Source organism: Musca domestica, unplaced genomic scaffold (assembly GCF_030504385.1).
Source record: "Musca domestica strain aabys unplaced genomic scaffold, Musca_domestica.polishedcontigs.V.1.1 29, whole genome shotgun sequence".
Lineage (NCBI taxonomy): Eukaryota > Metazoa > Arthropoda > Insecta > Diptera > Muscidae > Musca > Musca domestica.
The window spans coordinates 8,637,905-8,709,993 of NW_026712296.1; the positions used below are offsets into that span (position 1 = coordinate 8,637,905).

At 34.8% G+C, this 72,089-nt stretch overlaps 1 protein-coding gene across 1 annotated transcript; it reads right to left on the minus strand.

Annotated features, from left to right (window-relative positions):
* Positions 1–28,496: 28,496 nt before the first annotated feature.
* On the minus strand, positions 28,497–29,194 carry LOC109611921 (uncharacterized). The gene is made up of 2 exons (XM_020035364.2): positions 29,076–29,194; positions 28,497–29,012 (listed from the first exon to the last, which is right to left on the minus strand). Exons 1-2 carry the CDS (start codon positions 29,133–29,135, stop codon positions 28,536–28,538), a joined length of 537 nt encoding a protein of 178 aa, XP_019890923.2. The 5' UTR covers positions 29,136–29,194; the 3' UTR covers positions 28,497–28,535.
* Positions 29,195–72,089: the final 42,895 nt, after the last annotated feature.

Sequence of the window (72,089 nt, forward strand, 5' to 3'; positions counted from 1 at the left end):
CTACATATGGTATTTTTAAGATTTTTAACGGATTTTATTTTTTTGAAAATTGCCAAATTTTTTCAAAATGGTGGAGGGTATTCAAAGATCGGCCCGGCCGAGCTTACTTATTTTACTCCTTAACATGTGTAGGGTAACCATTGCACATTGTGCGTTACGGACGATTGTAACAAATCGACAATGAAACAAATGATGGAAATGAATATATATATATATATATATATATATATATATATAACAAGTAAAAAGCACATTAGTTCGGCTCTGCCGTACTTTTAATACACCTCAATTGGTTCGAAATTACAACAGATAGGCGGATACCGCTAAATCGACTTAGAATTTTAAGGGGTCTAATATGACTATTTCGAGGAGTTATAAATGGAACGACAAAGTTAATATACCCTCCATAGATTGGTGGAGGGTATAAACATTGCAGGGACGTAAAAACATTTTGCAGATCAAGAAAATATACCATAAAGTGGATCTAGAATTGATATTTCACGGAGTTACAAACGGAATGACAGACTTAATTCAACTTCAAAGACCCTTTATAATGCAAAATTATGATTTTGGTTCTATATTTTGGGGATTATATTGTTTGCTTTTAAAACAGTCGGAAACTCGGTAGAGGCGTCGCTGGAAAGCATATAGCATAAAAAGTGAGAAGAACTTAAATTCCAGCCTGATCTATTACAAAATAGAAAATAATGTGATAATTTGCGCTGGTCGGAGCCCGAACATAATACAGAATTTTTTGATGTTTCTAATGGACAGACCGGTGGACACACATAGCTAAGTGGTTTTTTCTCTCAATTTTGAGATATGATATTATTATGGTATAAAGCAAACTAATAATGCCTAATCCACTTAAAATTGCATAAAATAAAAATGACATTATTTTAAATTCATGCGCGTAAGAAAATAAAAAGGGATCTCACAACGAATAAACCTCAAATATATATGCCCATCAAGCATCTACTTTGAAGTTTCCATTTCGTACTCTACTCCACAAAATTCTTCGATTTCATACGAAACCATCCCATATAAAATATCAGTTGTTCGTATTTATTCAGATGTCTCATAGTTACTTCTTCCGAAGCTGTTACCTATCCACTTGCACATGGAGAAATCGAATCGCATCCCATGGCATCGATGTTTTGTCTTAATATTTGTCAAACAAAAACCAACTTCATCTTTAAAAATCAACATCAAAGCATCCGTTTTGTGGAAGGAAACGGCTCTACGAGCCCGGTGTTCAGAGTCGCTGCCGTAGTAGTGTTTGTGAGTTGTTTATTTGTTTGTGTCGATGTAAATACTTTACAACGTTTTATATAAATAAATATGTATCTATGAAAGAAATAGGTAAATATACGCTATGCATAAGAAAATGTTCAATAATCCGTTTAATGTTTGCAAATATTTATAGTTGTTCTGTCAACGTTACAGCTGTTGGACGCACACTTTGATTTTATTTTGGTTTCTTTTTTCGTATTCACCAATGAAGTCGCAACAGTGATCAGAATATCTTGCAAATATGAAATTATTAATGAGTAAATAGATCTATCAATCATTTTACAACAAGCAGTATTTTGAACTACGTTAAACGCATTGATAAATAAAAGTTTTAGGGGTATTTTTAATAGAGAAATACAGGGTGAGTTGAAAAAACTGCAATCAACTTCAGACTGCTGTCAGACTGCTCCCATAAACACCTTCGCCAAATTCAATTGAGATCGCTTCAGATTTGACATATCTCCCAGTTATATACTAGTGCGACTTCAAGTTAATTGTGCACAAAAGTTCAGATAAAAACTAATAAGGAAAGACAATAGTCGGGCGCTGCCTATACGATACCCAACATCATTATAAATATTGTGTAGAGACACGAATAGCAAATAAACGTTCATATTGCCAATTTAGTTCTTGATTGCGTATTAAGGCTTGAGAGCTATTTCATATCCTAAGCTATATGATAATTGATTTTTACTTGACGTATTATCTACATCAAATTAGAGATATATATGTGGCAGTCATATCCAAATCTGAACCGATCTCGAAAAAACTTGGAAAAGTTATTTGTAGGATGTATCCAATATCATGCACCGCAAAGCCTTGTTATGGAGTGTATTATACTGATTTGGATGACATAGATATAAAATCAAATGAAACATATATATGGGAGCTATAGCTGTATGTGTACCGAAATTTAAAACACACTTGATTCTAGACTAAATTTGGTAGTCTCTGCCAAAATTTATCTTATTTGGGGTAATATTACACATATGGGGAACAATATACTTGAAATCGAACGAAGAAATGGGAGCTATATTCGAATCTGAACCGATCTCGATAAGATTCAGCAGAGGTATTTCAGAGCTGTATCTCATATCTGGTACCAAATATATCTTTTTGGTCCTCAAATTTTCCCCCTTCTTTACTAGTTGAATTTTGAAGAAAGCTGGTTACCTCCAGAAATGGTTCGAAAAGTAAAGAAGCGACTTGATCGAAACCCGCGTCGCAATGGCCGAAAAATGGCTCGTGAGCTGAACATATCGCAATATTCCATTCTGCAAACATTGAAAAATGAGCTCGGGATAAAATTATTGAAATTCCAAAAAGCGCAAGAACTTACACCCCAACAGAAAAAAATAGACCCAAAAGAGCTAAAGAGTTGCTTCGTTTGGCTGAAAGTGGTGAACTACCGAATTTGGTTTTCTCCGATAAGAAAACATTCGTTGTTCAGCAGTTTGTAAACAAACAAAATGATCATGTTTACTTGCCAAAGAAGTCAGCTGAAAATGTGCACCTTCGGTTTTCCACCAGAAATCAAGCGCCGGCCATGGTGATGCTGTGGGCCGCCTAAACAGCCGATGGTCGCTCTCTGCTCGTATTTATCCACCGTGGCATCAGAATAAATGCCGAACATTATCGCGAAAATATTCTGGATGGTGTATTAAAACCTTGGGCACACAAACATTTTGCCCGCAGACCTTGGGCATTCCAACAGGACTCAGCACCATCGCACTCAGCACACGCCACCCATATAGGTCCACGATCTCGTATAGCCTTATTTTAATGATTTTTGCCACATTTTCCACTGATTTGTCTAAAAATTGGTATTTGTAGTTCATATTGTGTTGTAGCTCCCGTGGCAGAACATTGAATATCAAGATCCACGTTTTCCTATAGCACATACATAACATTATCCGCCGATATTCGGTATTTTGATAATCCTGTTTTCATTTACCCACGAAATTGTTTCAAATTTGGTATTTAAGACCCGCAGTAGATAACAATCCTTGTTCTATAAAATTGTCTATATAGGTTTCCGTTTTGTTATGGCCCCATATAACGGCTTCTACCTACTTTATGGTTTTTTCAAAAGTTTGAGGGCATTATGCAAATAGTTTAACTTGTATATGCAGTTTTAAGTGGAACACGTTTGAATTCTGATACTCATATATAATAATTTTTCTTTTACCCAATGATGTAGGGTATTAATTTTCGGTCCGGCCTAATTCGTATTCAATTTTTTGTATTTATCTGGATTTCAGTGTGAGGTTTTTGTTATATAACTTTAATGATTTTGCAATTTTCTTTCTCTACTTACCTAGTAAAAAATATTTAAGGACTATCCTCATTAGTTACATTGTCAGTGAAACTTTTTATAACTTACCAAATGGGAAGCAGCAAGCTGAAAATATAAAAAAATCATTATTACGAGGTTTTAAAAAAGAATAGCACATTTTTTTCCTGAATATCTACATTGTCCACCTTTATGTAAAAACCTCAGACATAATGTAGGAGACATTGTAGGAGAACAAGCCGTGTGAATAGTTTTTTATTAATCTCAAATCTATTTTCGAATACATATAAATTTCAAATTGATATTGGTTGTTGGCGACATAAATCTTGATGCATTAGTTACCAGATGCCAGTGATATCAATCAGCATTCTTATTTCGATGCTCTTTTATATTTGGGAGTCTGCATTAATTTTAATAAAGAAAGAAGCTCGGTGACTGTATATGAGGAATATTGGAATAATCGCACCCACATTAACTACAAATTTAAGGTATTTTGAAGGGTTTAAAAGTATTTTCGAGAATGTTAATCCTTTTATAACAAAATATTCAATAAAAGTCCATGTTTTGTTTTATTTCCTACACCACTTCCTACAACTTCATATCCGATAGTTCACTGTATTTTATTGCATTAGGCAACATGAAAATGTTAATTCCATGTTAAAATAAAACCCGTTTTGGTTGATATTAGAAGAAGTGAACCGATATTACCCATATTCACACTTGATCTGTCATAGGGCTGTCTTTTGCCTGCAGTCAAGTGAAGTTGGAAGATATATCGGTCAACGTCTTCGTTAAGCTCCCATAAAATTGGATATCCATAGATTCGGTATTTTGACGATTTTAGCTACAGTTTCAAGTGCAGTTGGGTATTTAGAGTTCGTAATGATTTCTATCTTCTGCAGCAGATTATTGTCCATGTAAGTCCATGTTTTTGTATAGCCCCCATATAACCGTAGCTCCCCATATTCGGCATTCAGTATAGTTTGAAATAGCAGAACACTGCAAAAAGTTATCCAATAGTTCCCATATAATTGTACCTCCCAATATTCTGTATTTTAATGGTTTTAACCTCAGCTTCCAGCGGAGTACTTGGGTACTTAGAGTTCATAATGAGTTCTACATACTGTAGCAAAACATTGTCCATATAAATCAATGCTTTCGTATAGCACCCATATAACTGTACATACCGATATTCGAAATAATGAGGATTTCAGCCAAAGTTACTAGCGGAAAAGCTTAAAATTCGGTATTTGAAGTTCATAATATATTGTATTTCCTGGAACAGAAAATCTATATCTATAAAGGAGGAAAATGTTTATCTGTTTGTAATTTATGGACTCGAAAACCGCGGCACAGATTTTTCCGAAAATAGTATACTACAACATCGCCTGAAAGTAACATAGGCTATATAAATTTTAGAAATTCCACTGGAACTGGAGATATAGCATCAGAATCGGAGGTACCTCTCAAAAATTTAGATTTTATATGTACATATATATTGATCGATTACAGATGCAGTCTCTAAATTTAGAATCCGTAGCCGAATTTGGAGCAAAAAAACAAAATTGCCAAATTATGCTGAAATCGGTTCAGATTTAAATATAGCTCTTATAAAGATTTTCGGCCGATTTCATGTATTTGATCCACCAAACACGATACGTATGTCCAATTCCAATGAAATTCGGCATGAGTGACTAAATTTGGTACAAAAATAATTTTTCCAAATTATATTCAAATCGGTTCAGATTTGGATATAGCTCCCATATCTATTTTCGGCCGATTTTATGTATTTAATGCATCCAAAGCGATATGTATGTCTGATTCCAATGAAATTCGGGCAGAGAGCCGAAATTTGGTACAAAAAATTTATTTGAAGTCGGTTGAGGTTTGATATAGCTCTCATATATATTTCGGTCGTTTTCATGTATGTTAAGCACCAAAACGATATGTATGTCTGACTCCTATGAAATTCAAAATGTGTGACTGGATTCGATCAGAAAATAAATTTGACAAATTAATTAGAAATCGGTTAAGAATTGGATATAGCTTCCATATATATTCTCGGCCGATTTCACGTATTTGATGCACCAAACACGGTATTAAGCTCTTATTTGAATGAAATATAGAAGGTGTGACGGAATTGTGTGTAGAAGTAAATTTTGTCAAAATTTATTGAAATAGGTTCATATTGAGATATGATTTTATTAGGAAGCATTGATCCACAATGCCTTTGCAATGGTATTAGGCTAACAGTAAAATACTACACAATAATTTAATTGAGGATTTAAATACATGTTTTACAGACATACATTCCTCTATAGTCATAAATATAACATGTAAATTTTCTCCGTATTTAATGATCTTGCACAATAAATGGAAATTCCCATTTTCTTTTGAATAAAATTATGAAAAATAGTTTCAATTTTAATACTTTCTCCAAATAATATTTTCGTTAATTTTATTATTACTCATACAAACCAAGAATAAGCCTCTTCTTTCTCACAATTGTTAATTTATATAATCATAACATCGTCATTACAGCTTGTTAGAAAAAGAAAATATTTTTTCATGGTTGTTAATTTGGATTGTATTTGCTCGGCTATAACAAACGTTTTACGACTTTCTTTTTTCTCGGAACAAAATTGTACAAAATACTGTAGTTGAATGCATCCATGTTTAAATGGCAACGTCAAAAAGCAAACGTTGTAATATCTAAGGTCATAAAGACACGTTACGCCAAATGTGGCCGTTACTCTAAACTTGTTTTCACATCCAAAAAGGCAGTTAGTAAGGAGGTATTAAAAGCGTATTTGCTTTAAAGGTGTCTCCATCAGTGTGCAAACAGAGAAAAAAAAACGCCAGTAAAAATGTGTACCTTCTCATGTAATTATATCAAAGACGTAATGAGCATTTGTGTATATTATTTTAACTGTTTCCAGTTAACAATGACATTAAGTGAGTTTATGAGCTCATAATAAGAACATGGTGTTTTGTGCGCCAATGTAATATTCTACAGCATGTTGAAGGTGGTATATTTTGCATTAGAAGGCAAAACTGGGAACATTGTTCGAATAAACAGTTCAGGGGCTGGGGCAAAAAATAATTTTTGTTGTAGGGCCACACTATGTGTTGGAGGTATTATAAGTTTGATTTGGCATGTAACACCTTGAGATAATGATCCCGGACATAGGATGTTATAAATGGATCTTGCCATTTCGATCTAGCAATTATAGCTCGATTCTCATAAAATTTGTCCTGAAGGCGGTGTTAAGGTCAGAAGAGAAGCCTATTGGTTTTGAAGACGACAGGGGTTGAAATGGACCAAAAACCGAAAATTTCTTGATTTTGCAGTTTCTATAGAGGTCACAATTATGGACCAATCAACTCGGAACTTTGCATGGAGTTAGACTTTTGGGCTGGGCAGAAGTCAACCAATTTGGCCCCACAAAGTATATAGATTCTTGATCAGAAAACAATTCTAGGTTTACATCTGTCCGACCGTCTGTGGAAATTACTCTAGCTTCAGATCAAATTGAAGTAATTTGATAAAATGTTACTCAGATGCGTGCATGACTTTTGGTATTAAAAATGGGCTATATAATCGACGCTTAAGCGTAGCCATAATATAACTGAAAATACCTATATTCGGTTTTTATACCCTCCACCAAAGTTTGTATGGTATATTAAGCTTGTCATTCCGTGTGTAACATCTCGAAATATACATTTTAGACGCCACAAAGAATATATTCTTGATCAGTATAAAATTCTACATCGATTTTGCGATAGCCGTCTGTGGAAATAACTCTAGCTTTCGGACAAAATGAAGTAGTTCGATAAAATTTTACTCAAATTTATATTATGTCTGCAGGACTTTTAGTATTGAAAATGGGCCATGTAGGTCCACGTCTTGGTATAGCCGACATATATATCCGTATCTCCCTATTTTCGGTATTTTGGTGATTTAAGCGATATTATTCACCGTTATTGTTTCAAATGTTCTATTTGAAGTTCGTAATGTATACTACAGCCTATGACAGAAAATTGTCCGTACAGGTATACGTATTCGTATAGCCCCATATAACGGTCCCCCCGATCTTCGGTATTTTAATGATTTTGCGACATTATTCACCGGAATTGTTTCAAATTTTGTATGTAAAGTTCGTTATGGATACTACAGCGTATGACAGGAGATTGTCTGTGCAGGTCCACGTTTTGGTATAGCCCCCATGTAACGGCACCTCCTGATATTCGGTATTTTGATGATTTTAGCTACATTATTCACCACTTTTTTTAAGTCACTCATTTGAATCTTGTAATGGCTTATGACAAAAGTTGGCTATGCAGGTCCACGTCGTATAGACCCTTATATATCAAATACATTCGTTATTTTTAAGACTTTAACAGAATTTTTAACAGATTTTATTTTTTCAAAAATTGCCAAAATCGTTCCAAATGGTGGAGGGTATTCAAAGATCGGCCAGGCCGAACTTACAGCTTTTTTACTTGTTTTGATTAACTTAGCGACATTATTCACCGGAAATATTTCAAATGTGCACTTCGTAATGGGTACTACAACCTGTGACAGGTCGATGCAGATGCAGGTCTTCGTATAGCCTCTATATTCGGTATTTTGATGACTTTAGTGACTTTATTTACCGAAATTGTTTCAAATTTCGTATTTGAAGTATTTTATGGGTACATCAGTCTATGATAGAAAATTGCCTAAGCAGATCCAGGTCTTCGTATATTAAGATCGTGAAGGAATTGTTAACGGATTTTTTGAAAATTTACAAATTCTTGCCATTTGGTCGATAGTATTCACAGCCTGGCCCGGTGGAAGTTACTGCCTTTTTACTTGTTTTACCTTATAACACTATGGGTTGAGGCTATAATATTCAGGTCGCAATTGTCGTCCGATCTTCACGAAATTTTGCAGTGGGTATTGTGTGGACAGAAAAGAAGTCTATTATTTTGGAAGATATTCGGAAAATATTTGGTGTTTAATTTGGACAAAATACCCAAAAGTTGTCTAGATTTTGTTGTCGCCTTACACTGGTTAATTAAATACCAATAGACATAGAATTTTTATAACAGTTTGGGTGGCCATCGATTAAGGGGATTTTAAGGAACGGCCAAATTTAACGTCATTCATACTTGTTAAATATAAATACATACGCATTGAAATATTAATGATACACTGACTTTCATTGACGAGCTGCGTCAACAATTATTTAAATTCTAATTCGCATGCAATACATCACATGGAACACACCAATCGTTTTTTGTCAAGCTACTATAGACATATGCAGAAAATCGTTGGGTATTAGCAGCTGGTACATATGTTTTGGGTCTAAATCTCGGCATTAGTTACATGATCACGTACGCGGTGAGTAGCAAACAACACCAGCGGCAAAGCAGTCACTGGCAGCGCCAAAAAATGAGGTGCTGCCTGTTCACGGAGAAAACTAATGGCACTAAAAGAGTTGCCTTTATGTCTTCTCCCCGTCCCCGTATTCTCTTTTAAGTGTATTGTTGTAAAAAGTATATAGGGTAAGTGTGCCTAAGTTCGGCATGTCCCAGTAGTCGGCACTTTTTATTTTTAAGCCCAAATAAATGAAACTATTATAACTAAATGTATTTTATTTACTTCAAATATATTGTCAGCTATCTTTGTGAACAATTTCGGTAAGAAAAGATGATTTATTCTAATAAAAAATTAAATTTTTGTCTGTGAAGGTCCTAAACAATTCATATTCTTAAGAAAAGTACAATAAAGACGTCGAATCAGTTTAACTAAACAAAAATATTATATTTTAATGAATTAATTTATTATTATTATTAATTATTCTTACAAAAAAATTGGTATGCCGACTGTTGGAAAATGCCATACCGACAATTAGCAAGTGGTGCCGACTACTGGCAAAAAAGCACTGTTTTAATAAAACTACAAATTTATGAAATTTAATAAAAAGTTATTAAAACTTTATTTATTATTGCAAAAACTATACAAAATTTCGAATCTGAATAAATTAACTTTGTAATAATTGAAATGTTCCACTTAATATGGTGAGCGATTAAAACCGCGCAAATCCTAAAAGTGCCGACTACTGGTACACTTACCCTATCCTCATTTTGGGTGCCAATAATTGTTTTTTCTTTTTAAGCACAACAATTGTTGTTGCCGCTGTTGTTGTTGTTGAAGCCTTTTAAAAGTCATATTGCGCACGCGTGCAGTTGTTTTCAATCAACAACAACATCAACTTTAGCTGCCTTGTACTATTTATGATGTTGTTTGTTCTTGTTGCAGTCAGTCGTCGTTGGCACTGCTGCTACTGTCTCCTGTTGATATTCATAACGGCCGTGCGTTGCTGTTGCCTCATTAAAATCACGCGATTTTCGTGCCGTTTTTGTGGTGTCTCTAAAACGTCAGTCATACAGTCACTTAAACTATTCTATGTGACAAACACTTTCATGTTCAAACATTTCACAAGAAAAGCAGAGAAGAATTATTGTGCAACGTGCGAATATTTTCATAAAAAGATTGACATACATATGTGTGTCTGTTTGTTACTGGCAATGCCATGCATATATTGTGAAGGTGTAGCTATTATTTATTGACAAAAGTTTTGTTTATGCATTTTTAACATTTTCAAAATACAAATGTATGATTTTCAATCTTAAAGGCATAAATTTGCGTTGTAATGTCATAATTTCTCTTCAAATCAAAGAAAAATTTTAATATAACTTGGCGAGAACAATATTTTCTGATTCATTCTTTTGGGATGAAACCGAGATAAAACACCGACAAAATTTGTTAAATTATTAACTTTTTAAACATTTCGAATTAATATTCAAAGGTATCCTATTAACCAGCAAACTATGGTCTAAAGTCGGGCGGGGTCTAGCAACAAATTAACATATAAAAAACCCGTTAAGGGGAGACAAAAGTCGGACGGTGCCGACTTTATGATATTCAACACTACTATGACTATTTTGTAGAGTCACATGTAGCAATTAAGTATCCATATTTGCAATTTAGATATTAATTACGTATTAAGGCTTTAGAGCGTATTAAGGCTATAAAAGCTATATCTTCATTGATTTCCACTAAACTTTACTGAGGTAAACTTATGTTGTATGTTACCTCTTTATCAAATTAGAGTGAAATATATATGGAAAACATATACAAATCTCAACCGATCTCGAAAAAACTTGGACAAGTTATTTTCAGTATGTACCCAATATCTTGTATCGGAAATCCTTGTATTGAATCCTTGTTGACTTAGATATAAGATCCGATGAAACATACAGTATAAATCTTTTTTGTCTCGTACCATCGCTCGTTACCATGATACTGGTGGTGTAGCCCGACGTCAAGGAAGTGGACGGAAGAAAACAGCAACATCAGCAGAAATGGTTCGAAAAGTAAAGAAGCGACATGATCCAAGCCCGCGTCGCAGTGGCCGAAAAATGGTTCGTGAGCTGAACATATTGCAATATTCCATTCGGAAAATATTGAAAAATGAGCTCGGGGTAAAGCTATTGAAATTCCAAAAAGTGCAAGAACTTACACCGCAACAGAAAGAAAATAGACTCAAAAGAGCTAAAGAATGGCTTCACTTGGCCGAAAGGGGTGAATTGCCGAATTCGGGTTTCTCCGATGAGAAAACGTTCGATGTCCAGCAGTTTGTAAACAAACAAACAAAGAGGTAAGCTGAAAATGTGCACGTTCGGTTGGCCACCAGAGCTCAAGCGCCGGGCATGGTGATGGCCGATGGCCGAATATTATCGCGAAAATATTCTGGAGGGTGCATTAAAGCCTTGGGCACGCAAATATTTTGGCCGCAGGCCATGGACATTGCAACAGCCCACCCAAGAATGGTTACAGAATGAGGCTCCTCGCTTAATTTCCAGCGCACAATGGCCACTAAAATCTCCGGATACCAATCCGTTGGACTATTGTGTCTGGAGTATTTTGGAAAGCAAGGTTGGCACTAAAAATACCAAGCAAGCTCTTAGCCGGAAATGGGCCAAAATACCGCAGAGCAACATTCGGGCAGCGTGTGACGGTTTCATTGGCCGTTTGAAGGCCATAATTCGTGCCAAATGTGACCAATTCGAATAAATTTAAACTTATTCTAAAATTTGATGCTATTTCCGAAATGTTTCGCTTTATTTCCATAACATTAAAAAAAATGTAAAAATTATGGCCGTTGACTTTTTTTGGTTTTTTTTATCTCACCCTGTATATGAGATATGTGATAATATTTGCAAAATGTTGAAATGTGCGTGAGTTAAATAAAATTACTACAATTCATCTCACACTGGGTTGTGCCAAACTTAAAGAAATTCAAATATGTATTTCCAATTTAATGCGAATAATTGTATGGAGGAGACAAATATTAATGTATGCCAATTTTAAAAGGTATCGCTGACTTGTTTCCCATGTTATAAGAGATATAAGCATTGACAATTACGACCCCGTTGTGGGTGAAATACCAGAAGAAGTGGACCGATATATCCCGTATTCACACAAGGTATTGCGTCATCAAAAGTGTTGGGGTGTGTGAAATTTGAAGAAAATCTTATTATTTTTTCGCATTCTATGAGAGATATAATTGATCAAAATATTGACCCTTTTTGGAGGAGGTACCAGAAGAAGTGGTCCAATATATTTCACCTCCACATTTGATCTTGTATTGATAGAAATATTGAGAAGTGTGACATTTCAAGAGAATTGGATGCTCATTATACCCTACAACACTTTGTGTTGGGGGTATTATAAGTTTTGATTGGGCCAAAAATTATGTAACACCACGAAATATTGATTTCCCACATAGGAAAGTATATATAAATCTTCCTAGCTCGCCGAGCTGAGTCGATCTAGCTATGTATGTCCGTCCGTCCGTCTGTCCATGTTAATTTGTAATCACTCTAGAGGTCGCAATTATGGCTCGATCTTTACGAAATTTAGAATGGAGGTGGGGCTAGGGTCAGAATAGAACCCTATTTCTTTTGGAGATGATCGCCAAATGTTTAGGGGTTGAAATGGACCAAATACTGAAAAAATGTCGGATTTTGCAGTAGCTATACAGGTCGCAATTATAGACCAATCGACGCGGAATTTCGCATGTAGCTAGAGTTTAGGGCGGGGAAGAAGCCTACCAATGAGCAAAGTTGGGTGGTCATCGGATAATATTTAGCGGTTAAAATAGACCATATCTTTTTTGTTGAAAAAATTCAAAATTTTTCATTAAACCGCGAATAGTTTAAATCCCGGCGAAATCTCAAAGCCATGACAAGTAACCTTTGATCTTTACATTGATGTTAAGATCCAAAAAATCGAATATATACCAAATATATGCGATATATATGTCTATCAAAGAAGATGTACTTGAAAGATCTCATATATGTCGAGAACGGCTGAACTGATTTCGACAGTTCTCATTAATTCAGAATGGCCTCTTGGCAGGAAAGGAAAAACGTCTAAAAAACGCATACAAATATCTCTCTGAAGATGGAAATATTGATTTTGTAACATTTTCTCATATTTTTTCAATTTTGTCATATTTTTGGCATATTTTCATTTTTAATTAAACATTTAGTAATATTTCTACAGCTAACAAAACTAAGTAGTTAGGATATCAGGATATCATATACAGATCGAATTTATGGCCCGATCCTTGCGAAATTTTGCATGGGGATAAGATGAGGGTCAGAATAGAAGCCTACCCTTTTTGGAGATGATCGCCATATATTTAGGGGTTGAAATGGACCAAAAAACTACAAAATTGTCAGGAGGTCGTAATTATCGCCCGATCCTCACGCACATTTGAATGGGGGTTACCGGACATTGCAAAAGCCAAGTAGTTTTGGATGGCCATCCAAAAATATTCAATGTGTGAAGGAGTTTGCCAACTTTTGTAGACAAAATACGAAAATGTCTACTCCAGTAACTTTTTGGAGAATTCACAAAGACAGGAAAGACGCACTTCTGACTATTTCGTTAACGCTGATTTCATTGAAGAATAAAGTCAAATGTCTGTATCTCATATAGATGCGTTTCAGTCAAAAACCAATAATTAATGTTAATATTTTGCCACTTCTGAGAGATTATAGGTCTTTGGGAAATATTGGTTCCAGATCTAGGAGGACCATTTAAGTGCAACATCTACCAATAAATTGGAAATGAGCAAATTAGTTAAAGTTGCTATTACTCGAAAATTAGAGAACGAAACCTGATGGTTTTCTTTTATTATTTGTCACAATATCTTGTGGAATTCTTTCGAGTATCTCGCCTATATAAACTGTATCGGTTATTATAGTGTTGTAGGGTATTCAACGGTCGGCCCCGCTCGACTGTAGCCTCTGTTTACTTGTTTTATAATAGTTTTAGTTATTTAAAATTTTGACCTATTGTGGGGGAGGAACCAGGAGTGAACCGATATATCCCATGTTTTGTTAATAAAATTATTGAAATATGTGAAAGACAATCAGAGTTATAATTATTCCAAATTTTGACCTCCGGTGGAAGACAAAATTTTTGGGATATGTAAAGTTTGCACAAAATTGATTGGTCCTTTATCTTTCTATCATTTTCATTGTAAATTATTTTCTTTGATTTGATATTTTGTAGAGAAGATACTAGAAAGAGTGGACCGATATTGCACATCTCCGAGTACAAGAGTCCTAGTGTGGCCAGGATCATCATCATATGAACATCATGGACCAATATGGACAATGTTTTGTAATCGTAAAACTACCGAGTACCGGTAGGTACCGTTATATATGTACCATAGGACAAGATGGACTTATATAGATAATGATATGCCACAATATTGGAATTTCTTTTCAATTTTACTTGTTTGCTCCCACATCTACCCACATGGAATACTTTCATCTGTACTATTCCAATTAAAAGATTTCCTAAAATAATCATCGCGATGAGAAAAAACATACAAACAAAATAAAAACTTTTTTCGAACATGTGTTCAAACATGCAACACTGAACGCTATGTTCGACCCCAGTTGGGGGTCGTGATGCAACCCTCACACATCACATGATAACCGTACATTTAGCCATAATTAGCTGGCGGAGCATTACTTAAAACAATGTTCGCCCAAAACAAATGGTAATAGCGTCTGGATATATTTTCCAAAACGTTTGAAATCGCGTTTTTCGTAATGTTAATTTTTTGGTTTGTTGCAAAATGTTGCAGACATTAAGATGTCTGTCTTTCATGTTAATCGAATGCAATAAGGCAATAAAGAAGCTGGTAGAAAGCCAAGACTTGTTAACTGCGAACTTAATTGAATACAATCGTGTCATTATAATGAGTTAATAGAAGTAGAGAGCCAAACACATCGCTACAAACTTATTTTTGAAAAGCATGTGCAATGTTATTTTTGGAATAATGTTTACATTGCAAGCGTTCAAAGAAATAATTAACAAGTAAGCAAAGGCTATAGTCGTGCGGGGCCGACCATGTGATACCCTACAACACTACAATATGTTAGAATCAAAATCAGGACTTTTTTCAGTTTTTGGTCCATTTCGAACCCTAAATATTGTGCGATCATCGCCAAAAGAAATAGGGTTCTATTCTGACCTTATCCCCACCTCCATTCTAAATTTCGTGAAGTCCGGGCCATAATTGTGATCTGTAGAGTGATTACAAATTAACATGGACAGACGGACGGACGGACGGACGGACATACATAGCTAGATCGACTCAGCTCGACGAGCTAGGAAGATTCATATATACTTTCCTATGTGGGAAATCAATATTTCGAGGTGTTACATAATTTTTGGCCCAATCAAACTTATAATACCCCCAACACAAAGTGTTGTAGGGTATTAATATTTTGCCTGGTTTTAAATGTATCACACATCTTACTCCAATGGCATTTCTGATATGAATTATTCGTAATTCCAACTACACAATTCTGGCTCCAACATAATTGTCTTTCTAATTTGTTTTTAATAATAGGGTTTTTATCTGATCCTCAATGGTACTTAGCAAGGTATCTCCAGTAAAACAAATCATGTGAAAGAGAGAGAGAGAGAGAGATACATCGATTAAATAATTCTGTACCTCATCTTTAGCAGTATCCGAAGTAGACCGTTTTTTTAATCTGTTAAGTGTGGGGGATACCCCACTAGATCCAATTTCGAAAAAACATGAACATTTTACATTCTTTGTACCTATAAATAGATGTAAACATAATTGAAAAATTTTCAAATCATTTGTCTAAAAGAAGCTACATGGAAAACGTTGCTCCCATCTAATGCCACTGTTCCTAAATGAACAACATGCGCCATTTCCACGAGAAGATCTCAAATAATTTTATTGCATTTTTTGACACGTGTAATGTTAAGTAGTTCAGCATTAGTCGAACATTGAATGTTAAAACTCCCATAAACATAGAAATTCTCAACTAGGCGTCAGTATTTGTTTTTTTTTTTCGTTTTCCAAAACTCAACTCTTTCCACGCGATCTCGACAACCTTCACTGCTCAACATTAACAGTTGATTGTGAAGTTCAGCAGCTGAGTGAAACTAAAAGAAATTTGCACCTTTTTCTTGTTACCACTGCTGGCAGGCGAAGATGCACTGGCAGTGGTGTTCAACACGCAAAAGGTCACCAACTGTTGTTCAACATGACAGTATCGACTGAACTGGCAACAGTAACAACGGCGACGATAGTATTTGTAGCAAACGAAGAACTTCATCCCAGCTTGTGGCTTTTATTTTGTATGTTTCATTTTCAGCTTTATTTAAATTGTTGCATGCCGATATTGCGTCGTTTCGATTGTTCTTATTGGAGTGGTATTTGGCTACTAAAGAAGAACATATATTTCTTATAGTTGTGATAATATTAAGATTTTTTCTGTAATATATACATAATAACTAACATGTTCATGTCATTTATAATTTTTCAAAATTGTTTATACTCTAGATCTAATATTGACAGACATTTAGAGAAACAAGTTAAAAAGAATCATTCGTTTTTGCCGAAAGATGTATACTCTTAGCCTATGTCCGTGTATAAGACTGATGTTCATTATGCGACGAGTCAGGCTTGAATTATATCGACTACTTTCCCCACTTTACAGGGTGAGATAAAAAACTGCAACAAAGTCAAACGCCATAGCTTTTATTTTTTTTTAATTTTATTGAATGAAAGCAAAAAATGGCGGAAAAAGTATCAAATTTTAGAATAAGTTTAGATTTGTTCGAATTGGTCAACTTTGGCACGAATTATAGCCATCAAACGGCCAATGAAACCGTAACACGCTGCCCGAACCTTGCTCTGCGGTGTTTTGGGCCATTCCCGGCGAAACGCTTGCTTGAGATGATCGACACTTTTGTATTTTTTAGTGCCAACTTTGCTTTCCAAAATACTCCATACATAATAGCCAAACGGATTGTTATCCGGAGATTTTGGTGGAACTGAAGCGTGGAACCTCATTTTGTAACCATTCTTGGGCGGCGCGTGCTCAGTGCGAAAGGCCAAGTCCCATCTTCACTTGTTGGAATGTCCAAGGTCTGCGGCCAAAATGTTTGAGTGCCCAATGCTTTAATACACCCTCCACAATATTTTCGCGATAATATTCAGCATTTTTTCTGATGCCACGGTCGATGAATACGAGGAAAGAGCGACCACTGGAGGTCAACCGAAGATGTACATTTTCAATTGACATCTTTGGCAAGTAAACATGATAATTTATTTTGTTTACAAACTGCTGGACAACGAATGATTTCTCATCGGAGTAAACCAAATTCGGCAGTTCACCACTTTCGGCCAAGCGAAGCAACTCTTTAACTCTTTTGTGTCTACTTTCTTTCGGTTGCGGTGTAAGTTCTTGCACTTTTTGGAATTTCAATGGCTTTACCCCGAGCTCAGTTTTCAATATTTGCCGAATGGAATATTGCGATATGTTCAGCTCCCGAGCCACTTTTCGGCCACTGCAAAGGAATAGCGAAATTTGAAGATAATCGGAGGCATATTTCTCACTTTATAAGACTCATGAATATTCAAAATTTCGACCGGTTGTGGGAAAGGTACCAGAAGGCGTGGTCCCATATTCAACACCTGGTATTGTGTTGATAAAAATATTGCGAAGTTACGAGTGTGAAACTAATCTGATGCTCGCTTCGTGTTTTATTTAACTTCATGGTTATTCAAAATTTTGATCCGTTGTGAGGGAGATACCAGAAGTAGTGGACCGATATATTCTAACTTCACACCAGATATTGAGTTATTAATAATGTTGGGATGTGTGAAATGCTTATTTCGAGTTTTATGAGAGCAGCAATTATTCAAATTTTTGACCCTTTAAGGGGGAGTTAAATGATGGAGTGGTATTGTCCATCTTCGCACCTGACATAGCACTGAAAATTCTTTTGGAATTTGCAAAGGATACATGAAAGGCACATTGTATGTGAAATCTTAATTAAAAATTGTCACAAAAAATGTTCAGTGTATTCACCATATAACTATAGTCCCTTAATTATGAATATTTTTAAGGTCGTAACTAAAACAATGCAGTTTTTTAATTTGATATTTGGACATGTTTTAATTTTTATGGATTTGAAGTAAACTTACTTCATACAAAATTACGTTACAAAATGGTAGAGAGTAGAAAAAAGGCCCAAATCGGACAATTCGTATGTAGATAAGTGAACTAGATGTAAATATGAAGCAATTTGAACAAATCAATTAGATGCTACGGATTTAGAAAAAATAATATCAAATCTGTAAAAACGTATGTGGACACTACAGCTACATCTGATCGGATTATAACTATTTTTTTCTATGTTCTGATATTGAAGTGAAATATTGTTATTTCCCCCTTTTATCGGATTGTGTTCAGAGGATTTTGCTGCTTAATTATCAAACTCTGAACTGTAGTTCCGACAAAACTGTTATTATCCGCATGTGTTCATCAATGGCAAGTTTTCGTTGTTTGTACGATAGCGATCTTGTTGACGATTAAATTCAATTGTATATTAAAAACAAGTAAGCAAAGACTATAGTCATACGGGACCGACCATATGATACCCTACAACACTACAATATGTTAGAACCCCCCTTATTTCCAAATCTATTTTGGAAGATTTCGTTTTTGAAATTATGTCATAGAGCACTGTCCAGATATACTACCCTTAGCTTTTTGATCAAGGGGATTTGCCCAAAATTTATGCATTCCGTTGTGTTGTTAGTTCTCGTGGTCCATTTTATAGCTAAATATAATCCAATGGTCATCCAAAATGTCCTTAACTCTCTTCTCGGGCGTGTTGTTTGGCTTCAATTGTGTGATCCGGAAATTTTTCCTGTTTTTGGTTCATTTGAGCCCCTAAATATTTTGAGATTTTTGAGATATATCATTTGCTTGTCTACGATATTTGGCTATATACGTCAACGAAATCAGCATAAAAAGCAAGAGATTCGCCTTTTGTATATTTCGGACAATGCTGGTAGTGGTTCTTTCTACCCGCTGTCCTTAACTCTTACTTACCATACCTTTGTGAAAAGGATCAGACCATAATTGCAATCTGTATATAATATCCCCAACCTGTGTTGTAAGGTGAAAAAATGTTACAAAATGTACACTTCAATGTTATAAGTCAAATTGAAACAAGTAAGCAAAGGCTACAGTCGAGCGGGGCCGACCGTTGAATACCCTACAACACAGAATTCGACAGAATTCCACAAGATATAGTGACAAATAATAAAAGAAAACAATCAGGTTTCGTTCTCTAATTTTCGAAAAATAGCAACTTAAATTAGTTTGCTCATTTCCAATTTATTGGTAGATGTTGCACTTAAATGGTCTTCCTAGATCTGGAACCAATATTACCCAAAGACCTATAACCTCTCAGAAGTGGCAAAAGATTAACATTTATTATTGGTTTTTGACTGAAACGCATCTATATGAGATACAGACATTTGACTATATTCTTCAACGAAATCAGCGTTAACGAAATAGGCAGAAGTGCGTCTTTCCTGTATTTGTGAATTCTCCAAAAAGTCACTGGAATGGACATTTTCGTATTTTGTCTACAAAAGTTGGCAAACTACTTCGCACATTGAATATTTTTGGATGGCCCTCCAAAACTGCTTGGCTTTTGCAATGACCGGTAACCCCCATTCAAATGTACATGAGGATCGGGCGATAATTACGACCTGCTGACAATTTTGCAGTTCTGTTGGTCCATCTCAACCCCTAAATATATGGCGATCATCTCCAAACAGAGTAGGCTTCTATTCTGATCCTCATCTTATCCCCATGCAAAATTTTGTAAGGATCGGGCTATAAATGCGATCTGTATGTATCCTGTATGATATCCTGATATCCTAACTACTTAGTTTTGTTAGCTGTAGAAATATTACTAAATGTTTAATTCAAAATGAAAATATTCCAAAAATATGACAAAATGAAAAAATATGAGAAAATGTTACAAATCCAATATTTTCATCTTTAGAGAGATATTTTTATTCAATTTTTTAGACGTTTTTTTTTCTGCCAAGAGGTCATTCTGAATTAATGAGAACTGTCGAAATCAGTTCAGCCGTTCTCGACATATAAGAGATCTTTCAAGCATATCTTCTTTGATAGACATATATATCGCACATATTTTGCTATATATCCGATTTGTTGGATGTTAACATCAATGTAAAGGTCAGAAGTAACCTTGTCATGGCTTTGTGATTTCGCCGGGATTTAAAATATTCACGGTTTAATGAAAAATTTTGATTTTTTTCAACACAAAAGATATGGTCTATTTTAACCGCTAAATATTATCCGATGACCACCCAAATTAGTAAGCTTCTTCCCCGCCCTAAACTCTATCTACATGCGTCGATTTGTCTATAATTGCGACCTGTATAGCTATTTTTTCAGTATTTGGTCCATTTCAACCCCTAAACATTTGGCGATCATCTCCAAGGGGTTCTATTCTGGTCCAAGCCCCACCTACACTCTAAATTTCGTGAAGATCGGGCCATAATTGCGACCTGTAGAGTGATTACAAATTAACATGGACAGACGGACAGACGGACGGACGGACATACATAGCTAGATCTACTCAGCTCGGCGAGCTAGGAAGATCCATATATACTTTCCTATGTTGGAAACCAATATTTCGAGGTGTTACATAATTTTTGGCCCAATCAAACTTATAATACCCCCAACACATAGTGTTGTAGGGTATAAAAATAACATGCGATAAAAAATATGAAAAGAAAAAAATAAGAAAAATATCACAAAATACTACAAAATCTATATTAACATCATTATTGGCATCTTCTTATGCGATTTTTTTAGATTTTATTCTCTTATGCCTGAATTCTGAATTGACAAAATTTGTCAAAAATCGGTCCAGCCATTCTTAAGATGTAAGCATTCTAACTAATGTCCCTTTACTTTCTATATACACATTGTATATATTTCGCTATATATCCGATATACTTACTATCCGATATATTACATTCGTCCATATGCGATTTCACAGGGATTACAAATATTCGCGGTTTAATGGAAAATTTGACTGTTACATAACACAAATGTTATGGTCTATTTCACTCACTTATATTACCCGGTGACCATCCAAATTGGTAGGCTTCTGCCCAGGCCTAAACTCTAGCCCCATGCTAACTTCGATGTCGATTGGTCTATAATTGCGAAGAGCATCTGCAATATCAGAATTTTTTTGTTTTTGTTCCATTTCAACCCCTAAATATTATGATATCATCTCCAAAAGCAATAGGCTTATATTCTTACCATAACCCCACCTCCATTTTAAATTTCGTGAGGATCGACCCATAATAGCGACATGTAGAGTGATTACAAATTAACATGGACAGACGGACGGACGGACATAAATAGCTAGATCGACTCAGCTCGTCGAGATAGCAAGATTGAGATATACTTGATATATATTGGGAAACCAATATTTCGAGGTGTTACATAATTTTTGGCCCAATCAAACACATAGTGTTGTAGGGTATAAAAATATCTATATTTCACTTCGATGAATTCAAATAACTCCCATTGTAAAATTTTAATATTTGTTGTTTGTAAAATTGATTATAGCTTTAGGCCGGGAATATTAAAATTATAAACATTTAGTTCTTTATAAAAGGAAGATTATTTTGCATCTAAATACAGTTCTCTAACCTTGTCAATATTATGGATATCAAATTTGTGGCAACTTTGTATTTTGTCAATCTCTTGATGAGCATTGCGTCGACACAGGTATTTATTTCTTTATTGTTAAAAAAAAATAACAATAAAATAAAACTTTTTATTCTTTGTTTTTAGTACATTCTTGATATTCTAGAAGCAACCTCGTATTCCGATAAACCACACATCCTTGATGTTAATGCGACAGCTGTACGTCTGGGCCGTGGAATTTTTGGCATTAACGTTATCCTTGACATCAAAGAAGATATAAACACAGATAATATGATTTTAGAAAGCAAAGTTTACTATAGTTCTGACGCCAGAACATTTTTTCTTTCACCATTACACACCGGACCACAAAGTCTAACCAGTGCCCTTAATAATGAATATAAAACATACCTTGAAGATTCGGTTGTTAAGTGTTGCCAAAACCTTCCTCAATTCGAAAAATTTAACTCTCCACTAACTAAGCGTTTAATTACATGTAGTAAATGTACATTTAGTACCGACATGCTGCCGTCGCCGCTTAAACTTGGCTATTACAAAATTGAGTTTCACATTTATGGCACTGTGAATGCAGGTATAACGGCAATATGTAAATTAGACACGGAATAAAACTTTTTGCAATGTTTTTCCTAAAAGTCCTACTTATACCAAAAAATTGCCTTTCCACCGCCGTTTTATGAAAAACTGAAAGGTTCTCATTTCTATTGAAAACAAATTGATCTGATATTTGCATTCACACATCTCACTGTGGGGTGAGATCCTTAAAAACGGAGATTCATTCAGGGAAGCATTCTATCGCTTTGACATTTTTCAGACATTTATATAATGCTTCGCATTAATAAGTAAAAAATCAGCTAATACAATCCATCATTTTGAAGGATCTTGCAAATTTTCCAAAAAAATTCCGGTCAAAAGAAAACCGTTATATGGGGGCTATACGAAGATGTGGTCCTGCATATACAAATATTTGTCATCAAACTTTAACAATTTCGGTGAATAATGCAGCTAATATCATCAAAATACCAAATAAAGGGAGAATGTGGGTTATATGAAGACATAGGTTGTAGCGGCCATTACAATCTTCAAACACAGTTTTGGCGAATAATGTTCTTTAAGTCAAGATAACGAATATCAGAAAGTATCGTTATATAGGGGCTATACGAAGATGTGGACCTGCTTAAACATTATTTTTATCATAGGCTGTAGTACCCATTACGAACTTAAAATACGAAATTTGAAACAATTTCGGTAAAAAATTCGCTAAAATCGTCAAAATAGCGAATATCGAGGGGTACCGTTATACGAGGGATATATGATATCGTAGAGTTCTTATTCAGGGGGTAAAGTACTCACAAAGAACTCCTTGTATAGAATTTCAGACAATTCCATTGAAAAATATGGCTAAAATCATCAGAAACATCCCGCATGACGGGGGGTACCGTTATATGGGATCTATACGGTATCGGGGAAAGATGTAGCATATCTTCGAACTTGACTTGACTGCAGAAAAAAGACTGATTCCTATTTTAATTCGTTTTGACTCTAGCCTTATTACAACAGACGGACTGACGGTCAGACGGACGGGGCTAAATCGTCTTAGAATTCTATGCTGATCAAGAATATACAGCTTGAGATAAAAAAAAAAAAAAAAAAAAAAACTGCAACAAAGTCAAGCGTCATAATTTTTAATTTTTTTATATTTGCGCTTAAGTTCTTGTAGCCAACCAAAGGTGCACATTTTCAGCTGACCCCTTTGGCAAGTAATGACGATCATTTTGGAAAACGAATGTTTTCTCATCGGTAAAGTGAAGAAGCGATTTGAACGAAACCCGCGTCGCAGTGGCCGAAAAATGTCTCGTGAGCCGAACATATCACAATATTCCCTTCGGCAAATATTGAAAAATGAGTTCAGTGTAAAGCCATTGAAATTCCAAAGAATGCAAGAAGTTACACCGCAACAGAAAGAAAATAGACTCAAAAGAGCTAAAGAGTTGCTTCACTTGGCCGAAAGTGATGAACTGCCGAATTTGGTTTTCTCTGATGAGAAAACATTCGTTACCCAGCAAATTTTAAAGAAACAAAATGGTCGTGTTTACTTGCCAAAGAGCTCAGCTGAAAATGTGCACCTTTGGTCTGGAGTATATTGGAAAGCAAAGTTTGCACTTAAAATATCAAAGTGTCATAAACCTGAAGCAAGCGCTTCGCCGAGAATGGGCCAAAATACCCCAGAGCAACATTCGGGCAGCATGTGATGGTTTCATTGGCCGTTGGAAGGCCAATGACCAAAGGTGACCAACTCGAACAAATCTAAACTTATTTTAAAATTTGATGCTATTTCCGGCATTTTTTGCCTTCATTCAATAAAATTAAAAAAAAAATTGTAAGAATTAAGTCGTTTAACATTGTTGCAGTTTTTTATCTCACTCTGTAGATGTAATCTCACCATGTAATCTTTTCACAATTTCAAACCCAATCACGAGTAACTTGAGATTTTGAGTTTTGTGCAAATAGAATCTCCCCCTGCAAAATTTTCTGGAGATACTTTCACTATTATGTATAGACAATATATAACGGCACTTCTACATTTTAGGCATTTTGAGAGTCTCACCCTGCAAAATTTTGTGAAGAGAAGACCACAAATATATGTAGGGCCTATATAGCGGTACTTCCTTATTTCAATTATTTTGATGGTTTCAGAGTTTTTACAAACTTTATTTGGTATTTTGTTTCTTAGTGGATAGAAACTTCAAAATATAGGACCTCCGCATATGACTAGGATCATCACTATACCGAATATCGGTCTATGTATCAAATACCGAACAGTTGTATGGAAATCGTTGACCAATATGTAGGACCCATTATAAAGTACAAAGTCATAATTTCACAAAAATCTATTATCTATATAGGTTTAAATCGTCAAAATACCGAACATCCGAAGGTACCGTTATATGTGCGCTATATGGAAAGCGTAGACCTAAATATTCAATGTTTTGCCACCGGAACTACAAATACCAAGTTTTACATTAATCCGTGGAAAAATGTGGCTAAAACCATAAAAATACCGAGTATTGGGAGGATATATGAAAAAGTGGACCTATATATCTAATTTTTAATACCAACCATCCTGGACACAATACAAAGTACCGTGTCAAAATTTAAAGCTGTACTCAAAAACTCAAATTATAAAGCGTTCGAATTATAACTGCCCTAAAAGCCATAACATGCATGGAAAAACGATCATGGCTGGTATGATCTACTTTACAAATATTCCAAATATTACTAAATATGCATAGTGGTGTAGGGTATCATATGGTCGACCTCGATTGACTTTTGACCTTGTCGCCACCAATGCTTAAAATTCTTATTATTATCTTATTATTAAAATTCTTATTATCATATTATTTATTAATCTTAGAAAAGGACAAAATGTCAGACTGTATACCTTATTACTAATACAAGTTAAAACATGTAAGCAAAGGCTGTAGACATACGAAGCCGACCATGTGGTACCCTACAACATGGTTCATTTTGGTTGTTTTTGTTTTTGAAAAAATGTCATACAGCCCTGCACAAATCTTAACTTTGTTTTTTGACCAGGGCATTTGCCCCTCTCTGTCGTGCTGATTGGTATTCAAAAAATCTCATATAAAAGTTGACGTCTATTATACCCTCTGAATATAATGCAATGGTCATTAAAATGTTAGACTTCTGTGTCGATTGGTTTATAATTGTGACCCTTAGAGCGACTGCAAAATCAGGAAAACTTTAATTTTTGGTCCATTTGAACTCTTAAATATGCATCTTCTAAACAACAGGCTTTTATTTTGACTCTAACCCCACCTTCATGCAAAATGTCGTGAGGTTCGGACTATAATTGCGACCTGAATAAAGTGCTCCCAACACATAATAAAACAAGTAAGCAAAGGCTACAGTCGACAAAATATTGTGACATAGTTCTCTAATTTTCGAATAATAGCAACTTAAACTAATTTGCTAATTTCCAATTTATTGGTAGATGTTGCACGTAAATGGTCTTCCTACATCAGGAACCAATATTTCCCAAAGACTTATAATCTCTCAGAAGTGGCAAAAGATTAACATTTATTATTGGTTTTGACTGAAACGCATGGGATACAGACATTTGACTATATTCTTCAACGACTACTATATTCTTCAACGAAATCAGCGTTAACGAAATAGTCAGAAGTGCGTCTTTCCTGTATTTGTGAATTCTCCAAAAAGTCACTGGAATGGACATTTTCGTATTTTGTCTACAAAAGTTGGCAAACTATTTCGCACATTGAATATTTTTGAATGGCCATCCAAAACTGCTTGGCTTTTGCAATGACCGGCAACCCCCATTCAAATGTACGTGAGGATCGGGCGATAATTACGACCTGCTGACAATTTTGCAGTTCTGTTGGTCCATCTCAACCTCCAAATATATGGCGATCATCTCCAAACAGAGTAGGCTTCTATTCTGATCATCATCTTATCCCCATGCAAAATTTCGTTAGGATCAAGCCATAAATGCGATCTGTATATGATATCCTGATATCCTAACTACTTAGTTTTGTTAGCTGTAGAAATATTACCAAATGTTTAATTCAAAATGAAAATATGTCAAAAATATGACAAAATTGAAAAAATATGAGAAAATTTTACAAAATCAATATTTTCATCTTTAGAGAGATATTTTTATGCGATTTTTTTTAGACGTTTTTTCTTTCCTGCCAAAAGACCATTCTGAATTAATGAGAACTGTCGAAATCAGTTCAGCCGTTCTCGACATATAAGAGATCTTTCAAGCATATCTTCTTTGATAGACATATATATCGTACATATTTTGCTATATATCCGTTTTTTTGGATGTAAACATCGAAGTAAAGATCAGAAGTAACCTAGTCATGGCTTTGTGATTTCGCCGGGATTTAAAATAATCACGGTGTAATGAAAAATTTTGAATTTTTTCAACACAAAATATATGGTCTACTTTACCCGCTAAACATTATCCGATGACCACCCAATTTGGTAGGCTTCTTCCCCGCCCTAAACTCTAGCTACGTGCGAAATTCCGCGTCGATTGGTTTATAATTGGAAATAGGCTTCTATTCTGACCCTAACCCCACCTTCGTGCAAAATTTCGTTAAGATCGGACCATAATTGCGACCTGTGATTACATATTAACATGGACAGACGGACAGACGGTCAGACGGACATACATAGCTGGATCGACTCAGCTCGGCGAGCTAGGAAGAACCATATACTTTAATATATGGGAAACCAATATTTCGAGGTGTTACATAAACTCTGGCCCAATCAAACTTATAATATCCCCAACACATCGTGTTGTAGGGTATAAAAATCAACGTTGCAAGTCAAATATGAATATCGCGTGCAATAAAAAGATTGACAAAAAATACTTATAGATTTTATCCTATGTAACAACAGGCCATCCCGAATCAGCAAAATTTGCTGCTTTTGATCTATTTCAACACCTAAATATAATATTGGGACCTGTAGCGTGCAAACTTTATCCGAATTCACGTTTATTGTGCACCAAATGGCTAATATAGAGCTCGAAAATATCTCTACCAAATTATATCAAGATCGGTTCTGAATTGTTGATAGCTTCCATAAATTTTTTCATCCAATTTTACGGTTACTAATTACCATACGCTTATAACTCACGAACAGCTGATCTGATTTTAACCAAATTCGGAATTGTCTCTTGGCAAAAAAGCATAAAATCCAAAAAATCGCGTAAAAATGATGAATTTTAAAACTTTTCAGTTTGACTTTTGGAATGTACAATGGTTATGTTTTATTTTGTATATTTTTTTTTTTCATTTTGACTTACTAAACAATCGACACGCCTGAAAAGAGAGCTAAGGACTGGGAAGAATTCTAGAATTTTGGATGATTGGATTATATTTAGCTGTAAAATGGACCACAACAACTAACAGCACGACGGAGTGCATAAATATTGGGCAAATGTCCCTGGTCAAAATGCTAAGAGTAATATCTGGACAGTGCTCCATGACATAATTTCCCAAAATGGATTTGGACATAAGGGGGCTTCTAACATATTGTGTTGTAGGGTATCAAATGGTCGGCACCGCACGACTATAGCCTTTGCTTACTTGTTTATTTCTGGAACTCTACTAAATAAGTGGTGTAGGGTATCATATAGTCGGCCCAGTCCGACTTTTGACCTTTTCTTACTATTTCTTTTTTTATAAATTTGGTATTACAAGTCCCTAAAACACACAAAAATATACCTCTCAAATCCTGATATCGACACTTATACACATATTTTATTATTACTTTCCAAATGGTGGAGGGTATTAAAATTCGAACTTAACTGCTTTATAACTTAATTCATATAACAACACTTTAGTTATAATAAGTATACCTTGACTGCAAATTTAAATTCATTATACTCGTTTTGAGAGACAAATTAACAATGAAAATCATAAATATGGGATCTTCGCCTTAACAAGGCAAGGCTCAAAAAATAATAACGGAATTTCATTACGAAAACTTCAATTATGTCTAATCATTCAGCATGTATCCAATCCAATAAATATATTGAAAATTCCAAAAGTGAGTCGCACATATGTTTTTACAGATGTTGCTGAAATCTCTCCTTTAACACCTCAAAGATTTTCTTTCTTTTTTTTTTTCCATATTTAATTTTTACGAATCTAAAATGAATCGCAGTGCATGTTGCGGTTAATACCTTGAACGACAATCAAGACCAATCTATTTTCCCCAACATTATAATTGTTACGTTTGGTCTTTCATATATTCTAACTACCAATTTATAATATCCGGAACGCAACACGCTGGGAAAATTAGTGGTAAGAAGTTGACAATTTTCGCATATCATATTACGAGCTGTCATTGGCGAAACAAATCGATCAAATTGCGGCGCATTAGTGCAGCATTTGTCCAGTGCATCTTTTGCATATAATTTATATTCCTTATTCATTACTTTTGTCATCGGTGTTGGCGGAATGCGAAACGGCGAAAGGGCATAGGATATGCCATTTGAACTGTAGTAGACCTGTACTTCGTAGGTTTGTAAATCGGTGTCGAAATCTTGTTTCATATTGATGAAGCCACTAAAACCAAAAACACCGCGAGAAATGCGAACTTTCCTCAAAGATGTATCCAAAATATCAGGTGTGGTCGACGAAGCATTAACGTCCACGAATTCCATATTGTACTTAAAAGATTTGAAGTGAATTTATTATAAGAACACAAAATAATAAATTTCAATAGAACTCACGGCGACAGTACAGCAGAGTAAGACGGTAAAGTACATAAATAATTGTAAAGTTATAGTCATTGCAGCTTTTGTAAATTTCCGAACAATACTCTCAAAACGTCAGTTGCAAACAGGTTGGGTTTACTCTGTGCAAAAATTAAATAAGCAATTTGGTGTATACTTATAATTTGTGCATTAGTTATAATTAACAGATAAAATCATTAAATTACAATGTTGAAAGAATTTAAACATTTAAGCACTTTTATAAATAATTATTAAAATGCATTAATGACGAATTACTGTTTTCAAATTACTTCCGCCTGCGGCTAGAAAAGGGAAATTTTGATTTCAATTTTATGGGATCATTAAAAATATGGAAGCCCAATGTTAATGCTCCAATTTTGAATTTTGGATTTGACGTTATTTGCCAAAACTTTTACAAGAAGCTAGAAACTGTATTGTGTATTTTTTAATTACTTCTTAATAACAATTACTTACATTCTTTTTGGAACCTATTTATACCCTCCACCATAGTATGGAGTTTGTCATTCCGTTTGGAACACCTCGAAATGTACATTTTAGACCCCAAAAAGTATATATGTTCTTGATCAGCATAAAATTATATGTCGATCTAGCGATGTCCGTCCGTCTGTCCGTCTGTGGACATCACTCTAGCTTCCGAACGAAATGAAGTAGCTTGATAAAATTTTATTCAAATATATATTATGTCTGCAGGACTTTTGGTATTGAAAATGGACCATGTAGGTCCACGTCTTCTTCTAGCCCCCATATAACGGTACATCCCTATATGCGGTATTTTGATGATATTAGCGACATTATTCAATGGAACTGTTTTAAAATTGATATTTGAAGTTCGTAATGGATACTACAGCCTAGGACAGAAAATTGTCTGTGCATTTCCACGTCTTCGTATAGCCCCATATAACGGTACCCCCCAATATTCGGTATTTGGATGATTTTAGCGATATGATTTACCGGAACTATTTCAAATTTAGTACTTGAAGTTCGTAATGAATACTACAGCCTATGACAGAAAATTGTCTGTGCAGGTCCAAGTCTTCGTATAGGACCCATATAACGGTAGCCCCCGATATTCGGTATTTTGATAATTTTAGCGACATTGATTGCCAGAATTGTTTCAAATTCCGCATAAAATTCTAAGACGATTTAGCGATGTCCGTCTGTCTGTCCGTCTGTCTGTCTGTCTGTCTGTCTGTCCGTCTGTCTGTCTGTCTGTCTGTCTGTCTGTTGAAATCACGATAGAGCCCACATTATTTGACGTAGACCTTTGAAATTTGGCACAAGTGTGTGTATTGTCCCTAGGATGGTTGGTATTGAAAATGAGATATATCGGTCCACGTTCTGGTATAGTCCCCATATAACGGTACCTCCCGATATTCGGTATTTTGATGATTTATGCCACATTTTTTCACGGATTTATCTGAAAATTGGTATTTGTAGGTCATGACGGGTCCCTGAGCGTGTGGCAAAACATTGCATGTATAGGTCCACGTTTTGGTATAGCCCCCATATAACGGTACCTACCGATATTCGGTATTTTGATGATTTATGCCACATTTTTTCACGGATTTGTCTGAAAATTGGTATTTGTAGGTCACAACGGGTCCCTGAGCGTGTGGCAAAACATTGCATGTATAGGTCCACGTTCTGGTATAGTCCCCATATAACGGTACCTCCCGATATTCGGTATTTTGATGATTTATGCCACATTTTTTCACTGATTTGTGTAAAAGTTGGTATTTGTGGGTCATAATGGGTCCTAGTTCGTGTGGCGAAACATTGTAATTATAGGTGCACGTGTTGGTGTAGCCCCTATATAACGGTACCTCCCGATATTCGGCATTTTAATGTTTTTTGCCACATTTCTTCTAATGTTCTTTTACCCTAGGGTGGAGGGTATTAAAAGTTTGGCCCGGCCGAACTTAATGTTTTTTTACTTGTTTTTTAAATTACTTCTTAATAAAAATTACATATATTCTTTTTGGAATCTTTTTTATACCCTCCACCTTGGAAAGGAGGGTATATTAACTTTGTCATTCCGTTTGTAACATCCTTAAATATTCGTCTTAGACCCCATAAAGTATATATATTCATAATCAGCATAAAATTCTAAGTCGATTTAACGATGTCCGTCTGTCTGTCTGTCCGTCTGTCTGTCTGTCCGTCTGTCTGTCTGTCTGTTGAAATCACGATACAGCCCACATTATTTGACGTAGAGCTCCAAAATTTAGCAGAGCTATTTGCATTGTGTCAAGGATGGTTGGTATTGAAAATGAGATATATCGGTCCACGTTCTGGTATAGTCCCCATATAACGGTACCTCCCGATATTGGGTATTTTGATGATTTATGCCACGTTTTTTCACGGATTTGTCTTAAAATTGGTATTTGTAGGTCATAGCAGGTCCATGAGCGTGTGGCAAAACATTGCATGTATGGGTCCAAAATTTGGTATAGCCCCCATATAACGGTACCTCCAGATATTCGGTAATTTGATGATTTTTGCAACATTTTTTCACGGATTTGTCTGAAAATCGGTATTTGTTGGTCATAATGGGTTCCAGCTCCGGTGGCGAAACATTGCATGTATGGGTCCATGATTTGGTATAGCCCTCATATAACGGTACCTCCCGATATTCGGTATTTTGATGGTTTTTGCCACATTTTTTCACTGATTTGCCTAAAAATTTGTATTTGTGGGTCATAATGGGTCCTAGTTCGTGTGGCGAAACATTGTAATTATAGGTCCACGTTTTGGTATAGCCCCCATATAACGGGACCTCCCGATATTCGGTAATTTGATGATTTTTGCCACATTTTTTTCACGGATTTGTCTGAAATTTGGTATTTGTTGGTCATAATTGGTTCCAGCTTCGGTATCGAAACATTGCATGCATGGGTCCATTATTTGATATAGCCCCCATATAAAGGTACCTCCCGATATTCGGTATTTTGATGGTTTTTGCCACATTTTTTCACTGATTTGTCTAAAAATTGGTATTTGTCGGCCATAATGGGTCCTAGTTCGTGTGGCGAAACATTGTAATTATAGGTCCACGTTTTGGTGTAGCCCCCATATTACGGTACCTCCCCATAATCGGCATTTTAATGGTTTTTGCCACATTTCTTCTAATGTTTATTTTACCCTAAGGTGGAGGGTATTAAAAGTTTGGCCCGGCCGAACTTAATGTTTTTTTACTTGTTTCTTTTTTTATACTGCCCTAAGTGTTCGGAATAGAAATGTCAATTTTCAAAATATTGTATTTGAAAATAAAGAAAGCATCGTCGACCCGCTGAAACCTGAGAATACACAACACTTGTTGCGACAAATCAGCGACCTAATCTAATTATCCAAATAAATAATTATAGTTAGTACAGGGTCTGCCAGATAAAATTTTATTTCGAAAATGCTACAAAAAAAAAAAAAAAAAAAAAAAAAAAATCTGCTGTATATTTTACCAAAATTCTTCTTTTATTTTAAAAGTATAATCTTTCTGGTTAATAATGGACAATCACAACAACGTGGACCTGCATAGCCTATTTTTGTCATAAGCCATTACAGTATTCAAGTGCAAAACTTGACCATCAAATCAGCAATACAGTTATAGGGTGGAGAATCCATTACGAACTTCAAATACCAATCTTGAAACAATTTCGGTGAATAATAACGCTAAAATCACCAAAATACCGAATATAGGCAGGTATAGTTATATCGGGGCGAAGTTGACACGCTCGACTTTTGTAATTTTCTTACAGATTTTATTTACATTTGATTCTTGGAACTTTTTCTAACATTCTATACACTTCTTACCAATTTATATTTTTTCACCTTTAACGTGGAATATTGAAAGCGAAATTACCCAATACCGTAGAAAAATACTAAGCACTGGTGCAGGTAAATGACTAATACAATTTCTTCCCATCATTATGGATTTTCTGACGAAAAAAATTCTTAGAACTACATAAAAAGTTTAGACGTGTATTGAGCTCATAAAAGGGTCACTTTCCTTATCCAAACAGCTCAAATATTGTAGCTATTGTTGTTAATTATATTAACCGTCCATATCTGTTCCGCTATATACCATGCAGGTGGGGTGTACAATTACGTGCTATGTTTACGGTGCTGTACAGGTTCAATACTGGCGGCATTGTTTCTTCTGTTTAACAAACAAAAACAAATGTTGTTTTATTAAGTGATATACAATTTCCAATTAAGGAACCGCTAAATATCTATTTATGACTGCCTTTTTTGATCCGTTCAATAGATACTCATTGCACACCGCTGGCTCAGTGTTGTGTGTGAGTGTGTGTGGTGCCGGAAAACCAAATTCATTCAATCGACAAAAATTAATTAATTTCGGACAATTTTATGTTTATTCAAAAATAAAAAAGAGTTATGTTTACGATTATGAATGAAACTGCTTTTCTGGGTCGTTATTTGAAACCAGAATCACAATAAAAACGTAAATGGAAAAAATGAATTTGGTAATAGAAATTGTGGTCAGCTCGCAGAACAACAACAGCGGAGAGTGCAAACAGATTTGTCATCCATGTATTTAAATTATTTGTAGTGGATAAAGTGAGACACAGTTGGATTTATATATATATATATATATATATATATATATATATATATATATATATGTATATATATATATATATATATATATATATATATATATATATATATATATATATATATATATATATATATATATTCGTCCTATTTGCTTTTTGTTATGCACCAAACTTGTAATATCAGCTCAAATAGTATGGAATTGGTTATATACAACCGAATTAAGCCTGAAAATAAATATGCCAAAATTAATCTACATCGGTTCAGATATAGCTATAGCTTCCATATATATTGTTCATCCAATTTGTTATTTTTGTCCTCCACAACCGTAATATGCACTCCGTAACAACGATATTCGGGGAAACATATCAAATACAGCTCAGAAATACCTTCTACATATTTTATCAAGATCGGTTCAGATTTGGATATAGCTCCCATATATACCTTTATTCGATTTTAAGTTAATTGCGCCCCACTTGGTTAATATAAGTCCCAATTGAAAAGGCACAAATACCTCAACAAATCTAGTAGAAATCTATTTAGAGAAGGATATTCCTCTCATATATTAGTTCCTTTCGACTTTATCATATTTGGTATGATTTAATTCTCACAAATTCCCCATAAAAACTTTTCTTTGTTTTGTGAAGGCGGTGGACTGATTATTTCGTTTTCATTAGAAATTGATTTCCCTTTTTAAGGGAGCTATCGTTCAATGTGATATGTCGATGCTTTTTATTCGAAAAATTATGAACGTTTGTGAGAAGGAACTAAAAAGAGTGAACCGATAAAGTCCACATAATGGAATGCAAAGTTGAATAAAATCGTAATCAATTTCACATATTATGAGAATTATAGTTGTTTACATTAATTGTGGATTAATATTGTCCATTTTCGCACCTGATCTAACTATGTTACTTATATTCCGTCAATATGAAATTTTATTTTATTTCGCAATATTTTACATTCTTGTGGGAAATATATCCAATTGCCGAAATTGATCTATGTCTGGTAAAAATATTTCGATGTACCAATTTTGGATCAAAATGAATACTGTCATCTAGAGTAGTGTCATTTTTACTGTACCGCCATTTCATAGTATCTGTCGAAATAAATATATTTTGACATATGTGACCGGCTTATGACATGTGTTTCAGCTATGGCTCCCATATATGTTTGATCCGATTTTTTAAGCCCCAAAGCCGTAATATACACCCTACAACAATCGTATTTGATAAAAAATTGATCAGAATATTTTATTAACAATCAGATATAGTCTATCCCATAAATATGTTTCATCCATTTAACATTTAAGCCTTATGAAAGACGCAATATGCACCTCATTGCATTTATACTTGATACAAGAGGTCACACAAAGCAACAAAAAAAACCAGTAAGGAAAGCTCAAAAGTCGGGCGGGCCGACTATATGATACCCTACACCACTATGCATATTTAATAGAGCTCTCGTAAAAAGGTTTATACAGGACATTTCAGAGCTCTATGAGATATTTGGTACAAAATCAAAATCTATCTAATTCTATCGTGCATTTTACGAACTATAGCTATCTCTGAACCGGGTTTCTCCAAATTTGACGTATTAGCTTCTAGACTGAATTCGGTCTTATGTACGAAAATTCAGGTGATTTGGGCTGATATTGGCCATTTGATGCACAATTAACACGAAATCGGATGAAGATATATATGGGAGGCATATCCAAATCGGAACAGGCCATTTGGTGGTCAATCACCCGAAATCGGATGAAGATATATATGGGAGCTATATCCAAATCTGAACCGATTTCGATAAAATTTAAAACAGCTATTCCTGTGCTCCATCTAATACCTGGTACCAAATATCACGGTTGTGGAGCGAATCTTACGAATGTAAGGGACTAAAACACTAAATCGGATGAAACATATATATGGTTGCTATATCTATATCTGAACCGATTTTCACTAAATTTGATATACTTGCTTCTAGGCTGAATTTGGTTCGATGTACTACAATTCAGTCCATTTGGACTTATATCGGCCATTTGGTGCACAATTAACCCGAAATCGGATGAAGATATATATGGGAGCTATATCCAAATCTGAACCGATTTCGATAAAATTACAAACAGCTATTTCTGGGCTGTATCTTATATCTGGTACCAAATATCATTCTTGTGGAGTGCATATTACGAATGTGAGAGGCTTAAACACCAAATCGGATAAAACATATATATGGGAGCTATAGCTGTTTCTGAACCGATTTTCTCAAAATTTGTTGTATTTGCTTTAAGGCTAATCTCGGTCACATTTGCCAAAATTCGGGCCATTTGGTGGTCAATTAACCCGAAATCGGATGAAGATATATATGGGAGCTATATCCAAATCTGAACCGATTTCGATAAAATTTAAAACAGCTATTTCTGTGCTCCATCTAATACCTGGTACCAAATATCATGTGCATAGTAGGAATGTGAGGGACTTAAAGATCAAATCGGATGAAAGATATATATGGGAGCTATAGCTATATCTGAACCGATTTTTCTTGCTTCTAGGCCGAACTCGGTTGGGTGTGCCAAAATTCAGGTAATTTGGACTGATAGTGGACATTTGGTGCACATTTAACCCGAAATCGGATGAAGATATATATGGGAGCTATATCTAAATTTGATCCGATTCTCACCAATTTCAATAGGGTTCGTCCTTGGGCCAAACATACATTGTTTGGAAAATTTCATCTCAATCGGATAATAAATGCGACCTGCATTTTGTTCACAAGAATACATGGACAGACGGACGGACAGACGGACTGACATGCATAAATCGACTCAGAAAGTGATTCTATGAAGGTTCTCAAAAGTAACTATGGGTCTATCTCGTTTCCTTCTCCATGTTACAAACAAATGCACAAAGACATAATACCCTTACCACTATGTGGTGTAGGGTATAAAAATGGGTGGTTATTTTTTGTTTTATAGTTCGCAATATGTTTTAGTTTTTGGTTCATAACCTCGTGCCTATAAAATGTGCAAACTGAAATTTTGAAATAATATGGCTATTTAAAAGTTGAAATTGATTGAAACAAGCGCAGCCTCCACTATTAGAAAATTTATAATGTAATACCATTTGTCCACTTAAAAACTCATTTTTATACCCTAAAGCATACATATATAGTCGAAATAATAATTTTAGTCCCAACAAATTTTATATATTTTTGATCGGCGTAAAATTCTAAGACGATTTAGTCCTGTCCGTTTATTGTAATCACGCTAGAGTCAAAACGAGTAAAGATAGAAAGCTAATTTTTTGCACGGATCTGTCTTTTGTCTGAAGTCAGGTCAAGTTCGAAGTTGGGCTATATCGATCCACGATATCGTATAGTCCCATATAACGGTACCCCAAATATTCGGTATTTTGATGATTTGAAGCCCAATTTTTCAATGAAATTCAATATTAATACTTTACACCCTGAAAAAGAATTGTCTATTTAGGCCCGCGATATCGTGTATCCCCCATATAACTGTTAGGTATCTTGATGATTTTAGCCACATTTTTCAATGAAATAGTCCAAAAATCCAAACAAAGAGTTCCCTCTGAGTACTTTACCCCCTGGAAGAGAATTGTCTATTTTCGCGACATTATTCACCGGAATTTCATTTCCCATTTGAAGTTCGTAATGACAGAATCGCGTTCTAGAACATGAGCCTAAAAAAGAGATAATTTAAGAGAAATTATAATTCTGTTTTTCTTTATATTTTACGATTCCATTTAAATGTTTTTAAACATGAATATTTGTATAAATAATGACATAACACTGTTTTGTTCTTGATTTAAATAAGCAAAGAGAAATTTTATTGGAAAGAGATATTTTTCTTGAGCAGGCCTGTTGTATAGCCTCCATACAACGGTACCTCCCTTTATTCGGTATTTGGATGATATTAGCAACATTATTCACCGGAATTGCGTCAACTTTTGTATTTGAAGTACGGAATCGTTACTACAGCCTATGACAATGAGCGGTATTTTTCGACGGATTATTATTTTTTTGTTTTTAATTTTTAAGTTCCTTCTGAATGGTGGAGGGTATAAAAAGTTCGGCCCGGCCGAACTTAGCTGCTTTTCTACTTGTTGTTTATAACAACCTACAACAGCTTAACCTCTAAGATAAGAAACTTCCTTAAAATAAAATTATTAATTAAATTATCTTTCTTTTGGAAAGATAAAAACGTTACTTTCTTCCAATGAAAACGTCAGGGTAATGTTTCGCTTTCTTCTACATTCGCTTGGACACACACACTTAGTCTAAAATTTTCAAAACGTCAACATAAACTAACCATCCGAGGAAAACATTAAAGAATGTGGCAAATAAACGGTCATTGTTGAAGAGAATAGCGTTTTTATGGTTTGTTTTCATTATTTGTTGGTAGCCAAAGCGAAAACATTTTCAGGTGTTTTCAAAATTATTTTCAGTTTATTCATTAGGTGTTTTTGTTGGTTGTACGGACAGGCGGGTGGACAGACGTTTACTTCTTTCAGTGGTTATTTCAATGTTTTTACGATGTTTGATAGTTCTACTGCTGCCGTTCTTTGTGTGGCTTAACCATGGGCCATATCTTTTGTATTTTTATTTCCAACGCCTCCATTTTGCAGCCCCAACAACGAAAGTGTCACTAACGTACCATCCGACGTTTGTCCATCCACCTATTGGCCTCATCAAATTTATGGTGTTTTGTTGTCTCAAAACATTTTCTCTTGTTCTCCTTTGAGGCGAGGGTTCTTGTGTATATGTGTGTATGTTTATGCGCGTGCATTTTTTAACAATTTGATGATTTATGATGTTCTCTTCTTTGACTTTGTGTTTTATGGTACGTTATGCTTGGCGTTTGTAGGCATGCGCTGTGTGCCCCTTTTTAGTTGTGTTTTGCCGTTCTATTCATATTTTAATGTTTCAGTTTATTTGTCATAATAAAACCACTAAAATGTCAGTCAGGTTATAAAAAGGTAATTTTCCACACCTGCTTAATGTTGCTTTTCTTTGGTGAGTCTTTTACATCTTAAACCCTTAACAATTTTTGGAGTTAGAAATTCTGAAGTCTCATGGTTTTTTTCGACTCTTCTTTGTTGTTGAAAATGAGTTTTTTTTTTTGGTAGAATTATGCAAATGCCGGAAAGAGTGGTGGTTGCCATCGTGTGTTTCAAAAACGTAAAACTCCTTGTGGGGTCGTTATTTTGCCTATCATTGGGTCATCATTAGCAATGAAATTTTAATTAAATAATTTTCCCATTTCTTCAAGGTTACTAAGATAAAGCTAATTATGAGTTCTATTAATAATCAAAAACACTGTCAAATTGTTTATGATGTGTTGACATGATAATATTTCCGCATGACAACCAGTTGGGGCTTTAGAAATAGATCTTATCTTTGTCCTTTTGTCATCTTTTGCATTCTGTCTTACTGTAGCCGGCTTCCCTGTTGTTATTCATCAAAAGTCATATAAACGTTGCATAATAATTCAATATATACTATTACTATCGATACAGAAAACCTAGTTGTGTGTGTTTTTATACCCTTCAACAATATTTGGTGAGGGCCAATTTGGCCAAAAAATTTGTAACGCCTAGAAATATAGGTCCTAACCAATGATGTCATATATCGACTTTCCAATCCCGCCGAGCTGAGTCGATCAATCTCCCCGATCTGATTATGGTCCGATTTCACTACATTTTGCACGGATTTAGGGTTAGGGTCAGAATATAAGACAATCGTTTTTGGAGATGATCGCAAAATATTTAGGGGTTGAAATGAAAAAAAAAAAAAAAAAAACAATTTTCTGATTTTTAAATTTTTTCAATGGCTGAAAATATAGAACAATCGACGCGGAATTTAGCATGGGGCTAGAGTTTAGAGCTGGGCATAAGTTTAACAATTTGGATGGCCATCGGAAAAAATCCTGGCGGAAACACAAATGCACCATAATGGTTAAAGTTTTTAACGCCTCGAAATATTAGTCCCATGATGTTATATCGATCGTTATATCTCGCTGATTTGTCTAGTTGTTTAGGGGTTTATATGGGCCAAACACTGAAAAATGTGCTGCTTTTGCAGTTGCTCAGAAGGTTTTGCATGGCGTAAGAGTTTAAGACAGGACAGAAGCCTTGTAATTTGTATGGTCATCGGATAATATTTACAGGGCGAAATGTGTCACAAGTTTGTGTAAAAAATTACATCTTCCATTTAACCGCTTAAATGTTGAAAATCACTTCCAAGCCGAATCACACATAAATAAGAGTATATTCGAATGACACTTACATAGTTCAGATTTTGTTTTCTTCCAGTGGTATTTTTACCTGTTACAAACTTTCCATACGGAAATCCAAACAATTCCATTGAAAAGTGTGTTTGAAAACATTGAGACACAAATGAAAAGACTGAACTATCTAGACAATTTACTGCGGGTGGAAATTATCGATAATACGGACATCTGATGCCAAATTTCAGAGAAAATGTAAAAAAAAACAAGTTAAAAAGCAGTAAGTTCGGCCGGGCCGAACTTTGAATACCCTCTACCATTTGGAACGAATTTGGAAATTTTCAAAAAATAAAATCCTTAAAAAATTCTGTAAAAATGTAAAAAATACCGAATATAACCGTTATAATAGAGTCTATACGACGTGGACCTACATAGGCATTTTTTGTCATAAGCCATTACCATATTCAAATTCGAAACTTGTAATAAACGGTGAATAATGTAGCTAAAATCATCAAAATTTCGTACATACTGTGTGTGTGTGGAGCTGTGTGAAGGCCTGCACCAATTTTCTGTCACACAAATACGACATCTCAAACAATTTCGGTGGGTATTGTACCTAAACTCGTCAAAATACTGAATATATGGAGGTACTGATATATGGTTCCTGTGCGAAGACCTGGACCTGCATTTTTTTTTTTTTTTTGTAACAGACTGTAGTTCCCATTATGAACTCTAAACTAGTAATTTAAAACAATTCCGGTGAATAATGACGCTAAAATCATCAAAATATCGAATATTGGGAAGTACCGTTATATGGGGACTATATAAAAACGTGGACCTACATGGCCCATATACGAACTTAACCTGCCTACTGGAAAAATAAACATGTGTGCAAAATTTTGGCCTTCTATCTTAATTTGTTCGAAAGATAGCGAGATTACAACAGACAGACGGACAGAAGGACATGGCTAAACTTAGAATTTTACGCCGATCAAGAATTTATATACTTTGTTGGGTGACATGAGTATTTCGAGGAGTTACAAACGGAATGACAAAGTTAATATACCCTCCATAGTTTGGTGGAGGGTATAAAAAAATTCCGACTCAAAATATGAAGGATGGTACCATTATATTGGGCATTTACGAAATATGGCCAAGTATCGAACTTCAGTTACAAAATTTCAAAAAAAATCCGATTAAAGTTCCCCAAATCATCAATCGCCAAGTATTGAACTTCAGTTACAAAATTTCAAAAAAAAATCCGATTAAAGTTCCCCAAATCATCAGGATATTTAGAGGTATCGTTATAAAGGGGCCCCATGGTAGTCATAGGTTCCCCAGGCACTTGGCTCTTTTCCGAAATGCTGATTTTTTTGTATTTTTTGAACAGTCTGTTTGCAGAATCGATTTTTACGTCTGTCTATCGAAATTTTCAAAATAATACGTTTCCGATGGAAGTATTCTACTCATTGATAATTAGACAAAAACACGTTTACCATTCTATGAAGGAGCTCATTAAAACAAAACTAGGAAAATTGCTCTTATACTCAAAAGAGGCAACTTAATTCTGGTAGTTTCTATTGCGTACCTCATAAAAATGTCATATTTATTGCTTTTACTCGTGATTGAGAATGCCCTGAATTTCAATACTAATTATGTATATTGATTTGACATTATTTTGTAAATTAAAAACAAACAAAGTTTCAAATTGGAAATGCATTTATGAAGTTGTTGTACCACCCGGACGAAAGACGTCAACACCATGCCTCAATATCATTTGTAATTGTCACGTTCATTGTAATTTCGACTTGAAACAAAGTTTAAACGATGTTTGGCGTTCATTAAACGTGACGAAGTCCAAAGACATTATGCTAATGTTCCAGGTGATGAATAAAAAGAAAAAAGAACTCGCCCTGCCGAGTTTTCGGCCCAAACAAAATACATTGTGGTCTTTTGTTTGGTGCCGAACTTTATCTAATACCACATACGCACCTAACCGACCGAGTAGTCATTGTTGTTTGTTATGAATTGGTTTCGACTTCTAATGTGGTCAGATAGGCCTGCCAAATGGGTAAGGAGCTTGGGCATTCGTGTTTAATATTCCATTCAGACAATTTGAAAATTGTCAAACGTACAACAATGATTGCTAAATAATGTGTCAAAAATTATGTTATTGTTTTTGAATATAGTTTTGATATTGTTTTTGCCGCTGTTTTCATTCATGTTGTGCTTCACCCTAAAGTGTTGTGATAATGTATTGCACTGTGTTTAAATAAATATCGAAACTTTGTTAATGCAAGGGAAATCTGTTCCTTTCTGAAAGGATCAAAAAGCTTCTTTTCAATATAGATCCTCATTTCAATATAGATTCATATAACAGTATTGCCATTCGAATACTAAAATTCAGCTTAAATAGACATATTTTCAGAAGGAGCAATCATATCGAAATTATGGAAAATATTGCATTTTGTCATTCAGTGTTATTTAAATGAAGCATTAACAATTTAAGTTGTCATTTTTATTTCAATTAGAATGATTGGTGTTGAAAGTGGGTTACATGGCTCATGATTTGATATAGACTCCATACAAAGGTTACTTAATCTTAATTATAGTGAAAATCCTGCTCAAGTATAATATGCTAGCAAGTGCCCGCTACTTCGACAGCGAAAAGTCCACCTTAAAACTTTACATCATTCCAGGAGTGCGTGTTAGGCCTTTTTATACCCTCCACTATTTTATGAACGGTATATTAGCTTTGTCATTACGTTTGTAACTCCTTGAAATACTTATGAAGGACCCTAAAAAGTATATTTTCTGGATCAGCGTATAATTCTAAGTCGATTTAGCGATGTCCGTCTGTTGTAATTACGCTATCTTTCGAACGAATTCAGATAGAAGGATAAACATTTTACAAACACATGAATTTTGCCAGTGGGCAGGTTAAGTTCGTAAATGGACCATGTCGGTCCACGTTTTCGTATGCACCGATATAACGGTACCTCATAACATTCGGTATTTTGATGATTTTGGAGACATACAGGATAAGAATTGTCTTAAATATAGTATTTGAAGTTCGTAATGGCTACTACAACCCATGATAGCAAACTATCTATGCTGGTCCTCGTCTTCGTATAGCCCCTATATAACGGTTTTCATTTAAGCGGAATATTTTGAAAATGTTCAAATTCCTGCAAAATGGTGGATGGTTTAAAAATCCCTTTACACAATACCAAATTTAATACTACTATACTATACTATATTTAATATATACTATATTTAATACTTTTCGTATAGTTTTAGTACTCAATCGCAAAACCGTTCCATATCTCAATCCCAGAAACCAAGAGTTATCGCAATAAAACATTTCAGGGTTCCAGCTCTATACCTTCACCCAATATCAAATTTACTTCTTTTCGTACAAAATTCCTACACCACCTCCACATTTCAGTCCCAGATGCCAACAGAAATCTGAAATACCCAAAAACCCATCACAAATACCCAATGTAGTACCACCTAGTATTTTGCAAACAATTACAGTACACATTTTCAAAACCAACTTCACATATTAGCCACAGACAACAACTATGACTTCTGTCAAATTTTCGAATTTCTGCTCTATACCTTTACCCAATACTAAATTTAGTACTATTTAGTGTTTTTCGTACACATTTCCAAAATCAAATCCTTTCCTTAATTCCAGATACCTAGAGCAACATCCTCGTCAAATTTTAGGATTTCACCTCAATATCTCCACCAAATACCAAAATAAGTTCCATTTTGTACCTTTCGTACAAATAGAGGACGTATTTTCAAAACACCGCTAAATCTAAAACACAGATAACCTCGGTAATCTAAATATAAAATTTCAGAATCTCACATTTCTCTATCCTTTCACTCAATACCAATACTAAACCAGCAAAGAAAATCTAATCTAATAATGATACCCTACACCACTTTGCAAAATTAGTAGAGCTTCACATAACAAATAAAAGTTTTTATGGGGAATTTGTGAGAATTAAATCAGACCAAATACGATTATAGTTATAATTTAAAGTCCAAAAGAGCTAACATATAAGGGGAATGTCCTCCTCTCAATCGATTTCTACAAAATTTTACGAGGGATTCTTGCTAATCAATTCGGGATTGTATTACTCATTTGGTGCACAGTTAACTTGAAATCGGATAAAGATATATATGGGAGCTATATCCAAATGGAACTGATCTCAATAAAATTTGGAAAAGTATATCTGAGCTGTGTTTGATATTTTCCCCCTAATGCCGTTGTTATGGAGTGCATATTACGGCTGGGGAGAACACTTATAACAAATCGGATGAATATTATATATGAGAGCTATAGCTATACCTGAACTGATTTTCACCGAATTTGACAAACTTGTTTCCTGACTCAGTGTGGTCGTAAGTGCTAAATTCCATCCCATTTGGGCTAATTTTACATGTTTGGTGCACAATATAAGACAAAACGGATGAAGATATATATGGGAGCTATATCCAAATCTGAACTGATCTTGATAAAATTTGGCAAAGGTATTTCTGAGCTATATTTGACATTGTCCCCAATAATCGTTGTTACGGAGTGCATATTACGGTTGCGGAGGACAAAAATGACAAGTGGGATGAAGAGTATATATGGGAGCTATAGATATATCTGAACCGATTTCGATCAAATTTGGAATACTTATTTTCAGGCCTAATATGGTCGTATATGCAAAATTCCATACTATTTGTTCTAATATTACACGTTTGGTGGTCAATAAAAGGCACATCGGACGAAGATATATATGGGAGCTATATCTAAATTTTGACCGATTATCTCCAATTTCAATATGGTTCGTCCTTGGGTCAAATAAATGATTTGTGCAAAATTTCATCTGGTTCGGGCAATAAATGCGTCCTGTACTTTGTTTACAAAAATACATGGACAAAAGGACGGACGTGCATAAATCGACTCAGACTGTGATTTTAAGCAGATCATCAAAAGGAACTATGGATCTATCTCGTTTCCTTTTGCCTGTTACAAACAAATGCATAAAGACATAACACCCTGACCACCCCGTGGTGTTGGGTATAATAAATTTTTCGCACAATCGTAGTACAATTTTCCCAACCCATCTCCATATCTCCACAAAATTGCAACATTTCAGCTTCACGCGTTCACCCTAAACTGTTCCAAATTTATAACAGTTCGCATATTTAGTACACATTCCCAAAACCATCTGCATATATAAAACTTTCTTTCCAACCATGATTCCCATTCCAAATTGCAAGTTTACCATAATTAGTACCTGTTAGTACTTTTCGCACTATTTTAATACGAATTTCAAAAAAAAAAAAAAACAGTAAAGAAAGTCCTAAAGTCGGGCGGGGCCGATTTTATGATACCCTACACCACTTTGCTAATTAAGTTGAGCTCCACTTAATAATTAAAAGTTTATATGGGAGAATTCAATCATACACGCTATGATTATAATTATAAATTAAAATTCAAAGGACTAAATATGCCGAAGCATTTGTATCTTTTAAATTCGGACTTGTATTGCCCATTTGGTGCGAAATTAATTTGAAATCGGATAAAAATATATATGGGAACTATATCCAAATCTGAACCGATCTCGATAAAATTTGGCAAAGATATTTCTGAGCTGTATTTGATATATTTCCCTGAATGTCGTTGTTACGGAGTGCATATTACGGCTGTGGGTAACAAATACAATAAATCGGATGAACAATATATATGGGAGCTATAACTATATCTGAACCGATCTTCACCAAATTTGGCATACTAGCTTCAAGGCTCGATTCGGTCGTAAATGCCGAATTCCATCCCATTTGGACAAATATTAGACGTTTGGTGCACAATAAATGGTAAATCGGACGAAGTTATATATGGGAGCTATATCCAAATCTGAACCTCGATAAAATTTGGCATACTTATTTTTAGGCCTAATTTGGTTGTATGTGCAAAATTCCATACTATTCGGGCTGACATTACTCGTTTGGTGCACAATAAAATGCAAATCGGACGAAGATATATACGGGAGCTATATCTAAATTTTTACCGATTATCTCCAATTTCAACTTGGGCCAAACAAATGTTGTTTGCAAAATTTCATCTCAATCGGATAATAAATGCGACCTGCATTTTGTTCGCAAGAATACATGGACAGACGGACGGACGGACGGACGGACAGACGGACTGACATGCATAAATTAACTCAGAAAGTGATTCTAAGCAGATCATCAAAAGGAACTATGGGTCTATCTCGTTTCCTTTTGCCTGTTACAAACAAATGCACAAAGACATAATACCCTGACCACCTTGTGGTGTAGGGTATAAAAACTGGCTTATCTGACATCTTTGGTCTAAGAGTCACCCAACATTTTGAGATTCTAGATCCAGCCATTTCGTCTGGGTGTTGATGAATCTCTTTGTCAGTCGATCTACCTTACTCTTTTATTAACATAGATGTAAACCATCGTTCACGGTAACTAGGCATTTCGGATTGGAAACATTCTGTCAAAAAAATATTATTTGAAGTTCGCTTTATATATTTACACAATGTTTATTTTAAACCCATAGGTAGCGCCGTTAAACGCTATAAACAATAACAATATACTCAACTTACCCACTGTGATTTCAAGCGGATAACTTTGATTGTACCTCAATAGGGTATTGATTTTTTGATAAATGTAAAGGCATTCCTATTCACATGGAGAGGGATTTCGGAGAGTAAAGATTATTCGAATTTAATACGTATGAATGTGAATGTGTGTATGTGTGAGCGTGTCCAAAATCATTATTTGTTCATTTTAAACGTGAGCGCTTTCCTGCCTCAGCCGAAGTCCCCAAAAACCCTTTCCAATGTTTCGCAGTCGGCAGTTGACGTTACTGTCATCTTCAACGTCGTTTTTTCTTTCTTGAAATTGTGCTGTTGGGAATTTTAATCACTTTTTGAATACCAAAAAAAATTTTGACTCTTCTGGTGTTTTTTTTTTTCAGTTTTTTTTCTGGAGAGTGTTTGTCTGTTGCCGTCAGTCAGTTAGTCGACTGCCTTTTCCTTAGGCCCCCCAAAATGTGGTGAATCTTTTGGTTACTGGCTTACTTAGCTCACTTGGCCAGGTGAATGAATGGTCGCGACAATGTTATGTTTTGGTGACTATATGGCTGACAATGACAATTGTCTTATGTTGTGTTAATATGTCGTGCTACTACACACCTACTCATGATATTTTATAAATTTGTATGTCTTAACAAATGATTTTTTACGTAAAATGCCTGGTGAGACATAAAGCATTTTAATGTAATTTAAGAAAGAATTGTAGAATATGATAAGGCTACGCAACAAAATGCAATTGCAGAATTAAAAAAAAAATCAATCGATTATGAAAATAGAACTGAACAAGTAAAATGCAATTAAGATCGGTTGGCCGAACTATCAATGCCCCCCATCATTTTTAAGAAACTTGAAAAATACTAAAAAAAATTCATAGAAAAATGCCTCTTAAATTAAACCCTTTATATGGGTGCTATATGAAGACGTAGTCCTTCATAAGTAATTTTTTGTCATAGGCTGTAGCAACTTTTAGCCTTGAATCTCAATTTGTTCGCAAGATATCGTGATTACAACAGACAGACACACTTATAATTTTACGCTGATCAAAATTCTGACACGCGTATTTTGAGGAGTTACAAACGGAATGATAAAGTTAAATCCGCCATAGTATGGTGGAGGGTATACAAACATATTTAGGGTGAAACTATTACTTTATATGAGTTTCTGTCAATCCAGATTTTCTGCTATATACTCGAAAGGTCATTAGAATGGACACCTCGAAACATATCGAAACAATTCTGGCACTAATGGGTTTCTGTAATCCATTTATCTCGAAATTCACTCAATTTCTTTTGAGTTGAAGGCTGGTGAAAAACGCTATGCTATAGCAAATATTGAGAAAAGTTGTGAAAACTATCAATCCAAAATAAAATTTATTTTAAAAATATTTGACTTACTTCGTTTCGTTTCCATATTCGTTTGTGCAGAAAAACGAGGCGTAAGAGTTTTATTGTGCTATGGAGCCTATAGTATAGTTTCACAGCAAATAATTTTGTGGAATTTTAAACCATTTTTAAACAAGAAACTAAAGGATATAATCGAACAGACCATTTGATACCCTACAATACTCCAATTTGCGTAAAACTTCGGCAGATCTGAAACCCTTTTGACTAAAATGAAGATTCACTTAAGAAACATTCCCAATAACTACTACATAATAAAAGGAAATATTGAACCCAATATTTTTCAAAAACATATGATCTCCAAAAAGCATCGGTATTTTAGGATACAGATGTCTATTCCCACTAAAAATTTCATGTCTATTGATCCTTAGTTTTCAAATATAGGCAATTTTTAGGCTTTTATTCTATTTAAAAATTTAAATATCTTGCGAAAATCTGCCCTAAATATTTTGCGATCATCTCAAAAGCAATAAGCTTTTATTCTGACCATAACCCCACCTCCATGCGAAATTTCGTGAGGATCGGGCCATGGGACCATAGGAAGATCCATGTGTAGTTTTCTATGGACAGGACTAATATTTCGAGGTGTTAAATAATACTATTGAAATTCGTGAGAATCGGTTCGGATTTAGTTATAGCTCCCCTATATCTTTTCAGCCGATTTTGGTTTAATTGTGCACCAAGTGGCCGAAATCAGTACAAATGAACTGAATTTTGCCACATATATCTCTATCAGAAATCAGGTTTATTGTGCATCAAATGGTCGATATCAGTCCAAATGGACAGAATTTTGGCACTCTTGACGAAATTTAGTTTAGGCGCTAGTAATTCCAATTTGGTGAAAATCGGTCCAGACATAGCTATAGCTCCCATATATATGTTTCATCCGATTTGGGCTTTTAAGTCCCTCGTATGCGTAACATGCACTCCACAACAATAATATTTGGTACCAGATATCAGATACATCTGGGAAATAAGTGCCTAAAATTTTGTAAAGATCGGTTCAGATTTGGATATAGCTCCCATATATATTTTTATCCAATTTCAGGTTTATTGTGCACTAAATGACTAGTATTAGCCCAAATGGATTTAATTTTGGCACTTCCTACGGAATTAAAATTTTGGTGAAAATCGGTTCAGATACAGCTATAGCTCCCATCCGATTTGGTGTTAAAGTCCCTCATATACGTAATATGCATCATATAACAAGAATATTTGATACCGGACGTCAGATACAGCTCGAAATACCGCTGCCAAATTGTATCAAGATCTGTTCAGATTCTTATATACCTTCGATATTTACATATGTATCCGATTTTACGGTTGCTGTCCACCATATATTTACATATACCAGTCCAAATTGGATAACTTTTTTCATATTCAACTGAATTTGTTCATGTCTTTGTGCATTTATTTGTAACAGGCAAAAGGAAACGATATAGACCCATAGTTCCTTTTGATGATCTGCATAGAATCACATTCTGAGTCGATTTATGCATGTCCATCCGTCCGTCCGTCTGTCTGTCTGTCCATGTATTTTTGTAAACAAAGTACAGTTCGCATTTATTGCCCTATTCAGATGAAATTTTGCACAAATCATTTATTTTGCCCAAGGACAAACCCTATTGAAATTGGAGATAATCGGTCAAAATTTAGATATGGCTTCCATATATAACTTCGTCCGATTTGCCTTTTATTGTACACCAAACGTGTAATATCAGTCCGAATAGTATGGAATTTTGTACGTACGATCAGATTGGACCTGAAAATAAGTATGCCAAATTTGATCGAAATCGGTTCAGATATAGCTATAGCTCCCATATATATTTTTTATCCGATTTGTTATTTTTGTCCTCGGCAGCCGTAATATGCACTCAGTAACAACAATATTTGGGGAAATATATCAAAAACATCTCAGAAATACATTTGCTAAATTTTATCGAGATCGGTTCAGATTTGGATATAGCTCCCATATATAACTTCGTCCGATTTACTTTTATTGTGCACCAAACGTCTAATATTTGCCCAAATTGGATGAAATTTGGCTCTTATGACCGAATTGAGTCTAGAAGCTAGTATGTCAAATTTGGTGAAGATCGGTTCAGGTATAGCTATAGCTCCCATATATACTGTACATCCGATTTGTCATATTTGTTACCCACAGCCGTAATATGCACTCCGTAACAACAATATTCAAGGAAATATATCAAATACAGCTCAGAAATATCTTTGCCAAATTTTATCGAGATCGGTTCCGATTTGGATATAGCTCCTTTATCCGATTTCAAATTAATTGTGCACCAAATGGGTAATACAAGTCCGAATTTAAAAGATACAAATGCTTTGGCGTATTTAGCCATGTCCATAGCGCAATACGTTCACCCTAACTGCTTATTCAAGTTCATTTTCGAAAAGGGTGGGTCCACTGACCTCTTTGAACCACAGCAATAACTGTTAGGCTTTCCTAGCCCCAGTACTACCAATACTATACAATACATATATGTCTGATCACTGTGGATCAACGTTAACATCTGTGTGTAGACACACTCTTTAAAACAATTTACGAGACACAAACACATAGTCCAACACCATGTCGAATGTTAAATTGGTTTTAAAATGCCACTTGAAATGAATACACTTAATTGTGTTATATTATCACATTATTTCAATACGCATTCATTACTTTAAGACTGTCACTACATTCTGACTTTTAACAAGCAAACATAGCAACATACCATTTTGTCCCGAAATACGAAAGAACATCACCACACAAAGAACTTCTCGTACATGGTACTCTACATTTATATTTAGTGAACATGAATATACACATATTTTATTAGTAATTTATTATATTTAGTGATTGTTCTGTATACATAATTAACTTCCAAAAACAGCAAAAAACGGGGGAACAGATTTCAATGAATATTTGGAGCAGACAAACTGTTTGTATGTAGACCACAGCACAAAGTCATTGAATTGGTATTGTTGTGGACAGGGAAACGTTAAAGAATCTGTCATTCCGTTGGTAATTCAAAAAAAAAAAAAAAAAAAAAAAAAAAAAATACATTAAAGACTCAGTTTTTTACATTTCGTTCCAATTTAAAATTAATTTTCTAATTGTACAACGGGGTACAGTACTTTTTAATTGTTGCCAAAGAAATCGGTTTTAAAAAGTCTTAAAAATGCAGTAAATTCGATGGGACCGGTTTCCTTTCATATAAAAAAGTTGAATGGCTTTAATAAATACTACCGCATGTCAAGCTTTGATAATATCGGGTACTCGACTCATTATAAATATGACCGTAAAAAGTGGGCCGATGCCTTGCCACACCTGATATCATACCGAAAAAATGGGACGAGAAATTTCGATCATTGGGGAAATGAAGAGAATTATTTTTACTCAACATTTTGGAGTGGTTCAATATTCAATATTGTTCATTCTCTCAATATTGTCCATTCTATCAATATTGTCCATTAGCTTGACATGCATATTATGGGGTATGTCGAGTACATCCCTTCGTGAAACACGTATAACATTTTTTTCTGTGAATTTTGAACTCGTACCGGAACAATTTGGGTCGGTTTTCTTGTACCACAGACTAATTTCGTACATGGGTCATGTATGTACATGGGTCATGTATGTCCACGTTTTCGTATGGCCCCCATATAACTGTACCTCCCTATATTAATTAATTTTACAATTTATATTTCTTTATATTTAGTATTTGGATTTTGTAACGGACTAGACAAACCAAAAGCGCCCATGCAATTGTACCTTCCGATATTTAGAATTTATTTTATTTAAACCACAGTTTTAAACGGCGTTACTTAAAATTTGGTTCTAGATTTCATAATTGGTTACATTAGAAAAGGAAAATTGTCTACATTCCCCGTTTTCCAAAAGCCCCCATAATACGGTACATTCCCATATTCCGTATTTTTATTATTTAGATCACAATTTCTATGAGAAAGGTTTACAGTTTTTAACGGGTACTACCTTCAGTTGCACAACATTGTTTTCTTTAAGCCCTCATATAACAGTACCCACCCCCCCTCCCCCCCCCTCAACCAAATTCACATCAGTTTTTATACCCTACAACACTATGTGTTGGGAGTATTATAAGTTTAATTGGGCCAAAAATTATGTAACTCGTCGAAATATTGGTTTCCCGCATAGGAAAGTATACATAGATCTTCCTATCTCGCCGAGCTGAGTCGATCTAGCTATGTATGTCCGTCTGTCCATGTTAATTTGTAATCACGCTACAGGTCGCAATTATGCCCCGATCATTACGAAAGTGAAAATGGAGGTGGGGATAGGGTCAGAATAAAACCCTATTGTTTTTGGAAATGATCGCATAATATTTAGGGGTCGGAATGGACAAAAAACTGAAAAAATTTCCTGATTTTACCGTTGTTCTACATCTCGCAATTATAGACCAATCGACACGGAAGTTATCATGGGGCTAGAGCTTAGGGCTGGGCAGAAGTCTTCCAATTTTGATGATCATCGGGTAATATTTAGTGGATGAAATAGACTATAACATTTGTGTTAAATAAAAGTCAAATTTCCCATTAAACCGCGAATATTTTTAATCCCGGCGAAATCACAAATAGACGAACAGGTCAATCCTGACCGTTACGTATATGCCGAAATATAAACAATGTATATATACAAAGGAGATATAAGCATTCTGAGATATAAGCATTCTAGCTAACATCCTAGAATGCTTATATCTCAGGAATGCTGGACCGATTTTGACAAATTTTGACAATTCAGAATGCCCTCTTGGCATAAAAGAATAAAATCTAAAAATATCGGATAAAAAGATGCCAATCGTGACGTTAATATAGATTTTGTAGTATTTTGTGACATTTTTTTTATTTTTTTTCATATTTTTTTTCGCATGCTATTTTTTCAATTTGACTTATAATATTGAAGTGTTTGTTTTGTAATAATTTTTCACCTTACAACACAGGTTGGGGTTATTATGTACAGATTGCAATTATCGTCCTACCCTCACGAAAATTTTCACAAGGGTGGGGTTAGGCTCAGAAGGGCTCTAGGCTTATTGTTTTCAAAAGATGTCCGCAATATATTTGGGTGTTTAAAGGGACCAAAAACAGAAAAAATTTCCTGATCACACAATTTAAGCCACAGTGAAGACAGGAGACAGGGAAGAATTGTAGCATTTTGGATGACCTCTGGATAATATTTAACTATAAAATGGACCACAGCAACTAACAGCACGACGGAGTGTGCAAATATTGGGCAAATGTTCCTGTTCAAAATGCTAAGGGTAATATCTGGTCAGTGCTCCGTGACATAATTTCAAAAGCGAAATCTTCCAAAATGGATTTGGACATAAAGGGACTTCTAACATATTGTAGTGTTGTAGGGTATCACATGGTCGGCCCCGCACGACTATAGCCTTTCCTTACTTGTTGAAATTTATGTTGACAAAAAACGGATAAAATCGATATTGCATTTTGAGTTTTATTCCCAAGCAGGGGTCTGTAAAAACTGTTGTTTGCCTCTATGAAGCTAATTTGGATTAAAAAAAATAATATTCGAGATTGGATGAAAACATTGCAATTTTTCACTTGGGGAGGTACCAGAATAGGTGCACCGATATATTCCATCTTTACAGTATATCTTGTATTAGTAAAAATAATGGGATGTGTTAAATATGAAGTGAACCGGATGCTTATTTCGGATTTAATAATAGTTTTGGTTATTTAAAACTTTGATCCTTTGCGAGGGAGGTACCAGAAGTAATAGTCCGATCTCTACGATGTTTATAACAGATCTTGTGTTTATAGAAGTATTGAGATGTGGCAAGCCTCAATGAAATCGGATGTTAATTTCGCGTTTGATAAGCTTAATATATATTTAAAATTTTGACCTTTTGTGGGGGAGGTCCAAAAGGGGTGGACCGATATATTCCATCTTTACACCGTACCATGGGTTAAAAAAATATTGTGAAGTGTGTAATTTGAAGACAATCGGACTCTTATAACACATTTTGTCAGAGTTATTCAAAATTTTGACCCTTTGTGGGGGAGGTACTTGATGGTGTGGACCGATATTGTCCATTTTCGCACTGATACAAACATTATGATTTGGATTATCCTTTCTATTTATGTGCATTAAAATATATTTTTTTAAATGTTGACCTTTTGTGTTTGAGGTACCAGAAGGAGTGGACCGATATCGCCCATCTCCGAAGTCGATTTTAATTTAACAATGATATTGCGATGTACCAAGTTTGGACAAAATCGGATACTGCCTTCGAGAGTTATCGTGCCTGCCAACCGATAGACGGACAGGCAACGCTTGATCGGGTCCAAATGTCCTGAAACGGATTTGGTCTAAAGACACCTAGGGTCTGAAACCGTTATTTTGATTAGGCTCGTTTAGGCTGCATCAAATGATATAAACCCTCTGTAGCCATATGGCTGAGGGTATAATTAGGGTCCATTCATCCTTATACTTGCAGAAAATGCCTTTAGGTTTCTTGCTTTATTTATTCGTGGAATTCAACGGTCGGATATCGCTCTATCAACTCTGAATTGTATTTTTGATGGAGTACAAATATACTATTTGGGTCGATACATTTAAAGGGGGTTGGTATAATATACAGGATGAGATAAAAAAAAACTGGAACAAAGTCAAACGCCATAAATTTTACATTTTTTTGTTAATTTCATTGAATGAAACCGAAGATGTCGGAAATAGCATCAAATTTTAGATGTGTTCGAATTGGTCACATTTGGCATGAATTATGGCCTTCAAACGGACAATGAAAACGTCACACGCTGCACGAATGTTGCTCTGCAGTATTTTGATCCATTCCCGGCGAAGCGCTTGCTGGAGGTGATCGGCACTTTGGTATTTTTTGTGCCAACCTGGCTTTCCAAAATTCTCCAGACACAATAGTACAACGGATTGGTATCCGGAGATTTCGATGGCCATTGTGCGCTGGAAATGAAGCGAGGAACCTCATTTTGGAACCATTTTTGAGTGGTGCGAGCTGAGTGCGATGGTGCTGAGTCCGGTTGGAATGTCCAAGGCATGTGGCCAAAATGTTTGCGGGCTCAAGGCTTTAATACACCCTCCAGAATATTTTCGCGATAATATTCGGCATTTTTTCTGATGCCATGGTCGATTAATACGAGCGAAGAGCGACCATCGGCTGTTATGACGGCCTACACCATCACCATTACCGGCGCTTGAAATCTGGTGCCCAACTGAAGGTGCACATTTTGAGCTGACCGAACGAAGCGAAGCAACTCTTTATCTTTAGCTCTTTTGAGTTTATTTTCTTTCTGTTGCGATGTAAGTTCTTGAACTTTTTGGAATTTCAATGGCTTTACGCCGAGCTCATTTTTCTATATTTGCCGAATGGAACATTGTGATATGTTCAGCTCACGAGCCATTTTTCGGTCACTATGACGCGGGTTCAATCAGGTCGCTTCTTTACTTTTCGAACCATTTCTGCGAGCGATGGTACGAGACACAAAAGATTTATTCACATTTAAATGCTGGAGTGCTCTAATGATAGCCACTTGTGGTTTTCCAGCCAATTATAGAGAAATCACACTATCACGCTTGAATTCCATCACGATTAACTTTTTTCTGGATAATACTCACCAAAATGCTTTTGTACGCTTGTAAAAAATATAATGAGCTGTTACTGGAATAATTTTAACAGCTGACGGATGAGTGGCCTAGAAATGACAGCAGTCTGAAGTTGGTTGCAGTTTTTGCATCTCATTCTGTATATAAAACTTTAGCGGTTTATCGAAGTACACAGGCTTCTGCTAGTTTCAAATAAATATACATTTTACTTCTGTCATAATACAATCGCCTTTACTTAATACGAAGTTTGGATTTTCTTTTTTCCCCAAATAAAAGCTTGCTATATCCAAAGCAATGTATTTCTTTAACTTTTTATTTAAGACAACAAACCAAGTACAGGAAACACGAACGGGGAGGCAGTAACAGATTTTGTTAAATTCTTAAGAAACAATTTGCATATTTTTTCATGTTTTGTCACTGAAAACAATACGTACGAAATGTTCTGGGTTTTATTTCGTTGTTTTATAGAAGAATATCGTACGAGCTGCTCGGCAGACAAGCTAGTGTTGGGACAAGGTGTGAATTAATTTGCTTCCATTCTCTGGTCATTCAAAGTTGCCTTATTGCACACAGTTTCGATTCGGCCATGTGTGTGGCAAAAAAGATTTTGCATCTGATACTCAATGATTCTACGAAATTCAAAGATTGAATAATGTTGTCTCTTCCACTAATTTCCTGAGTAAGAAATAAAGGGGCCGTCTTATATGAATGTCGACAGTAGAAGTTTTTTCTGGATGAATTCTATTGAGCGAGTTCTATTAAGAAATATTTTTTTGGGTTCTTTTGAAATCTAAAATAGATGAAAATGTCAATGTTTCTATTGTTTTAATAAACTCCTGTATGAAATATTGTTCTGCTTCAGACCTGCAAGAATCTTCTATTTTTGCAATTTTCGTCGATAACATAAAGGGGAAATCGGTTATCGTAATAAAATGTTTCCATTCTCACAGTTCTGAAACAGACCATGTGTTAATGAATCTATTATATTGATACATTTTTAAATCAATTATAAAAATTTGGCGAAAAATATATGTCTCTGTAAATATTTTTTTTTACAGTTTGAGGATTGAGACTAACATTTAACTTTTCAATTCATTCACATTTTCTATTTAGTCACTTGGAAGTGGTCACATTTATCAAGGCCATTCAATGTATTCAATCCAACAACTCCTTACGTCTTCATACCTATATTCTTTCAATAACCTGACATGGTCACTTCGACATTTTCAGTATCTGACCCAAGATAAAACCCTAAACATACAGCCATGTCTTTATGCCTTCGGTTGTATCATGTTGACACATTGTTTTCTGGTCTTACCTTTTTTGTTTTATTTTTGCCAAACATGTTTCCCAAATCCTCCAAGGATTCAAATGCCTAAGACGACAACAATCAATGATTGAATGAATGTATTGAAAGAATTTCATTCACAAAATTGCTGAGACCACAGCAAGAGGAGTAACAACTATTCGGATGTTTCGTTTTTATTCTCGATTTGAACTTTTGCCAGATTGCCTTTCAATTTTATGAATGAAGCGTCCATATCGACTGACAAACGGATGTTCGTATGCTTCTGCTTTTCTTTCAATTTTTGTCTTGGGTTTTGGCGTTCTCGTGTTTGTCTTTTCTGGTGACGTTATCTTTTTTCAACACTACTACACCTCGAAAGACTAACAAACTGAGCAAATGCGCCGAAAAATGTTGATGGTCGTCTGGGCCACTTATTATCCTTTGGACGATTATTAAATTTTAGTTGTCTCTGCTCAGAGGCTTAAGTCTTCTTGTGTCTTTCGGTTCTTCTTGTGGGTCATGTCACCAACTTGTGGGTACAACTTCAAGATATTCTAGACCACATGACATACCATAACGGTATCACATCCTGCCTGTTTTCATTGCCAAATTTTGGGGATTTTCCCTTTCAATCTGATGTTGGTCGTAAAAAATCTCTTCAGATGTTTAAAAAGAATGAGTGAAAAATAGTATTGCAATTGAAAATTCACATTGACATGGTTCAAAAAAGGGGTAATTTCGACAAATTCCGTCACTTTGACTCCAAAAGTTCAAATTTTCGTCTAAATTACACAATTTTAATTTACAAAGTATAAGAATGCAATAGGGCGAAGGAAATTCTTAATTAACGATATTCCTAAGAAAAATTTATTACGATATGATTATTTATTATTATGATAATAATAATCAAGGACAAAAAATTGTATGTGAAACCGTCGCGGCATATAAATATTTAAGATCGAGAATCCTTGTAAGATTATAACCATAACTTTATCTCGCAGTTTTTTTTAATATTATTTAATTTAAAACATATCATGTTCGACATTTTTGTAGCCTCCGCTATGAGTTAAAGCAGCTATTTTACAATAACACTTCAAGAACTCTTTCTAGAAACTTCATGTGATCTAGAAAGTCGTTTATTGAGATCATATGTAAAATTTCGTAGTTCATAATATGTTTAAATCTACATCGATTTCGTATCTGCTTCGAGATATATATAAAGATCTTTGATATATTTACCATGAATATGAAGTTTTATTAATTTAATGTGTTTACAGTTTTTGTTCTGTATGTCAATATCAATAATTTCGACTCAAGGAGGTAATAAAAATTCATAATGTTTTACAAGCTTCAAGCCTCAGAAAATGACCCCACGAGCATCAAGGTAATAACAGAGAAGTTGACACTTGGTTTTGGTTTTGATCCTTTATCATGGTGTGGTGTCAGTTTATCGGCTGGAGAAAGCAGTTGAAATCTTCAAAATATCATAATGTGGGAGGAAGCGTTACACTGAGACATACTACAACTCGAAACTACATATACGATTATCTGCAACTCTCCTCGGATTTATTCCTTCTGTAAATGTTGAGCTTTGCAGGGGAGGTACCGGAAAGAGTGGATCGATGTATTATATTTCACACTTGCTCCATTAAAGGCATGTACAAAGTTTAAACAAAATCAAACAACGAAATCGAGCATCCAAAAACCAGAAGGACAAGAAGAAGGCCAATGTTGTTCATTTTGCTCCTGGCCCGCGACTTTTTAGTGCCATCCTTGCTTTAGAAAATACTCCAGACACAATAGTCCAACGGATTGGTATCCGGAGATTTTGGTGGTTATTGCGAGCTGAGTGCGATGGTGCTGAGTCCTGTTGGAATGTCCAAGGTCTGCGGCCGATATGTTTGCGTGCCCAAGGCACATTTAAATTCTGGAGTGCTCTAACAATAACCACTTGCCAAATATAAAGAAATCCCACTATCACGCTTGAATTCCATCACGAATAACCTTTTTTCTGGAAAATTCTCACCAAAATGCTTTTGTACGCTTGTAAACAATATAAAGAACTATCACTGGAATAATTTTAACAACTGTCGGACGAGTGGCTTTGAAATTACAGCAGTCTGAAGTTGGTTGCAGTTTTTTCATCTCACCCTGTTGCCCAGTGTAAACTATATAGGGTGCTCCTTTCATTATACCCTACACCACAAGGTGGTCAGGGTATTATGTCTTTGTGCATTTGTTTGTAACAGGCAGAAGGAAACGAGATAGACCCATAGTTCCTTTTGATGATCTGCATAGAATCACATTCTGAGTCGATTTATGCATGTCCGTCCGTCCGTCTGTCCGTCCGTCTGTCCGTCCGTCCGTCCGTCTGTCCATGTATTTTTGTAAACAAAGTACAGGTCGCATTTATTGCCCGATTCAGATGAAATTTTGCAAAGATCTTTTGTTTTGCCCAAGGACGAACCCTATTGAAATTGGTCAAAATTTAGATATAGCTCCCATATATATCTTCGTCCGATTTGCTTTTTATTGTGCACCAAACGTGTAATATCAGCCCGAATTGTATGGAATTTTGCATATACACGCAAATTAGGCCTGAAAATATGTATGCCAAATTTGATCGAAATCGGTTCAGATATAGCTATAGCTCCCATATATATTGTGCATCCGAATGATTATTTTTGTCCACCGCCGCCGTAATATGCACTCTGTAACAGCAATATTTGGGGAAATATATCAACTACAGCTCAGAAATACATTTGCTAAATTTTATCGAGATCGGTTCAGATTTGGATATAGCTCCCATATATATCTTTATCCGATTTCAAATTAATTGTGCACCAAATGGGCAATACAATTCCGAATTTAAAAGATACAAATGCTTCGGCATATTTAGTCCTTTGAACTTTAAATTATAATTATAATCATAGCGCGTATGATTGAATTCTCCCATAAAAACTTTTAATTGTTATGTGGAGCTCTACTTAATTAGCAAAGTGGTGTAGGGTATCATAAAGTCGGCCCCGCCCGACTTTAAGTCTTTCTTTACTGGTTCAATGTTGAATTTGTTAATTTTTATACCATACGCCCCATTGGGGTTCAGGGTATCTTGTGCATTTGTTTGTAGAATGCAGAAGGAACTTATATAACACATGTTTTCTTTTGATGATCTTCATGGTATCACATTCTGAGTCGATTAATGCATGTCCGTTCATCTGCCCATGTAGTTTTATAAGCAAATTACAGATAACATTGGTTGATGGAAACGAAATTATAGTACTGGCCCTCAAATAGACCTGGAATCCTCATATTTGTTTTTGAAATATCAGTTGGTACATGGAACTGAGATATGGGAGTGGTCTTGGAAATGAGTGCTACAATTGTTTGAAAAGTTATAAATGGTACTAAACCTGGTATTGAATAAATGTATGGAACAGATATTCTTAAATCTGATTTATATGTCACTGTTGGTGCCCTCGATTAAAATAATTTCTAAATGCGGAATAGAGGTGAGATAAAGAAATTTCATATGTATTTCATATGTATAATTTCATATGTCTGCGTTTGAGAATCCTTTGAGGATCCTTGGCCTTCTTGATTGTTGATGGATGTCTTGTAGGCATCCTAGTCCGTACGTTGTTTAGTCTTGTTGGCCCTATTGTACAGTCGTCTTCTGTTCTTCCTTAAGTTGGCTAAATGTTTTGACCACCAAACTGGTTGGCATTTCTTGCCCGGGTGGGTGAGTGAGTATTAGATATGGAGACTGCTTAAAAAAGCGTACTTTAACTGTACGAAAAGTTAGTACTTTGGCACTGGCGTTGGCTGTTTATTTCTACAATTTATATGGAGACGTTGAAGTAGTTTTTTTTTTTGAAATAGTTCTTGGTGGATCCATTGTGCAATGATTTTATTGATATCCTCCTCGGTAAACTTCAAACTTAATGATTTTGAAGGCTTTTGGTGCAAAAAGTAATAATTTTCTTTCATATTCATTCTTCCCGAAAAAGGAAATATCTGAATAATATACAAACACTAGAAAGTCTGAAAATTTAGTACGATATATGATTGTGTATCTTGAGTTCTATAAAAGCCTATCACGAATAATTGGAACGAATCCAAAATTTAACGGTGGATATTTCACTGACGAACTAGCGGGCACTTTTTACTGTTAATATGTTAAATATGGCTGGAAACATGTTAAATTTGGTGAAAACCGGTTCAGATATAGGTTTAGCTCCAACATATATGTTTTTTCTAAGAGACTTAAAGTCTCCCAGAGCCGTAAAATACGCTCCGGAACAATATTATTCACAAAATCTGAGATAAAGGTGAAAAGTACCTTTGGCAAATTTGATAAAATCGGTTCAGATTTGGATATATTGGTTCCATACATCTTTGTATACTATATCTTTAAGTACATTGTTTACCAAATTTGTAATATAAGACGTAATATAAAATTGTTTGGCAGATTCTACCAAAATAAGCCTAGAAGCAAGAATGTCAAATTTAGTGCAAATCGTTTAAGATGTTGCCATAGCTCGGTGTTGTTGCTTAATTGGCGTTAGCATTTGAAATACCGAGCATACGTATTTCTATGAAATCCAGATTCAAGACAATGACGCTTATCTTTACGAAGATACATAACAAAAGGTTATTATTATTCTAATAATTGTTCTGAATATTATGTGTTTTGATAAATATTAAAGTTAGAAATTAAGATTATACAAAATACCTAATTGAAACAGAAATATTTTATTTTGATATTAAAAATGAAGATTTTTTTAAAGAGACACTTATGTATTACAAAACCAGTAAAGAAAGTCCTAAAGTCGGGCGGGCCGATTTTATGATACCCTACACCACTTTGCTACTTTAGTTGAGCTTTAGTTGAGTTGATTAATTATAATTATAATTTAAAATTCAAAGGACTAAATATGCCGAAGCATTTGTATCTTTTAAATTCGGACTTGTATTGCCCATTTCGTGCAAAATTAATTTGAAATCAGATAAAGATATATATGGGAGCTATATCCAAATCTGAACCGATCTCGATAAAATTTGGTAAAGATATTTCTGAGCTGTATTTGATATATTTCCCTGAATATCGTTGTTACGGAGTGCATATTACGGCTGTGGGTAACAAATACAACAAATCGTATGAAAAATATATATGGGAGCTATAGCTATATCTGAACCGATCTTCACCAAATTTGACATACTAGCTTCCAGACTCAATTCGGTTGTAAGTGCCATCTTCCATCCCATTTGGACAAATATTAGACGTTTGGTGCACAATAAAATGTAAATCGGACGAAGTTATATATGGGAGCTATATCCAAATCTGAACTGACCTCGATAAAAGATATTTCTGAGCTGCATTTGATATATTTCTCCAAATATTGTTGTAAAAGAGTGCATATTGCGGCTGCGGAGGACAAAAATAACTAATCGTATGAACAATATATATGGGAGTTATAGCTATTTCTGAACCGATTTCGATCAAATTTGGCATACTTATTTTCAGGCCTAATTTGGTTGTATGTGCAAAATCCTACACCACAAGGTGGTCAGGGTATTATGTCTTTGTGCATTTGTTTGTAACAGGCAAAAGGAAACGAGATAGATCCATAGTTCCTTTTGATGATCTGCATAGAATCACTTTCTGAGTTGATTTATGCATGTCAGTCCGTCTTTCCGTCCGTCCGTCTGTCCATGTATTCTTGTGAACAAAATGCAGGTCGCATTTATTATCCGATTGAGATGAAATTTTGCAAACAACATTTGTTTGGCCCAAGGACTTATTTTCAGGCCTAATTTGGTTCTATGTGCAAAATTCCATACTATTCGGGCTGATATTACACGTTTCGTGCACAATAAAAGGCAAATCGGACGAAGATATATATGGGAGCTATATCAAAATTTTTACCGATTATCTCCAATTTCAATAGGGTTCGTCCTTGGGCCAAACAAATGTTGTTTGGAAAATTTCATCTCTATCGGATAATAAATGCGACCGGCATTTTGTTCAGAAGAATACATGGACAGACGGACGGACGGACATGCATAAATCGACTCAGAATGTGATTCTATGGAGATCCTCAAAATTAACTATGGGTCTATCTCGCTTCCTTCTCCATGTTACAAACAAATGCAGAAAGACATAATACCCATACCAATATATGGTGTAGGGTATCAAAAAGGTAGTGACTGTAGTTACAAACAGCATTTCATTCAACTGAAACATGGAGACATTTCATTCATTCACCAAAACCAAAAAAATACAACATTGCAAGACTTCACACAATCAAAATTTAAAATTTCTTGAAATGGAAATAACATGTCACCAAATCCTCAGTGCCATTTATTTTTAACAACAAATCGCGTTGACAAAACACAAGCAAAAAGGCAGCACAAGCAGCAATAACTGCAACACCACCAGCAACCAACGGCAAAACGAAAACGATTTTCAGTGAATGTTATCAAAAACTAAAAATCGTTTAAAAAAAAACCTTACCTACCGCGTTTTTGTGCAACACCCAGCTAACACTTTGCAATCGAATACGATTGATCTTTTTTTGTGTATTTTACACAAGCTTTGCGTTCAGCAACTAAACAAGAGTTCAAGAGCGTATGAGGCTGGGGAAAATGTAAGAGTATTTATGACCCCTTCTTTTACCGAGGACCACCTACAGCTCTGTCTTCATGGATACACCGATATAACAGATATCAGTAGTTGACTGTTTTTGCTTTGGCCATTGTATCAACGGTGGGCCAGCTTCTCGTTCCCTGGGACAAGTTTATGGACAAATACGCAGGAAGCATTTGTGTCCTCGCTGCCATAAAACAAATGCAACATTTATGTTTAGCTGTTGATATTATTGTTGTTACTGGCTGGCTAAAAAAAAAAAACAAAACTGTGCAAAAACAGAGGCTTCGCAATGACATCGGCAACAACAGCATTGACGCAAAACATAATCAACGAAAAGGTGACAATGACTGTGAGTTGAGGTGGCAATGACTGAACAAAAAGGTAACAATCGCGACCGGATGTACCAAATCAGATTTTATAAAAAAAAGTTTTTTTTTTTTTTCATTTTGTTTTTAGTATTTCCCTTTTGTGCTCTTTTGTTGGAATTTTTTGCTTACTAATAAATCGACCACTTTAAGCGCTGTGTTCATTGAAAACTAAATTGCTAAAAAGTAAACAAAAAAAATGAAGAACATAGTGAGAATGGGATTTAATTTATATTCGACAATGAGTGGTGACAGGGGATGGCATTCAGTGTATATCCAATATTCTGTTTTCTAAGCATAATGTAGTTTAATCTTCTTTTTTGCTAAAAAGAGAGAAACGTTTGTACATGTTTTGAAACGTTACTAGTGTCCGAATTTTGTATAGAGGATAATGCAATGTGTGGAAATCATATTAGTCAACCAGAACGGTTTGAGCAGACTTAATAAAATTGTATTCAAATTTAAGTCCGTGGTATATTTTGTATCGACATGGTTCATATTTTTACGGTATCCTCCGGCTTGATGGTTTGTTACAACTTTTTTATATTTGAGCTCTTTTACCTTTAATATTCACATTAAACAGATAACAGCTAACTAATTACATGCAATTTAACAACCATATGTTGTCCAAGAATATTGTACGTAAGTAGCCTAGTTTCGCATAGGTTCGTGTATAATTAAACCATTATCAGGTTATTTAGAAAATCAATTTGTCTTTGCATATACTTAGCAATTATTTGTAAATGCTAGCAAATTACACTATTGTGATGTATATTAATGGACGATTTTCTTAAGTGGATAACTTCCTATACATGCACATACATATGTAATTACTATATAATAGAGAACTACCCCAATCCGGCGCGCTTCGCTACTTGCAACTAAAATTGCAAGTTTGAGTTTTTATGGCACAACAATAATTATTTCAATGCTTGGATTTTTAAATTGTCACTATTGTACCTAATCTTGTCCAGCCATTTATTCTTATATCTAAGTGTAAACTGATTTTATTAAGATTTACAAACAAGTAAAAACATTAAGTTATTCAGGGCCGAACTCTTAATGCCTTCCACCATTAGATAAAGAACACATTTTTATATAAAACAAGTAAGCAAAGGCTATAGTCGTGCGGGGCTGACCATGTGAAACTCTACCTACCCCAACACTACAATATGTTAGAAGCCACCTATTTTGGGAGATTTCGCTTTTGAAATTATGTCAGGGAGCACTGCCCAGACATTACCCTTAGCATTTTGACCAGGGACATTTGCCCAATATTTACGCACTCCGTCGTGCTTCCTGCTCGGACATGTCGATTGGCTTCAATTGTGTGATCAGGAATTTTTTTCTGTTTTTGGTTCACTTGAGCCCCTAAATATTTTTCGATCATCTCTAAAAGCAAGAGGCCCCTCTTTATCTCCAAATTTAGATTCATCTATAAGATTTGCTTGTTTACGAAATTTGGCTATATTCGTCAACGAAATCAGCATAAAAGAGCCAGAAGTTCTCCTTTTGTGTATTTCGGATATCGCCTATAAGTAATGCTAGTATTTTTATACCCTACAACACTATGTGTTGGGGGTATTATAAGTTTGATTGGGCCAGAATTTATGTAACACCTCGAAATATTGGTTTCCCATATAGGAAAGTATATATGGATCTTCCTAGCTCGCCAAGCTGAGTCGATCTAGCTATGTATGTCCGTCCGTCCGTCTGTCCGTCTGTCCGTCTGTCCGTCTGTCCATGTTAATTTGTAATCACTCTACAGGTCGCAATTATGGCCCGATCTTCACGAAATTTAAAATGTAGGTGGGGTTAAGGTCAGAATAGAACCCTATTTCTTTTGGAGAGGATTGCATAATATTTAGGGGTTGAAATGGACCAAAAACTGAAAAATTTGCTGATTTTGCAGTTGCTCTACAGGTCACAATTATAGACCAATCGACGCAGAATTTCGCATGTAGCTAGAGTTTAGGGCGGGTAAGAAGCCTTCCAATTTGGGTGGTCATAGGATAATATTTAGCGGGTAAAATAGACCATATCTTTTGTGTTGAAAAAAATCAAAATTTTTCATTAAACCGCGAATATTTTAAATCCCGGCGAAATCAAAAGCCATGACAAGGTTACCTCTGATCTTTACATTGATGTTAACATACATCAAATCGGATATATAGCAAAATATGTGCGATATATATGTCTATCAAAGAAGATATGCTTGAAAGATCTCTTATATGTCGAGAACGGCTGAACTGATTTCGACAGTTCTCATTAATTCAGAATGGCCTCTTGGCAGGAAAGAAAAAACGCCTAAAAAATCGCATAAAAATATCTCTCTAAAGATGAAAATATTGATTTTGTAATATTTTCTCATATTTTTTCAATTTTGTCATATTTTTGGCATATTTTCATTTTGAATTAAACATTTGGTAATATTTCTACAGCTAACAAAACTAAGTAGTTAGGATGTCATATACAGATCGCATTTATGGCCCGATCCTTATGAAATTTTGCATGGGGATAAGATGAGGGTCAGAATAGAAGCCTACTCTTTCTGGAGATAATCGCCATATATATAGGGGTTGAAATGGACAAAAAAACTGCAAAATTGTCAGCAAGTCGTAATTATCGCCCGATCGCATTTGAATGGAGGCCAAATAGTTTTGGATGGCCATCCAAAAATATTCAATGTGTGAAATAGTTTGCCAACTTTTGTAGACAAAATACGAAAATATCCATTCCAGTGGCTTTTTGGAGAATTCAAATACAGGAAAGACGCACTTCTGACTATTTCGTTAAGGCTGATTTCGTTGAAGAATATAGTCAAATGTCTGTATCTCATATAGATGCGTTTCAGTCAAAAACCAATAATAAATTTTAATCTTTTGCCACTTCTGAGAGATTATGGGACTTTGGGAAATATTGGTTCCAGATCTGGGAAGACCATTTACGTGCAACATCTACCAATAAATTGGAAATGAGCAAATTAGTTTATGTTGTTATTATTCGAAAATTAGAGAGCGAAACCTGATGGTTTTCTTTTATTATTTGTCACAATATCTTGTGGAATTCTTTCGAGTATATGGCCTATATAAACTATATCATTTATTATAGTGTTGTAGGGTATTCAACGGTCGGCCCCGCTCGACTGTAGCCTTTGCTTACTTGTTTCAAACAAAATTTGTGGTCCATTCTACCCGCTGTCCTAAACTCTAACTTCATGCGGGACTTCGTGTCCTTTGGTTTCTATTTGTGTCCTTGTGCCCGGCTGCAAAATCAGGAACAATTTTAGATGTTGGTCCATTTCAACCTCTAAATATATTGCGCACATCTTTGAAAACAATAGGCCTAGCTATTCTGAGTCTATCCCTACCCTTGTGGAAATTTTCTTGAAGATCGGATGATAATTGTAATCTGTATATAATAATAACCCAAACATGTGTTGTAAGGTGAAAAAATATTAACAAAATATTATAAGTCGAATTGAAAAAATCGCATGTGATAAAAAATATGAAAAATTAAAAAAATGTCACAAAATATTACAAAATCTACATTAACATCATTACCGGCATCTTTTTATGCGATTTTTTTAGATTTTATACTTTTATGCCAAAAGAGCATTCTGAATTGAAAAAAATTGTTAAAATCGGTCCAGCCATTCTCGAGATGTAATCATTTTAGCTAACATCCTCTTCCTTTGTATATACATATTGTATATATTTCGCTATATACATCCGATATATTTACTATCGGCATCTACGTAACGGTCAGAATTGACCTGTTCTTCTATTTGTGATTTCGCCGGGACTAAAAATATTCGCGGTTTAATGGAAAATTTGATTTATATTTTACACAAATGTTATGGTCTTTTTCACACACTAAATATTACCCGATGACCATCAAAATTGGAAGACTTCTTCCCAGTCCTGAGATCTAGCCCCACGCTAACTTCCACGTCGATTTGTCCATAATTGCGACCTGTAGAGCAACTGTAAAATCAAGAAATTTTTCAGTTTTTGGTCTATTTCAACCCCTAAATATTATGCGATCATCTCCAAAAGAAATAGGGTTCTATTCTGACCTTAACCCCACCTCCATTTTTAATTTCGTGAGGATCGGGCCATAATTGCGACAGGTAGAGTGATTACAAATTAACATGGACAGACGGACAGACGGACGGACGGACATACATAGCTAGATCGACTCAGCTCGGCGAGATAGGAAGATCCATATATGTGGATAATATTTCGAGGTGTTACATAATTTTTGGCCCAATCAAACTTATAATACCCCCAACACATAGTGTTGTAGGGTATAATTATATGAATTCAAACTTGTCCCACTTTAAACAACACATACCATTTATATAATACAGTTATATAGGGACCATAGGGACCATTGTAAATGCTACCAGAACCTATGTAGGCAATTTTATACTACAAGGATTGTTAACTATTGCGAGTCTTAAATACCAAATTTGAAACAGTTTCGATGGTTGAACAACAAATACCAACTTTTAGAAAAATCCGAAAAATGTGGCAAAAATCATGAGAATATTATATGGGGCCTATACGAAAACCTAGACAACCATATATAACATACTAGCTGGCCCGGTCCGCGTTGCCGGCCAGTAGTTTTTGTCTATTATGCATATTTGTCAAAGCATAATTATTCACAGATATGACTGATATAAGTGTTCCCGTACTGGTCGATTAAAAGTGTTTTAAAATACCTGTACCCATATTTAAGCCGTGGGCTTCAAAGGTGTGGATGTGCTATACAAATCTATTAAAAAGTATATATCAATCTTATCCCCATGTAAAGGATCAAATTAATTTTTAGTATGATAAAAATCGTAGCAAAATTTTCCAGTCAAATGAGCAGTAATTTGGAATTTGCTGTATTTTGTACACCTCATAATTGAGCGCTGAATGAATTAAGAATAGCCAAAGTTAAATAGAGACCAAATCAAAAATTTAACAGAACAACATAGCATGTCAAACTGAAAAAAATTTCGCGTGATTTAAATGAGTAAAAATAGTTTTATCCACCATATTATCATATAGATGTATATCCCAAATCTACGTTTCCAACCAATATTCTCTTGAGAGTTACAAATTCAATAGAATACAAAATTTTCTTTTCTGACCACACATTATATGTGAAAGTGGACTTGGGGATACTCCAATGTGGGGACTTTACTTAAATAAATTCCTATGTGGCAATTATCTGTATGATGGTTCCCTAACCCCTTAGAGACAAAGATGCCAAATAAGGGCCAAGCAATGAAAAAAGTGGCCAAGACCCCAAAAATAGCTTAAATCATATGATGATTATATAAATATGAAATCGGGATGTACCCTTATCGTGAGTTATGATCGATATCATGACCTGCAAAAGTGATTTAAGGTATCTTGAATGTTTGTGAAGAATTTCTGGAGGGATAGAAATCCTTTTCTTACTAAGAGTCTCATTCGCTCTACTATTTTCCGTCCTTTATATTTGGTATTTTACTGATTGTACTCCCAAAGAATTTTGCATTTTGAGCTCTCATTGGACGGATTATTGTCACATGAAAGAAGTAGGTCCACGCTTTGAAATGAGCTCCATTAGGCTTTTTCTGTCATTTTTGGTTGTTTAAATGTGTTCGCATCTTCCATCTGAACCACGATGTCGGCCCTATAGTTGAAAGGTAGATGTCAGTTAACATCGCATTTCGCACTTATTTCAGTTTTTTGTTGAAAAATTGTATATAGTGAAAAATTATTCTTTATTTTGTTCACAAAAAAATCCACTGAATTCAATATGATAATACAAATTAAAAAAAAATGCAAAAGAAGAATAACAAATTGAAAAAATCTTCAACTTGTTCGCTGATTTATTACAGCAAATGTTTAAAGACCCTTACTATTATTTTAAAATTCGATTCCACTGAAAATCTTTTCGATTTTTTCCCGATTTGAGAATTTTTGCAATGAGATCTCTTTTTCGTGATTTTTTGGCGAATTTGAAAAAGTAATTATCTTTTAATTAATAATTATCTTTCTTTTGGTGTGACCGCGTTAAATCATTTCGATATCATCTATTCCGTTTCGCCACCATATAATTCGGTATTACACTTCCATGTAACCCGCCATCAATTTCAGTTCTCAAGAAATCAAGTCAATTAAATAAATTGGTTTTATTATTCGAATTCAAAAATAAAATATAAAAAACACTACAAATGTAAATTAGAAAAAAGCCAGTCAAAATAGAAAAAAATCATGCAAAATAAAACATTACTATTGTACATTTGAAAAGTCAAAATGAAAATGTTAATATATCACATTTTTACGCGATTTTTTTGGATATTATCCTTTTCGGAGAGGAGACAACTCCGAATTTGTGTGAATCGTTAAAATCAGTCCAGCGGTTCTTAAGTTATAAGCGTAGTAACTAACACAACTTACATTTATATATATAGATTCTAGAACCCATTTCGAACTAAACCAACCAATTTTTTAGAAAAATCCGCAAAAAATTTACCGAACATCGTAATGCATGACAATTTTTTGTCATAGGCTGCAGCATTCATTTGAAATTTGAAACAATTTGTGTAAAAAATATAGCTAAAATCGTCAAAAAATGTAGCAAATATCGGGGGTATACCATTGCATGGGAGCTACTCGATATCGTGAACCTATGTGGACAATTCTCTTCCAGGGGATACACAGAAAGAAAATGCTTCATACCATAAATGAAATCCTACGTTCCGTCAATGAAATTTGTTATTGATTTTGAACCAACGCACAGTGGCCAAAAATCAAAAAATGAAAATCAGATATTTATTGTCAAATGTGTACACATGAACTCTTAAGGGGTTAAGCTTTTAGAAAACATAATAATCTTGTCTTCATTCTAAGGGACCACTTCAAGAATATCATAAAAAAGTGAAAATGTAGTTAGTTGCTTTTTTCAGTGAGATCAGTGAAAAAGTGGAGTAAAAATAGAACTGTATTTCAAAATCGAATACATTTTAAAATGACGAATCTTGGGATAATTATTGAAAAGCAAGGTATTGACTTATTTTTAGTGCAGTAATTTGTGTGTTTAGTAGTTGTGTATAATATAGAAGATGTGAGTGTTCTGAGTTGCCTTTAAGATTAATTTTGAAAATAAAATTGGATTTCAGTTAAAGTTTTAATTATTTTCCCCCCTTGAATCCTCCAATGTGATTTTTTTCACGCCATTAGTAATGGTCCTAAGATTCTAAAAGTGCTAATTTAATTTTCAGATTTTGTCAGATGTTTATGTTATGCCCAATATACTGAAGTGTCTTCGCTGCAATTTTGCCAGTTTTATGTTTTTGCTGTTTGGGATTGATAAAGATGTAATTGAGGGGTGTTCAATAATGTTACAAGCATTGTCTTCTGGCTATAATATAAATGTCGAAAAATTTAAGGTCTTTGCACTTGAAACTGCTAAAGAGTTAACAAATAGATATCCATTGTACTATCTTCCACCCACAGTTCATAAAATTTTATTACATGCACCCCACATTATAAATTTGTCATTGTATCGATTGGAGAATTATAGGAGGAGGCCGTGGAGTATAGAAACAAAGATATAAAAATGTTTCGACTAAATCATACCCGAAAAAATTCTCGTGTTTCAACAAACACAGATCTTATTAACCATCTTCTTCTGAGCTCTGACCATTTTATTACAGGACAGCGAACGTTAGGCAAAAATAAAAAAAATCATATTATTAAAATCTGCAGTTGATTTACTTGAATAACACTGAAATTTATAAATATCCATTACTAACTTTGATTTAATTTAATATAGAATTGTTACTTTATTTTGTTTACAAAAAATAATAAAATTTGGAATTAATTTGAAGAAAAAAAACTTCTATTATTGGAGGTACCTTTAGAGGAGGACTCTACCTGAAGGCGGGCCGTTCCAAATATTTTTCAGTAAGATTATTTTTTAGCTTTTTAGAACGTAAAATGTCAAATAACAGAAGAATCTGGTGTGGAAATGTGACAAGAATTGGGCAAATAAAGCTTATTTGTGAGGCACGTTGAAAGGGTACCATGCCAAAACAGGCACCGACCATAACCATTTTGTCACATTTTTATACCCTCCACCATACTATAGAGGGTATATTAATTTTGTCATTCCGTTTGTAACTCCTCGAAATACTCATGTCAGAC

Bases quoted from the DNA above. Each gene is read 5' to 3' on its own strand.
- LOC109611921 (XM_020035364.2), bottom strand. From the start codon at position 29,135: ATGACTATAACTTTACAATTATTTATGTACTTTACCGTCTTACTCTGC. The intron at 29,013-29,075 runs GTGAGTTCTATT...AAATCTTTTAAG, and splicing joins TACTCTGCTGTACTGTCGCC to TACAATATGGAATTCGTGGA.